The 71,284-nt window shown below is 43.9% G+C and overlaps 3 protein-coding genes across 4 annotated transcripts in view; 2 read left to right on the top strand and 1 right to left on the bottom strand.

The window, feature by feature from the left end:
* Positions 1 to 615, top strand: part of LOC139155772 (alpha-crystallin B chain-like) — an 11,541-nt gene extending 10,926 nt beyond the window's left edge. The window contains exon 3 of the mRNA XM_070731041.1: positions 39 to 615. Within this exon, the coding sequence (XP_070587142.1) occupies positions 39 to 230 (192 nt within the window). The 3' untranslated portion in view covers positions 231 to 615. The remainder of the gene's footprint in view (positions 1 to 38) is intronic.
* Positions 616 to 10,907: 10,292 nt separating this feature from the next.
* On the bottom strand, positions 10,908 to 27,445 carry LOC139155778 (protein lin-37 homolog). Of its 2 annotated transcripts, XM_070731046.1 has the most exons (10): positions 27,197 to 27,389; positions 24,303 to 24,356; positions 21,749 to 21,824; positions 20,322 to 20,372; positions 18,410 to 18,439; positions 15,732 to 15,817; positions 14,440 to 14,606; positions 12,807 to 12,956; positions 12,557 to 12,630; positions 10,908 to 11,205 (listed from the first exon to the last, which is right to left on the bottom strand). In XM_070731046.1, the coding sequence occupies exons 2-10, from the start codon at positions 24,334 to 24,336 to the stop codon at positions 11,124 to 11,126; spliced, it is 750 nt and encodes a 249-aa protein (XP_070587147.1). In that variant the 5' UTR covers positions 24,337 to 24,356; positions 27,197 to 27,389; the 3' UTR covers positions 10,908 to 11,123. The 2 variants fall into 2 exon arrangements, with proteins under 2 accessions (XP_070587147.1, XP_070587148.1); XM_070731047.1 differs by lacking the exon at positions 18,410 to 18,439 and having other exon boundaries at positions 27,197 to 27,445.
* A 1,137-nt stretch (positions 27,446 to 28,582) lies between these two features.
* On the top strand, positions 28,583 to 60,377 carry LOC139155777 (proline and serine-rich protein 3-like). Its single transcript, XM_070731044.1, has 13 exons — positions 28,583 to 28,671; positions 41,986 to 42,099; positions 43,357 to 43,465; positions 45,336 to 45,634; positions 46,770 to 46,915; positions 48,251 to 48,312; positions 50,240 to 50,319; positions 50,466 to 50,599; positions 52,162 to 52,349; positions 53,308 to 53,811; positions 55,557 to 55,728; positions 58,402 to 58,483; positions 59,969 to 60,377. Exons 2-13 carry the CDS (start codon positions 42,089 to 42,091, stop codon positions 60,030 to 60,032), a joined length of 1,851 nt encoding a protein of 616 aa, XP_070587145.1. The 5' UTR covers positions 28,583 to 28,671; positions 41,986 to 42,088; the 3' UTR covers positions 60,033 to 60,377.
* Positions 60,378 to 71,284: the final 10,907 nt, after the last annotated feature.

The raw sequence follows: 71,284 nt of genomic DNA, 5'->3' as shown, positions 1-71,284 counted from the left end.
AAATAAATAATAAATAAATCCCTCTTCTCTCTTTACAGGACGAACACGGCTACGTCTCCCGGGAGTTCCAACGTCGCTACACGATCCCCAAGGGGGTCGATCCGGGGGCCATCGTCTCCGCCTTGTCTCCGGAGGGGGTGCTCTCCATCACCGCCCCCACTAAAACCCCTGCATTGGAACGGAGCATTCCCATCACTCGCCAAGAAAATCCGGCCGTCACTGGGAAATAAAGAGAGAAACAGCAGCCTGGCCCACCAACATTTTTCATATCCCCCCCCCCATACACCCCCACCCCATTAGATATCAGCACCGTGGGCTTTGGGCTCCCCTTGCTTGTTTATAGGTACAAGGTTGTTCACTCTTAAGCCTTTGAGGAAGTGACATTAATTTTCTACCCCTTGCTAAATGGCTGCTGGGATGCTTGTAGCTCAAAGACTCTGCCGTCTTAATATTTCAGTCCATCTGTAACTGGAGAAGAGGGTGCGGTTTTCTTCCTCTGGCTATAAACATCTCGCTCTTCCTTCGCAGGCTTATTCTGTACCAATCTTCATGTTGAATCGACTTCCTTGTGTAAATACCCATTTGCAATAAAGTGCTTTTTTTTTTTTTGCTTAAGAGTGCTTTAAAGTGCTTTTTTTTTTTTGGCTTAATGTTGCCCGAGAGATACTTGCCGATAAATCCAAAGTTATCATCCTTCTTTTAGGGCAGGGGTCTCCAAACCGGACAACTTTAAGACTTCTGGACTCCAACTCCCAGAATTCCCCAGCCGGGGGCTGGGCGTGGTTGGAAAGCTGAATATTTGATCTTTTATTTGTTTATTTGTTTGTTTATTTTGTCTAATACACAATGAGGGTTTTAGTGGGTATATATACATATACACATAGTAAAATACATGATGAAGGTTATAGAGAAGAGACTCATAGTAAAATATATCTAAGAAAGAATAGAAAAGAAGATATAGTAATAGAACATATCAATGAAAGAATAGAAGAGATATAGGAATAGAAGAAAGGTATAGGAGATATAGGAGAGCATTAGGACAGGGGACGGAAGGCACTCTAGTGCACTTGTACTCGCCCCTTACTGACCTCTTAGGAATCTGGATAGGTCAACCGTAGATAATCTAAGGGTAAAGTGTTGGGGGTTTGGGGATGACACTATGGAGTCCGGTAATGAGTTCCACGCTTCAACAACTCGGTTACTGAAGTCATATTTTTTACAGTCAAGTTTGGAGTCGTTAATATTAAGTTTAAATCTGTTGTGTGCTCTTGTGTTGTTGTGGTTGAAGCTGAAGTAGTCGCTGACAGGCAGGACGTTGCAGCATATGATCTTGTGGGACCTAACCGGCCGCTGGGATTCGTGCAGCAGAAGGCGGTCTCGCAGATATTCCGGTCCGGTGCCATGAAGGGCTTTATAGGTCATAACCAACACTTTGAATTGTGACCAGAAACTGATCCTTTATAAATGACAATTCCTAGTCTCCATATTGAAAGGAAAAGAAAATGCTTTTAGTTAACAAGGTAGAGCATATAACATTCTTGAATTGTGCCAAGGAGAATCTTGCAGCCAGCTGGATGCAAATCAAACAACCAGATACACAATGCCCATGGAAGGAATTATTCCTTGAACTGTTGGTACTTGTCTCTATTAAGTTTAATGACGTAATGTTTTTAAAAAGCTGATCTCCACCCACAATGAGGAGTAGAGATGGCTTTCAATTGCATTCTTTCCTGAATGGATTGTAAAGGAGGTGGGTGGGATTGATGCAAGACAAATTAGGTGTGGCAAATCCAGAAGAAAGCTACCAAAGGTATTTGAAACATTTAGCCAACGGTGAAAGCACATATTTTCAAGATGCAATTCTGGGGCAAATGTTGGGTTGGTGCCACATAGCTTTTAAAAAACCTGCCTTTGGCAAAGATTTAACATGCAATTTGGCATACTGGTTATCTGGGAGTTGGCCAGACTGCCCTCATTACATTTGGTTTTGGTAAATGTAATTTCCACTCCTCTTTACAACTATCCTTATTTGGCTTTTAGTGTATGTTCTGTCTGGGTCACTCCAGAAGCCAATACCAACCCAAAAAGGGAAGCCAAACACACCAGTAAAATGCAAAGGCAGTTTATAAAATGCAACAAAAACACGGGTAACAGAAAATGTCCTTACAAACAGGAAAATGCTGTATCTTCAGATATATCCACGAAGGCAAAAGTCCATGCAGCAATACACAATTCTTGCTGCCAAGCCAAGGCTGTAGATAGCAGACCTACACCTCCCACGGGTCTTCCAAACTGCTGGGCCACAAGCCAGGAACAGAGACACCGAGAACAAAGCAGGACACGATAACTCCAGTTGATAACACTCCACATGGCTGCAAAGGCTGGCTTGCCTTTTAAACCCTGTTGATGAGAACCACACCCAAACCCAGCTGTTGCCAATTCAATGGTGAAAATACTTCTGCAATTACTCTTTCTGCTGAGCTGAACGTTGCTGTCCCATGTCAATTACAGCTTGTGCTTCCTCATCTAATGAGTCCAAGCTACTGGCTGGGGAGATCCCCCCCCCCCTCAGGCTGTTCTCTTTCATCCCATTCCTGACATTCCTCTCCCCGTCTGCCTGTTGCTCCCTCTCCTGTTCGCTGTCCTCCTCCTCCGGGCATGGAGCCAGCAGAGACGCAGCCGGTCCCTGAGGAGCCTCAGGCTGACTCACAACAGTGTATAGGTACAGCATTTCTCTATAGATTTCTCTATAGATTTTACATTGAATTTCTAGACCAGGGTGTCTATGACCTTGGCAATGTTAAAGACTTCCGGACTTCAATTCCCAGAATTCTGGATGGGGAATTCTGGGAGCTGAAGTCCACAAGTTGAATTCTGGGAAGTCCACAAGTCTTAACATTGCCAAGTTTGGAGACGCCTGATCTAGAGTCTTCTATAGATTTTAGGTTCTTCTGGTTTCTACATATCTAGCTATCTATAATATCTTAAAGTCATACCCCTGTCCAAATTATTTCCTAAATATTTAAATAGTGCTTTAAAAAGGCTATAGGATGGTGGCTTTTTGGAAAGAAGGATTTCAAACATTCTTAGCAGATGCTTTTCTAGGAAGCCTTTTTTTATTTTTATTTTAGATTTGTATGAGTTTAAAAAAAAGGAAGGTTAGAAAAATGGATAATGAGCACCATAATGAAGGATAGGGATCACACGTTTGAATCTTCAGAGAAGGGCAGCATACAAGTCTAATAAATAATAATAATTAAGTAGGTTATATAATCTGGTTTAGGATTCAGCATGGTAGGAGACTTCTTAAGTCCTCCTGGTCTTGACCTGTTGAATAAACCAGGCCAGTATTAAGTTTGTAACGGGCATTCAATGTTAAGTGATAGGAATGCTGAGAAAAACTAGTAGAAAAGCTTACGTTGCATTACTTAAATAAATAAACTTTTGCACCATATTCTAATTTTTTGAGTTTCACCTGTACATCCATCCATATACCGGTATATAGATAGACAGAGAGAAAGAAGAAGAAGAGATAGAGAAGAGTAATAGAAGAGTACACTGGGATTATAAACCATCTTGTCAACCTATGATTTGTTATTATGATTTATTAGTAGTTAAACCATCGAAGAAGATCACGTTTAGATGCAGCCACAATTGAAAGCTGATGTCAGGGAAGGATTTTTAGATGTTGGCTGATCACCTTGTACTTTAGGGAACAACTGAGTCATGCTGGAGTGATTGATGTACCAGCTGCACAGGATCATCTTAAATCAGGCTGCTCCTTAGAGTTGAAACATAAGCCACCATAACCATGATTCTCTCCCTAAAATGCATCTCTGCATGGCTAAAAAAACTGCCTACTTACCAGGACTGAAAAGAATTGGTGCTGGGTGCTGCAGCATCCTGTTTCTTTGTATGGGAGGAAAACACACACACACAGATTCCAATTTGCAATACTTGCCCAGTCACAATGATCCTTGGCTCGCAGCCCAGCTGCAAAGAGCAAGTGGAGAATGTTCTCTGGAACCTATCATGAACTTTGTGGAGGAAGATAGAAAAAAATACACGTTTGCATAATAGGCTATAGATAGGCCTCCGTCAAGTTGCTTCCTTCCCTCTTATGCTGCCTCTAAACCTAGGATGGTTTATCATATGCGAAGCCAAGATGGCTTATAATAGGTTAGCCCAGCCCACATAAAGGCAAAATAGATGATAATAATAATAATAATAATAATAATAATAATAATTTATTGGATTTGTATGCTGCCCCTCTCCGCAGACTTGGGGCGGCTAACAACAATAATAAATACAACATATACAATCCAATAATAAAAACAACTAAAAACCCCTATTATAAAACCAAACATACACACAAACATACCATGCATAACTTGTAATGGCCTAGGGGGAAGAGCTATCTCAACTCCCCCATGCCTGGTGGTATAAATGAGTCTTGAGTAGTTTACGAAAGACAGGGAGGGTGGTGGCAGTTCTAATCTCCAGGGGGAGTTGGTTCCAGGGGGCCGGGGCCGCCACAGAGAAGGCTCTTCCCCTGGGGGCCCACCAAACAACATTGTTTAGTCGACAAGACCTGGAGAAGGTCAACTCTGTGGGACCTTATCGGTCGCTGGCATTCGTGCGGTAGCAGGCGGTTCCGGAGGTAATCTGGTCCATTGCCATGTAGGGCTTTAAAGGTCATAACCAACACTTTGAATTGTGACCGGAAACTAATCGGCAGCCAATGTTTTAGGAGAAGTGGGTTTCTTTCTCTTCTTTCCAGTAAGGCTGGAGTGACATTTTAATGATGTCCGTCTATCGCAGTGGTTCTCAACCTTTCTAATGCCACGACACCTTAAGACAGTTCTTCATGTTGTGGTGACCCCCAGCCATAAGTCTAGCACCAATTCTCCCAACAGAGCTTTAAGCTGATTGGCAGGGAAGTCAGAGTGACACCCACACTGTAAACGCCTGATTGGTCGGATTGTAAAAATATGTTCCAAGGCACCAGAATAGAAGCTTCAATTCCTAACGCTATGGGAAATTTGTCTTTTCTCATGGTGTTAGGCGACCTCTGTGAAACGGTCATTTGACCACTAAAGGGCTCCCGTCCTGACCCCCAGATTGAGAACCACCGGTCTATCATATTTGAAGAGGACTTTGACATCTAAGAGAAACATAGAAACATAGAATTCTGACGGCAGAAAAAGACCTCATGGTCCATCTAGTCTGCCCTTATATTATTTTCTGTATTTTATCTTACGATGGATATATGTTTATCCCAGGCATGTTTAAATTCAGTTACTGTGGATTTACCAACCACGTCTGCTGGAAGTTTGTTCCAAGGATCTACAGTACTACTCTTTCAGTAAAATAATATTTTCTCATGTTGCTTTTGATCTTTCCCCCAACTAACTTCAGATTGTGTCCCCTTGTTCTTGTGTTCACTTTCCTATTAAAAACACTTCCCTCCTGGACCTTATTTAACCCTTTAACATATTTAAATGTTTCGATCATGTCCCTCCTTTTCCTTCTGTCCTCCAGACTATACAGACTGAGTTCATTAAGTCTTTCCTGATACGTTTTATGCTTAAGACCTTCTACCATTCTTGTAGCCTGTCTTTGGACCTGTTCAATTTTGTCAATATCTCTTTGTCAATATCTCTAATGGGTTGAGGGCTGTATAGGATGAAATGTTTTGCCACGTGTTGGGCAGACATGCGTGAGCACCAGTGGTGGACTACGAGCTGAAATGTTAAATTGCGCTCACTGCCGCGGCTCGTACGTTCTTGCGGGGCCAGCGCGATTTTGCTATGACACCTGTGGAGGTAGCAAAGTTGCGCACGGAGCCACAGGTGTGTCTGTGAGGTTTTCTTGCTTCTGCGCATGCCGAAACACGGGTGCACTTGTGGCTCCGTGCGTGATTTTGCCACCTCCACAGGTGTCGCAGCAAAACCGCGCTGGCCCTGCAAGAACTTATGAGCAGTGGCGGCGAGCGCAATTTAGCATTCCGGCTTGTAGCCCACTGCTGGTGAGCACCATTGCCGCAGCAGTGAGGCCTTCTTTCCAGTAAGGCCGAAAGGACATGTACTCCTTGACATGATCAAAATTGGGACTGGAATTTCTGTGGCTAAGCAAGGCAGCGGTTAAGCCAGTCACAACTTGGTTTACAACTTTTGCCCTGGTTGTTAAGTGAATCATTGTAGTTAAGGCAGGGATGTCAAACTTGATTTCATGAAGGGCCGCATCAGGGTTGCGTTTGAGCTCAGGGGGCCGGTGTGGGTATTTTTTAAATTATTATTAGAGTTCAAAGGGACCTTACAGGTCATCAAGTTCAACCCCCTACCTGAGCAGGAAATCCTACAGCACCCCAGCCAAATGGCAGTCCAATCTCCTCTTGAAAATGTCCAAAGTTGGGGAGTCCACAACCTCCACTGGCAGGCCGTTCCACAGGTTGATCGCTCTCACTGGCAGGAAATTCTTTCTTATCTCCAGGTTGAATCTTTCCCTGGTCAGTTTCCAACCGTTGTTCCTCATCAGGCCCTCTGGTGCCCTGGAAAACAGTGTGTCCCCCTCCTCTCCGTGTACCTGTATACAGCTATCATGTCTCCCCTAGCCCTTCTTTTTACTAGACTATCCATGCCCAGTTCCAGCAACCTTTCCTCGTATGACCTGGTCTCTAGTCCCCTTATCATTTTAGTTGCTCTTTTCTGCACCCTCTCTAGAGTCTCTATATCTTTTTTGAAGTGTGGTGACCAGAACTGGATGCAATACTCCAGGTGCGGTCTGACCAGGGCCTTATAGAGTGGTATTATTACCTCTCTGGTCTTGGAGTGTATCCCCCTGTTCATGCAGCTTAGGATTGTGTTGGCTTTTTTTAGCCGCTGCTGCACATTGCTGGCCCATGTTTAGCTGGTTATCCACTAAGACCAAGATCCTTTTCACAGTCACTCATGGTGAGTGCGGTTTCGCCTAATTTGTATGCATGTTTTGGGTCTTTTTTGCCTAGGTGCAGGATTTTACTCTTCTCATGTCAGTGGCGCCTGTGGTGGCCAGAGCACTCTGTCCATGAAAAGAGGCTCCCAAGATCCATTTTCCAGCTGCAACAGCCTCCTGAAATCCTCCGCCAGCAAAAACGGAGCTTGGGAGGGCTGTTTGTGGCAAAGCCCTGCTGAAGTGTCCTTGGTTTTCACAGAGGGCATCTTGAGGTCTAGAACTTGCTTACTTACTATCTATCATTTCCCTCCCTGCATGATTCATTGGCAAGCTGAGAAGTGATGATAGTTGCAAAAATAGCAAAAGCATATTTTGAAGGTTGACCCGAGGATTACTTGAATTCAACTAATTCAGCTTCAATAATGATAATAATAACAACAACAACAACAGAGTTGGAAGGGACCTTGGAGGTCTTCTAGTCCAATCCCCTATTCAGGCAGGAAAACCTACACTACTTCAGACAGATGGTTATCCAACATCTGCTTAAAAACTTCCAGTGTTGGGGCAATCACAACTTCTGGAGGCAAGCTGTTCCACTGATTAACTGTTCTGACTGTCAGGAAATTTCTCTTTAGTTCTAAGTTGCTTCTCTCCTTGTTTAGTTTCCACCCATTGCTTCTTGTTCTACCCTCAGGTGCTTTGGAAAATAGGTCTCAGTGAAGTTTGACTACCACACTGTGGGCGTGGCATATGCAGGACACCCTGCATTTCCTTTCAACATCTTTCAGTGCAAATTGGGTGCTGTGGGATGGAACTCCATTTTTGCTGGCCCCCATCCCCTCCCCCCGGCCAGGCAGTAGCTCACCCCTGGGTTGATTCCTTCTTTGTGGCAACCCCTGAGAAATTGGAACACTGCTATCATGTTACCCCTGGTCCTTCTTTTCATTCAACTAGCCACGCCCAGTTCCTTCAAATGTTCTTTATATGTTTTGGCCTCCAGTCCCCTAATCATCTTTGTCGCTCTTCTCTGCACTTTTTCAACATCGTGGCGACCAAAACTGAATGTATTCCAAGTGTGGCTTTACCAAGGCCTTATAAAGTGGTATTAACACTTCATGTGACCTTCTATCCCTCTGTTAATGCATCCTAGAACTGTGTTGGCTTTTTTTGGCAGCTACGGCACAGTGCTGGCTCATATTTAAATGGTTGTCCACTAGAACTCAACAGTTACTACTGTTGAGCAATGTACCACATATACTCCTTTATCCTTTATCATCTCCTTTACTTTCCTTTAAGAATACAGTGTTCCCTCGATTTTCGCGGGGGATGCGTTCCAAGACTGCCCGCAAAAGTTGAATTTCCGCGAAGTAGCGATGCGGAAGTAAATACACTATTTTTGGCTATGAACAGTATCACAAGCCTTCCCTTAACACTTTAAACCCCTAAATTACAATTTCCCATTCCCTTAGCAACCATTTAGATCATTACTCACCGTGTTTATTTATTAAAGTTTATTAAAATAAATATTTATTAAAGGCAGATGAATGTTTGGCGATGATATATGATGTCATTGGGTGGGAAAAAAACGTGGTATAGGGAAAAAAACCGGCTAAGTATTTTTTAATTAATATTTTTGGAAAACCGTGGTATAGACTTTTCGCCAAGTTCGAACCCGCAAAAATCAAGGGAACGCTGTAATACTATAAAAAACACATCAGTCTTTGGAGAGGGGCGGCATACAAGTCTAATAAATTATTATTAATATTATTATTATTATCATCATCATCATCATCATCATCAAGATGCATTGTGTGAAACGTTGGGCTTGCTAGCAAGTTCCAACTGTTCCTAATATGGGAGAACTTTTTGCTTCCAAATACTATTTCAGTTTGTATTTTGGCAGTCGACGCAGGTCCAGGAAATCTTTTCAAGGCACAGTAGTCATCAGCTGCTATGCTTCAGCTGGTTAATTAATATATGCCAATGCCAAGATAATTTGCGTGGACAATTTATAATAAATACATGGTAATTTACAAGATTGATTTATTACACCGAAACCTCTATGGGGAAGGAGAGAAAAAGCATGGATGCCGTAGACCAGGGATGGCGAACCTTTTTTCCCTTGGGTGCCGAAAGTGTGCGCCCATTAGCTGTTGCACATGTTTGCGTACCCACACCTATCATTCAGTGCCCCCAAACCAGGGGTGGGCAGCAGGCAGGACGGGGTGGAACAGTTTCACCGGCGGAAATGAAAATACATGCGCATCTCTGTTCTGCTGGGCTCTATGGTATGAATCTCGCCCCTTACTGACCTCTTAGGAATTGAGAGAGGTCAGCAGTGGAGAGTCTAAGGGTAAAGTTTGGGGGGATAGATGAAGATACTACAGAGTCTGCTAGTGAGTTTCATGCATCGACTACTCGGTTACTAAAGTTGTATTTCCTGCAGTCGAGTTTAGAGCGGTTTAAGTTTGTATCTGTTGTGTGCTCGTGTGTTGTTGTGGTTGAAGTTGAAATAGTCATTGACAGGAAGGATGTTGTAGATGATTTTATGGTCTATGCTTAGATCGTGTTTAAGCCTACGTAGTTCTAAGCTTTCTAAACCTACGATTGTAAGTCTAGTTGTGTAGGGTATTCTGTTGCAAGTGGAGAAGTGGAGGGCTCTTCTAGTAAAATATCTCTGGACATTTTCTAAAGTGTTTAGGTCCGAAATGCATGCATACATGTATGTATGTACGTACGTACTTATTTTGTCAAGTATGTATTGGTGGTATACAAAGATATAATATTTATATACATGATACTAGTAAAAAAAGAAATATTAGAACAGGGGACTCTTAGGAATCGGGAGAGGTCAACAGTGGAGAGTCTAAGGGTAAAGTTTTGGGGATTAGGTGAAGATACTACAGAGTCTACTAGTGAGTTCCATGCATCAACTACTCGGTTACTAAAGTCGTATTTCCTGCAGTCGAGTTTAGAGCGGTTTAAGTTTGTATCTGCTGTGTGCTCGTGTGTTGTTGTGGTTGAAGTTGAAGTAGTCGTTGACAGGAAGGATGTTGTAGCAGATGATTTTATGGTCTATGCTTAGATCGTGTTTAAGCCTACGTAGTTCTAAGCTTTCTAAACCTACGATGGTAAATCTAGTTGCGTAGGGTATTCTGTTGCAAGTGGAAAAGTGGAGGGCTCTTCTAGTAAAATATCTCTGGACATTTTCTAAAGTGTTTGTCTGAAATGCATGCATACGTATATGTATGTATGTATGTACTTATTTTGTCAAGTATGTATTGGTGGTATACAAAGATGTAATATTTATATACATGATACTAGTAAAAAAAGAAACATTAGAACAGGGGACTCTTAGGAATCGGGAGAGGTCAACAGTGGAGAGTCTAAGGGTAAAGTTTTGGGGGTTAGGTGATGATACTACAGAGTCTATTAAGTGAGTTCTATGCATCAACTACTCGGTTACTAAAGTGTCTGAGTGTGTTGTGCGAACCAAGGCCACAGCTCAGCTAATCATGGATAACTAGGTTGGGAAAGGCATTCAGGTGAAACTCGGTACATCAATCGCACACGCATGACTCAGTTGTTCTTTAAAGTACAAGGTGATCAGCCAACATCTAAAAATCCTTCCCTGACATCAGCTTTCAATGGTGGCTGTATCGGAATGTTCTCTTCTGCTATGGTTCAACTACTAATAAATCATAATAACAAATCAGAGGTGGACAAGCCATAAAACATGGTTTACAATCCCAGTGCACTCTCTTCTTCTTCTTCTTCTTAATTCTTCTTCTTCTTAATTCTTCTTCTTCATTCTTCTTCTTCTTCTTAATTTTTCTTCTTCTTCTTAATTCTTCTTCTTCTTTCTCCTCCTCCTCCCCCCATTCTTCTTCTGTACCCCACAATCTTCACAATTATGACAAATCACGGCTTGAACTATCTTGCATTACTGAAATAAATGGACTTTTGCACGATACTGTAATTTTTCAAGTTTTATCTGTACATCATAGCACGCACAATGCATACATTTATAAAGGTCCTGGCAAGTCTTCTTGTGAAGTCAAGCCTCACAAAATTTGCCAACCCACAAAATCTGCAAATAAAATTCTGCATTTATTGATAGACAAACTCAGAAGGAGTCACATCAGCCGAGAAGACAAGGGAATTCCAGGAAGACACACGCCCCTCGTTCTTCACTGCCGTTCATACATCTCCTTAAGGATCTTCATGCTCTCTGCATAGCGCAACTGATTCTTCTGCGAAGCTTCTTTCCACCTGGAAACAGGCCACAAGTCAACCATTGCACATGGGTTTGGGTGTTTTTTTTGCAACCCCCCCCCCCCCCAAGAACAAGGGGGCACAATCTGAAGTTAATTGGGGGAAAGATCAGAAGCAACATGAGAAAATATTATTTTACTGAAAGAGTAGTAAATGCTTGGAACAAACTTCCAGCAGACGTGCTTGGTAAATCCACAGTAACTGAATTTAAAAATGCCTGGGATAAACATAGATCCATCCTATGATAAAATACAGGAAATGGTATAAGGGCAGATTGGATGGACCATGAGGTCTTTTTCTGCCGTCAATCTTCTATTTATTTATTTATTGGATTTGTATACCGCCCCTCCCCGTAGACTCAGGGCGGCTAACAACAGTGGTAAAAACAACATGCAACAATCCAATACTAAAACAGCTAGTAACCCTTATTTTAAAAACCAATCATACATACAAACATACCATACATAAATTGTAGAAGCCTAGGGGGAAAGAATATCTCAGTTCCCCCATGCCTGACGACAGAGGTGGGTGTTAAGGAGCTTATGAAAGGCAAGAAGGGTGGGGGCTATTCTAATCTCTGGGGGGAGTTGGTTCCAGAGGGCCGGGGCCGCCACAGAGAAGGCTCTTCCCCTGGGTCCCGCCAAATGACGTTGTTAGTTGATGGCACCCAGAGAAGGCCCACTCTGTGGGACCTAACTGGTCGCTGGGATTTGTGCGGCAGAAGGCGGTCCCGGAGATAATCTGGTCCGGTGCCATGAAGGGCTTTATAGGTCATAACCAACACTTTGAATTGTGACCAGAAACTGATCGGCAACCAATGCAGACTGCGGAGTGTTGGTGTAACATGGGCATATATGGGTAAGCCCATGATTGCTCTCGCAGCTGCATTCTGCACGATCTGAAGTTTCCGAACACTTTTCAAAGGTAGCCCCATGTAGAGAGCATTACAGTAGTCCAGCCTCGAGGTGATGAGGGCATGAGTGACTGTGAGCAGTGACTCCCGGCCCAAATAGGGCCGCAACTGATGCACCAGGCGAACCTGGGCGAACGCCCCCCTCGCCACAGCTGAAAGATGGTTCTCTAATGTGAGCTGTGGATCGAGGAGGACGCCCAAGTTGCGGACCCTCTCTGAGGGGGTCAATAATTCCTCCCCACAGGGTTATGGATGGACAGATGGCATTGTCCTTGGAAGGCAGAACCCACAGCCACTCCGTCTTATCCGGGTTGAGTTTGAGTCTGTGTTTCTAAACTTTCCACAAATTGTAGAAACAGTGATTCTCGAATGAGATCGATAACTAGATTTCTTGCCTCTGGCCCAGAGTTTGGCTTTCTGTTACACGAGCCTTACCTTTGTCGGATCTTCTTCCATCTCTCCATGTTCTTGTAGATGAGGGTGGACATTGAAGGCACCGCTTCTGTAGCCTGGGAGGGTTTATGGGAGAGAGGAGACACAGGCAAGGTCACTTATTTGCTATGAAGTTAAGACACTGTATGAATGTCCTAACAAGCACCTTCAATTTAATCCCTACCATTTTCGATTTTACCATCCAACCTGTTTATCCTCAACCCTCCCTCCTTAATTTGGAGGGTGGTCTGACCGTTTCAGCAGCTACTTTTGTTTCGTCTTCGGATGCTGGTGGGAAGGGGATACGCAGGTTGACCGGCTCCCCTGCAGGATTCGTCTGGCAAGGGATGGGCGATGGTAGCTTGTAGACATCCTGGACCTTCCCATTTAAGACTTCGACACCCTGGGATCCCGGAGTTTAAGAGAGAGGAGAGAAAGATGAGTTGAGGACCAAAAAAGAAAGAAACACAAAACCTTTCGCAGCCTTAATCAGAAGTCTTGTTCTTGAAATACAGTACAGTGGTACCTCTACTTACGAACTTAATTTGTTCCGTGACCTGATTCCTAGAGAGGCCCCACGGAGGCTTCTCTCCACCTTTTCGAGCCGTTTCCTCCCAGGAGGTTCCTAGAGAGGCCACATGGAGGCTTCTCCCCACCTTTTCCAGCTCCGTTTCCTCCCAAGAGATTCCTAGAGAGACCCCACGGAGGCTTCTCCCCATCTTTTCCAGCCCCGTTTCCTCCCAGGAGATTCCTGGAGAGACCCCACGGAGGCTTCTCCCCACCTTTTCCAGCCCCGTTTCCTTCCAGGAGATTCCTAGAGAGACCTCACGGAGGCTTCTCCCCACCTTTTCCAGCCCCGTTTCCTCCCAGGAGATTCCTAGAGAGGCCCCACAGAGGCTTCTTCCCGCTTTTTCTGCTTACAGTTTCGGAGGCTCGGGTTCTTAAGTACAAAATGGTTTTTGAGAAGAAGCAAAAAAACCTTGAACACCCAGTTCTTATCTAGAAAAGTTTGTAAGTAGAGGTGTTCTTAGGTAGAGGTATCACTATATATAAAGTTGCATTATTGTATATGCTTTGAATCCAAAATGCTCTAAACCAGTATTGGCACCCCTTTGTGGCATGAAGTGCCCAAACCAGAGAGTGCGCATGCGTGCATGCAGGAAACCAGAAGAGCAGCTGCTCGGTGCGCATGCATGCACCAGCCACTTGGTCTTCCAGGTTTTGGTGTGCAAAGCTGAGTCAACCTGGAGCCGGTGATGAGATTTGAACCACTGACCTATAGATCTATAGTCAGCTTCAGTGGCCATCAGTACAGCACTCTACCTGCTGCGCCACCTTGGCTCTATTGCGAGAAGATGCTCATGTGAGATTTCAGCGATTTTTGCCGAAATCACGAATGTCAACACACAAGATTTGCTTGCTGTGCATGCGCAGAAGCGAAACCTTGCATTGCCGGGTGCGCATGCATGCGCACCACCATCTGAGGACACACCAGTAGTGACGGAGACAGCAGGTCTTCCCTGGTTGGGACCAGCAACTCGGTCATTAAGCAAGTGCTAAGTGAAACCACAATTGTGTTAACGATCTTGTTTCTACTCTCCTTTGCTTCACAGCCTGTAAATGCAAAGGTTGATCATAAAATTCCTATAGAAGGTGCCACTTTGGTAAGGAAGGCTGAATCCTGTGTGCATTAAAAGTCCAAGACCAGATCCAGATTTCATTTGGATCATATGTCCGACCTCCTCAACTGTGTGAATTATGGAGAGAAAAGTGACCAATGGATTTTTAACCCAAGAGAAAAGTTTGCAGAAAGCAGTAAACTCAGATGGCGTTTGGTGAAAAGGCTTCCCCCACTAGAAGTCGGGTTGGGGATTCCTGCCCTTTACCTCTTCATCTTCAAGCAAGGCAGGTAGATTTGGGCTGGGAGATCGCTCCTGTTCCCGCACCATGGGGCTGTTCCGCATCCAAGCTCGGCAGATGGGGTAGAGCGGGGTGTTCTCGGAGAACTGGGCCAGATCTACACTTCGATCAAACAGCTTGATGACGTAGGTGTCTACAAAGATAAAGAGATATTAAAAAAAATTAAGACACATACAGTAGTACCTCTAGATTCGAGCTGCTCCACATGCGAGTATTCCAAGTTACGAGCTGAAACGCGAGCAAAATTTCTGTTCGACACCCGAGCTCAAATTCGGGATACGAGCCGAGCGTCCACTAGGTGGCGCAAGAATTCCATTTTTTCCAGTTATCTCGGCGCGAAAAGCTAAATCTAAATGCATTCGTTCGAGATACGAATTGATCGACATACAAGGTCGGCTCTGGCACGAATTAAACTCGTATGCCGAGGTACCATTGTATTCTTAAATCAGAGCTGGATGATGCCTTCCGAAATTGAAAGTGACTGGAGTCTTAATTCAGCTGCAAAACCTAAGCTTTGCCTTCCTAAAGTCAGCAGCTTAACTCTTCCCCAGAATCAACGACTCGGCCCAAGGGTAACCAACGTACAATAATTTTTGGAGTGTAACACCCAACGTTTCCCCAGCTAAAAGAGGCTGAAAATTTGGGTGCATCATGCACTCCAAATGTAGCTTTTTCGAAGTTTCCCCCCCCCAGTCCTAACAAGGTGCTAATGATCTTTCAAGCTTTCAGGGTTTTTTCATTGCTACTCCAAAGAAGTTTTTTGTCATCCCTAAGTCTTTACAGGCTTGTTTTCATTGCTACTCCCTCCAAAGGATTTTTTTTCAGCCCTGACAGTGCTAAAGATCTTCTCTGCTTTTAGGATTTTTTCATTGCTACTCCAAAGAAGTTTTTTCTCAGCCCTAAGTCTCTGCAGGCTTGTTTTTATTGCTACTCCCTCCAAAGGATTTTTTTTTCAGCCCTAACGGTGCTAAAGATCTTTCCTGCTTTCAGGATTTTTTCATTGCTACTCTAAAGAAGTTTTTTCTCAGCCCTAAGTCTCTGCAGACTTGTTTTCATTGCTACTCCCTCCAAAAAGGTTTTCTTTTCAGTCCTCACCAGGGGATAAAATGATGCGTTGAAGCTGACCAGACTAAGGATGCTAGCCACATGAATACCTAGATTTCCCCCCGTTTTCCGCCCCCAAAACTAAGGTGCACCTTATACTTCGGTGTGTCTTATACTCTGAAAAATACAGTAGCTCTTTGATTTTTCTGCTCACTCTGCTTTTGTGGTCCCCCTTCAGTGAGTCCGTCGTCCATCTCTTTCCTCTTCTTGCGACGGTGATGGGAGAATCGAGTAGAAGGCCTGAGAACGTAAAAGTGTTAGAAGAGTGAGACAAACAACCGGAGCTTTTGCACAGTGAGATTTCTGAGAATGTCTTCCTATTTTGTTTTGATTTATTCCATGGGCTCTGAAGAACCTGACTTCCTAAGTGTCCTGGAACAAGACGCCAGGAACACCCAGAAGGAATAAAGGAGACTTTCAAGTTTTTGTTTAAGGAAACATAGAAACATAGAAGATTGACGGCAGAAAAAGACCTCATGGTCCATCTAGTCTGCCTTTTTACAATTTCCTGTATTTTTTCTTAATATGGATCTATGTTTATTCCAGGCATGTTTAAATTCAGTTACTGTGGATTTACCAACCACGACTGCTGGAAGTTTGTTCCAAGCATCTACTACTCTTTCACTAAAATAATATTTTCTCACGTTGCTTCTGATCTTTTCCCCAACTAACCTCAGATTGTGCCCCCTTGTTCTTGGGTTCACTTTCCTATTAAAAACACTTCCCTCCTGAAACTTATTTAACCTTTTAACATATTTAAATGTTTCAACCCCTTTCCCTTCTGTCCTCCAGACTATACAGACTGAGTTCATGAAGTCTTTCCTGATACGTTTTATGCTTGAGACCTTCCACCATTTTTGTAGCCCGTCTTTGGACCCGTTCAATTTTATCAATATCTTTTTGTGGGTGAGGTCTCCAAAGAAACCAAGAAGATCTCACAGGGTTGGCCTTCTCCGGGCCCTGTCGACTAAGCAATGCAGGTTGGCGGGGCCACAGGGGAGGGCCTCCTCTGTGGCTGCCCCCATTCTATGGAACCAACTCCCCGCCGATGTCCCTGCTGCACCCACCCTACTGGCCTTTCGAAGGGCAATGAAGACCTGGCTTTGCTGGCAGGTCTGGGGGCCATGAATGTAATCATCTATCACGGTCAAATTGTGTCGATTGACTAGCTATGTATGTTGATTGATTGGATCGTTATGGTTTTTTAAAAATAGGATTTTATTGTTTTATTATTTTAATGTTTAATTTTAATATTAATACGGACGTCTTCTATTATTGTATTATATTGTTGTTTTATATTGTTTTTTTTGGTGAAGATTTTTTTTATTTTTCTTTCCAATCACAGTTACATTATAAAATACCAACAACATCAAATTGCATCACAATAAATCAATTATGAGATTACGGTATACAAATCCAATGCTATCTCCTTTACTTTTGACATCTGGACAAAAAATAGCTTGTCAAAATAGCTTATATTATACTAATAAGCTATTAACTAAAGCACCTTTTATGCTGTTCCTAACTTAATCTCCTCCATGTCAATTTTCATGTATATTTATTAACCTTTTTAAATAGTAAATGCCCAATAAAAAAGAATCTATAAATTTAAAAAAAAAACCCAAAACTTCCAATAAGAAATTCAAGGGGGAAAAAGCCGAATAGTTCCCTCAATTTTCGCGGGTTCGAACTTCGCGAATAGCCTATACCACGTTTTTTCAAAAAATATTAATTAAAAAATACTTCAGTTTTTTTTTCTATACCATGGTTTTTCCCGCCTGATGACATCATACATATCACCAAACTAATAATTTTTGCAAATTAATAACAAAAAAAAATATATTGTTAATAAATAATTATGTTTATAAATATCAGGATCACTAAGCGTCTTATTCAATGGTGAGTCCCAGTAATAATGGTGAGTAAATGGTTGCTAAGGGAATGGGAAATTGTAATTTAGGGGTTTAAAGTGTTAAGGGAAGGCTTGTGATACTGTCCATAGCCAAAAACGGTGTATTTACTTCCGCATCTCTACTTCGCGGAAATTCGACTTTTGCGGGCAGTCTCGGAACGCATCCCCCGCGAAAATCGAGGGAACACTGTATCACCAATATCGCCAAATTAGCGAAATTAGTGTTTTATATTGTCGTAAGCCACCCTGAGTCCCACGCGATTGGGCGGCAGAGAAGTCAAATAAACAAAATAAATAAGGGCTTTAAAGGTTATGACCTTTAAAGCCCTTCATGGCACTGGACCAGAATATCTCCGAGACCGCCTTCTGCCGCACGAATCCCAGCGACCGATTAGTTCCCACAGAGTGGGCCTTCTCCGGGTCCCGTCAACTAAACAATGTCGGTTGGCGGGCCCCAGGGGAAGAGCCTTCTCTGTGGCGGCCCCGACTCTCTGGAACCAACTCCCCCCAGAGATTAGAACTGCCCCTACTCTCCCTGCCTTCCGTAAACTCCTTAAAACCCACCTTTGCCGTCAGGCATGGGGGAACTGAAACACCTCCCCCGGGGAATGTACAATTTATGCATGGTATGTTTGTGTGTGTGCTTGTTAGTAAATGGGGCTCTTTTAAAACTTTTTAAAATATTTTAATTTATTTGGATTTGTTACGATTTGTTATATTTTGCTGTGAGCCGCCCCGAGTCCGCGGAGAGGGGCGGCATACAAATCTAAATAATAAATAAATAAACAAACAAACAAATAAACAAATATGCTTGCGGGATTGTTTTCGTTAGATCTCCAGTTGAACTCAGTAACAAAATTTTCTATCCTCCCACTCTTGTGGTCATCGGTAGGCAAGAAGGACAGGGCTAAGAACCATACCTCTTTCCTGTAGCGATAGGAGAAGGGTCCCTGCAACCGCAAAGCAAGAGAGGTTAGGAAACACCCAGCAGGCCACAGCCCCACCAGAAAGAAAACGGCTTTTCTCGGAAGTTGGGTCTCAGCAGGATTAGCAAGTCTGGAGCAGGGATAGGAAGCTGTAGCCTCCAGATATTGCTGCACTACGATTCCCAGAGGCCACAGCCAGCTTGGGCGAGAGTAAATGCTGGGAGTCGTAGTTCAGATATACCCGGAAGGATATACAGTAGTGCCTCTAGATATGAGCTGCTCCACATGCGAATACAGTAGTCCCTCACCTATCGCGGGTGTGACGTTCCAGACCCGGCCGCAATAGGTGAAATCCGCGATGGGGAATTTATCAACCGATAGTACTTTAGGGGGGACGTTCCCTGCTCCCTTTCTGCTCCTTCCCACCAGCTCCAGATGCCTAGAGGCAAGCAACGGCCGGCTAACCTTTCCCCCCAACTGCTACTTACTCCGCGCCTGAGGAAAAGAAGGGGAGGGTGGCAAAAGAATCGCCACCCCCGAGCATTCCCGACCCACTGCTGTTCTTTGCAGCAGTTCGGCCAAACGTTGTCTTTTTTGCCTTGCCCCGGCTGGAAAGTCCCTGGTGAGCTGCCCCGGCTGGTTCTTTCTCTCTCTCTCTCTTTTTTCTTTTTTTCCCCCCTCCACCCACCCAGCACTTCCTCTCCCGCCCTCGAGCCCAGTCTGGAAATCCCCGCTGCATCGCGTTCCTTTCTTTGCTCGCGCTCGCCGCCGCCAACCACTAAGCGCGCCTCCAAAGACTGCCTTCTCGGCACTAGCGAGGCAGGTTGAACGAGGGGACGGGCCTCCGCCGGAGCTCAGTCCCCGCCCCGCTCATCATTCGCCCAGCCGCGGGCTGGTTGGCTTGTCCTGCCCTTCCAAACTTCCAAGCGCCGTATCTGTGCCAACGCTGACGTCAAGACCCACAATGAAGTGAAGCCGTGGTAGGTGAAGCGCAATATAGCGAGGGACTACTGTATTCCAAGTTACGAGCCACGACGCGAGCAAAATTTCTGTTCGACACCCGAGCTCAAATTCGGGATACGAGCCGAGCTTCCACTAGGTGGTGCAAGAATCCTTGCTTCTGGTTATCTCGGCGTGAAAATCAAAGTCTAAAGGCATTTGTTCGAGATCCGAGTTGATCCGACATACGAGCTCGGTTCTGGAACGAATTAAACTCGTATCTAGAGGTACTACTGTACACTGCTCAATAAAATAAAAGGAACACTCAAATAACACATCCTAGATCTGAATGGATGAAATATTCTCATTGAATACTTTGTTCTGTACAAAGTCAATCAGTGTTGCTTCCTAAGTGGACAGCTTGATTTCACAGACGTTTGATTGACTTGGAGTTATATTCTGTTAAGTGTTCCCTTTTATTTTTTTTTGAGCAGTATAAATTCCTCAGCTCTTTGGGGCCTGTTGTCCCAGAACACTAGCAACACCTCCTTTTTGAAAGTTTGGTCATCATGAATATTATAAATATCTGTAAAAATATTGTAAATCCTTTTTTTAATGCGTCGTTTTGAAAAAGCTTCAAAAACAAGCAAGCAGAAAGAAAGAGGGAGAATTACATAGATATAATGCTGGCTGTTGTACATGATAGACTAAAAATTGGAGGTTACTTGGGGAAGATAAAAGATATCTTCAAATTCCTCGCAGGTACTTTTGCAAGAAGAGCAAAGCGAAGGATTTCAAAGATGCTGCAGGAGACAAAAGCCAATCATCTCAATGCCTGGCTGTCAACTGAACATGGTGAACCTTTTTTAAAAAAAAATAAATTCTCTGCCCGAATTCAGCTAATGGCTTGAGGCAGGTCAAAGTGCAAAGATAAAGGAGAGGGCTGAACATTATGACTGCTCCTTACTTGCTGAGCACATCTGATGATGTCTTTCCTGGGTCCTCTTCCATTTGATCCCTGAGATGAATCAGAAAAAAACAAAAGGGAAATTTTATTTATTTATTTATTTATTTATTTATTTATTTATTGTTAGAGTTGAAAGGGACCATGAAAGCCATCAAGTTCAACTCCCTGCCCAAGCAGGAACCCTATAGCACACCAGTCAAGTGTCAGTTCAGCTTTGTCCAAAACAGAATGCTCCCTTGAGGATTCTTCCTGGCAACTACTTCGGCGTTGCGAGAAATGAAAGATTTGACAGGAGAAGAGAGGATAGGAGAAGAGAGTAAGGAGAGAAGGTAGGAGGGGAAGTAGGGGAGAAGGAGAGAGGGAGGGGAAGTAGGTTTAGAAAGAGAAAGGGGAAGGGACGAAAGAAGGAAGGGCTGTATGAGATAGAAAGAGAGAATGGTAAAAAAGCAATCTCGAACTAATAAAGCAATAAGATAAATATAGAATATATCTGTAAAGATGTTGTAAAAGAATGAAATGGGATGATGAATATTTGAAAATGTCTGGTAATAAGAATAAAAAACTTTTAAAAAAAATAAAAAGGGAAAAAAAGAAAAATAATAAAGTAACATAAAAAGAAAATAAAAGGAAAAATATCATTTAAAAAAGGACAGGCTGGTAGACTAGAACATTCCAACCTTGGCAACTTGAAGATATCTGGACTTCAACTCCCAGAATTCCCCAGCCAGCATTCGCTGGCTGGGGAATTCTGGGAGTTGAAGTCCAAATATCTTCAAATTGCCAAGGTTGGAAAACACTGGACTAAGAAGATTCATGGGACAGGAAACCCATTGATCATGGCAGTCACTTTACAACTATGAAAAAGGTTAAAAAACAACAGAACCATTTTACAACTGCAATGGGCAGGTTCCATTATATTCGTATGTGGAGCACTATCTTTAGTAGTAATATCTAGTAATATCCTCAGATTACTAGATATCCAGACGGTTCCTCATGGGCTCAGCCAATCAGGAGTTGGTTCATAAAATGAACATACATATTAAAATTAATCCTTTAGTTGAAAATTCCTGGTTTTGGCACCTCTAGCTCTTGGGTTCTGCTGTTTGGAATATCCTACCCTAACATGTCACATATGCTGGAAGTTTGGTTACATTGGCAAGTTATAATCCTGAAAGTTATAATCTTGATTCATGTTGCAGATGGTCTTTTAGGAAATGTTTAGCAATAAAAAGCAAAAATGGGCCACTCAACTACTTTAACGTCTTTCAAATACCAACGGAGGGTTTCAGCCAAGGTAGAACTGAGTGCTAGCAGAGTTCAGTGCACCTATGCTACTGCACCTGGGCGGGTAACGAAACCGCGCACGGACATGCAGGGGTGCCCATGGATTCCTTTTTGCTGCTCAGAACTGACTTGTTGATTCTCACCTATCAACATCGGTTTTCTCCAGCAGACACTGAAGGACGGCATCAAGACGGTTTCGAGCATTAGCCGTCTCAAGATCTGGATGGATGACACGAGATTGTTAGTCCAGCATAAAGCAATGAGAGGAATTCATGATGTACCATATTTTTCGGAGTATAAGATGCTCTGAAGACGCACCTACCTTTTGGGGAGGAAAACAAGAGGAAAAAGAAATCTGCCTCTGCCTCCCAGCAATAGAAACAGAAACATAGAAGTCTGACGGCAGAAAAAGACCTCATGGTCCATCTAGTCTGCCCTTATACTATTTTCTGTGTTTTATCTTAGGATGGATATATGTTTATCCCAGGCATGTTTAAATTCAGTTACTGTGGATTTATCTACCATATCTACTGGAATTTTGTTCCAAGGATCTACCACTCTTTCAATAAAATAATATTTTCTCATGTTGCTTTTGATCTTTCCCCCAACTAACTTCAGATTGTGTCCCCTTGTTCTTGTGTTCACTTTCCTATTAAAAACACTTCCCTCCTGGACCTTATTTAACCCTTTAACATATTTAAATGTTTCGATCATGTCCCCTCCATTTCCTTCTGTCCTCCAGACTATACAGATTGAGTTCATGAAGTCTTTCCTGATAAGTTTTATGCTTAAGACCTTCCACCATTCTTGTAGCCCGTCTTTGGACCCGTTCAATTTTGTCAATATATTTTTGTAGGTGAGGTCTCCAGAACTGAACACAGTATTCCAAATGTGGTCTCACCAGCACTCTATATAGCGGGATCATAATCTCCCTCTTCCTGCTTGTTATACCTCTAGCTATGCAGCCAAGCATCCTACTTGCTTTCCCTACCGCCTGACTGCACTGTTCACCCATTTTGAGACTGTCAGAAATCACTACCCCTAAATCCTTTTCTTCTGAAGTTTTTGCTAACACAGAACTGCCAATGCAATACTCAGGTTGAGGATTCCTTTTCCCCAAGTGCATTATTTTACATTTGGACTGCATTAAACTGCAGTTTCCATTGCTTTGACCATTTATCTAGTAAAGCTAAATCATTTACCATATTACAGATGCCTCCAGGAATATCAACCCTATTGCACACTTTAGAGTCATCGGCAAATAGGCAAACCTTCCCTACCAAACCTTCCCCTATGTCACTCACAAGCATATTAAAAAGAATAGGACCCAGAACAGACCCTTGTGGCACACCGCTTGTAACCTGTCTCTGCTCAGAATACTCGCCATTAACAATAACTCTCTGATGTCTTTGCCTCCTTGCAGCAAACAGCCTGTTTCAGTTTCAGCACAGCCCGATTACCACAAGCGGCTGATTGCTGGTTGGATCGTCCTCCCAACAATCAGCTGTTTCAGCTTGCAGGTTCTGCCATTGCCTATTACACCTCTGCATGCCCAATTTTTGCATGCCTCCGCAACCAGTTTTTAGCCTCTGCACACACCGTTTTCGGCCTCCATGTGCACCCTTTTCCACCTATTCCGGGCAGTGGGGATCGGAATGGGCAGAAAATGGAACCCATGGAGGATGAAAACGGGATGCGCGGAGACGGCAATAGGCAACCCCTGTAGCCTGAAACAGCTGATGGTCGGGAGGCTGATCCAACTGACAATCAGTGGCTAATCAGGCTGTGCTGAAACTGAAACAGGCTGTTTGCTGCAAGGAAGCAAAATGCTGGGAGGCAGAGGCCAAAGGGTGGGGGGCCATCAGGTGGACACGACTACATTCAGTGTATAAGATGCACCCAAATTTTCACCCTTTTGGGGGGAGGGGAAAGTATGTCTTATACTCCAAAAAATACAGTGTCTTTTTTTTAAGCTAACAATTAAATCTGATAATATATGTAGATATACAGTGTTCCCTCGACTTTCGCGGGGGATGCGTTCCGAGACCGCCCGCGAAAGTCGAATTTCCGTGAAGTAGAGATGTGGAAGTAAATACACTATTTTTGGCTAGGGACAGTATCCCAAGCCTTCCATTAACACTTTAAATTACAATTTCCCATTCCCTTAGCAACCATTTGGATTATTACTCACCGTGTTTATTTATTAAAGTTTATTAAAAAAATATTTATTAAAGGGGGATGAAAGTTTGGCAATGACATATGATGTCATCGGGCAGGAAAAACCGTGGTAAAGGAAAAAAACCTGCAAAGTATTTTTTAATTAATATTTTTGAAAAACCGTGGTATAGACTTTTCGTAAAGTTCGAACCCGCGAAATTTATTTATTTATTTATTTATTCAGTCATGCTTATGTAGTGTATATTGGAGGGAACCTTTAAGGGCTGCACGCAACGAAATTTCATTTTAACGTATGCTGATTAGTGTACATTCGAAGTGACAATAAAGTTATTCTATGTCACCTGTTTTTTTTTCAGGTCTAGGAAACACCCCAAAGGCCTGTGGGATTACTCTCTTAAAAAGCTAAACACAGTTTACTTTTAATGCAATCCAAGCTGAAGAATAGGAATGGCAGAGAAGAGGTTGGATAAAATTCCAAGTCTTGGATTTTTATGGCAGGAGATTCCCGAAGCATCTTACCTGGTTTTTCTGTTTTGACTTTGGCATGCAACATGTTTCTCGAGAAGCAATTCCCTGCAGGAGTAAGAGAAAGAGTAAGAAGGTAAAATTTATTTATTTATTAATCAGATTTGTATGCCGCCCCTCTCCGTAGACTTGGGGCGGCTAACAACAATAATAATACAATGTAAACAAATCTAATATTTCAGTTAATTTAAAAACCCCAATTTAAGAAACCAATCGTACATATAGACATACCATGCATAAATTTTATAAGCCTAGGGGGAAGGGAAAGTCTCAATTCCCCCATGCCTGATGACAGAGGTGGGTTTTAAGGAGCTTACGAAAGGCGAGGAGGGTGGGGGCAACTCTGATATCTGGGCGGAGTTGGTTCCAAAGGGTCGGGGCCGCCACAGAGAAGGCTCTTCCCCTGGGTCCCGCCAGACGACATTGTTTAATTCACGGGACCCAGAGAAGGCCAACTCTGTGAGACCTAACTGCTTGCTGGGATTTGTGTGGCAGAAGGCAGTCCCGGAGATATTCTGGTCCGATGCCATGAAGGGCTTTGTAAGTCATAACCAACACTTTGAATTGTGACCGGAAACCGATCGGCAACCAATGCAGACTGCGGAGTGTTGGAGTAACATGGGCATACTTAGGAAAGCCCATGATTGCTCTCGCAGCTGCATTCTGCACGATCTGAAGTTTCCGAACACTTTCAAAGGTAGCCCCATGTAGAGAGCATTACAGTAGTCGAGCCTTCAGGTGATGAGGGCATGAGTGACTGTGAGCAGTGAATCCCGGTCCAAGTAGGGCCGCAACTGGTGCACCAGGCAGACCTGGGCAAACGCCCCTCTCGCCACAGCTGAAAGATGGTTCCCTAATGTGAGCTATGGATTGAGGAGGACGCCCAAATTGCAGACCCTCTCTGAGGGGGTTAATGATTCCCCCCCCAGGGTAATGGACAGACAGATGGGATTGTCCTTGGGAGGCAAAACCCACAGCCACTCCGTCTTATCCGGGTTGAGTTTGAGTCTGTTGACACCCATCCAGACCCCAACAGCCTCCAGGCACCGGCACATCACTTCCACTGCTTCACTGACTGGACATGGGGTGCAGATGTAAAGCTGGGTATCATCTGCATATTGATCTGCATAATGGTTCTAAGCCCCTTTTTCAAGTGCTGTTCTATCTTCATATAGTCTGTAAATGAATGATTGTAAGTTGTGGGCTACCTGTATACAATTTTTCTTACTACCACACTGTGGGTGTGACTTATTTTTGGGGAGTGGCTTGATGGCCACATGACCAGGTAGGAGTGGCTTGATGATCATGTGACCAGGGGAGTGGCTTAAAGGTCACGTGATTATTTTAAAGGTGGCCAACTTGACATCACTCACATCAAGGGTTAAGGTTAGGATGCCTGGTCTCTCCTTGCCTCAAAGAGATACTATTCCCCTATGTATTTACTACTACTGAACATCCAAATATACTATTTACAGTAATTCTATGTATAGATGCTATATTTGTACATACATATTACACATAGGCACACACACAAAAACCCATTATCTACTATATAAACTGTATGTGTATGTACACGCACACAGCTCTTCTAAAATTATACACATTCAACCTCATTTACTGAGATAGGAGAAACATACTCAGAGCCCAGGAAGCAAAAAAAGAAAGAAATTCAAAATTTTTCTACCGGTTCTACCTACCTGACCGTACCTGTGGAGCCCATCACTGTGTATACCTTATAAAAAGTGTATTTTGGCAATCTTGGCAATTGTCAAATGCGTGGACTTTAATTCCCAGAATATCTCCGGGACCGCCTTCTGCCACACGATTCCCAGCGACCGGTTAGGTCCCACAGAGTTGGCCTTCTCCGGGTCCCGTCGACTAAACAATGTCATTTGGCGGGCCCCAGAGGAAGAGCCTTCTCTGTGGCGGCCCCGGCCCTCTGGAACCAACTCCCCCCGGGAGATTAGAACTGCCCCCACCCTCCCTGTCTTTCGTAAACTACTCGAGACTCATTTATACCACCAGGCATGGGGGAGTTAAGATAGCTCTTCCCCCTAGGCCATTACAAGTTATGCATGGTATGTTTGGTTCTTTAAATTGGGGTTTTTTAGATTATTCTTAATATTAGATTTGTTAAATTGTCTTTTTTATTGTTGTTAGCCGCCCCGTGGAGAGGGGCGGCATACAAATCTAATAAATACAATACAATACAAAGACCCCAACCAGCATGGAAAGGCTTGCTGAGATATTCTGGGAGTTGAAGTCCACAACTCTGAAAAGGTTAAGATTGAAAAACAGTCATAATATACTGCTCAAAAAATAAATAAAGGGAACACTCAAAGAACACATCCTAGATCTGAATGAATGAAATATCCTCATGGAAAACTTTGTACAAAGTTGAATCTGCGGACATCAAAATGACATTGATTGTCAATCAGTGTTGCTTCCTAAGTGGACAGTTTTGATTTCACAGAAGTTTGATTGACTTGGAGTTATATTGTGTTGTTTAAGTGTTCCCTTTATTTTTTTGAGCAATATATGACCCTCTAATGCAGTGTTTCCCAAACTTGGCAACTTGAAGCTATTTGGACTTCAACTCCCAGAGTTCCCCAGCCAGCGAATGCTGGCTGGGGAATTCTGGGAGTTGAAGTCCAAATAGTTTCAAGTTGCCAAGGATGGGAAACACTGCTCTAATGCAATCGGAGTTTGATTGCATCCCCATCAATTCTCCCTCCTCCAACATTTTCTCCTCTTTTTTGGGGGAAATCACTTTTTGGCTGCTCGGATCCAGCCAATTCCCGCCGAATTGGGTTGCACCTCTGCGGCAGATCCCGATCTCCCTCCTGCCCGATCCCACAGCCCCAGTATAAGAGTGGGCACCCGCTTACTTTTGGTGGATTCCAGCCCCCTCCAAAGGGATCCGAGCAAAAGCCGAAGCCTTCGGGAGGGAATCGCTGCTCAGCCTCGCCGTCGGGCTCTCCGCTCCGCTAGCTTTGCGCGCCCGCCCGCGCGCCACCCCCGCACAGACCCTCCCTCTCCAACAAAAATCTGGCTCTTCTTGTGGATCGCTTTGCCCCGTTCGCACGAATGCAGGGGGAAAAAACCGCCTCTGGTGCATTGCATGCTGGGAATTGTAGGCAGGGCCATTCCACCCAGTGACTGAGGCTGGTTTTCCCCCCTTCCTCTCCTTCCTTCCTCCTTTATGAATAGAAACAGCGCCTCTTGTGCAAGGATGGCGCTCGTGTGAGCCAGACTCGATTGCTGTTAACATAGAACAGTGTTTCCCAACCTTGGCAACTTGAAGATATTTGGATATGCTGGCTGGGGAATTCTGGGAGTTGAAGTCCAGATATCTTCAAGTTGCCAAGGTTGGGAAACACTGACATAGAAGATTGACGGCAGAAAAAGACCTCATGGTCCATCTAGTCTGTCTTATTATTATTATTATTATTATTATTATTATTATTATTAAAATTTGTATGCCGCCCTCTGTAGACTCGGGGCGGCTCACAGCAGTAATAGAAAAACAATATACAATACAAATCTAATAATTAAAGCTAAAAACCCATAATTTAAAAAACATGCACACAACATACCATACATAAACAATATGCACAAGCTTGGTAACTAACAAGGCACTGTAGTATGTTTGATAATAATAATAATAATAATAATAATAATAATAATAATAATAATAATAATATAATGTATGTTTGCAAAAAAGAATTGTATGTTTGCAAACAAAATCGTATGTTTGCAAAACAAATCGTATGTTCGCAAAAAAAAAAAGTAATATGTTTGCAAAAAAAAGTTTGCAATCTCTTATCATTTTGAGTTCAAAAATGTACTCCTTGTCACTTAAAAAAATCCAAGACACCCGGATGTGGATCCCCAGTTTGGATTTGGAATGCCCGTGTGGTTTTGTAGAATTGTTGAAAACTCGGCGGTTTTGTGCCTTCTATTCACAAGAACAGTGTTTCCCAACCTTGGCAACTTTAAGATATTTGGACTTCAACTCCCAGAATTCCCGGAATTCTGGGAGTTGAAATCCAGATACATCTTCAAGTTGCCAAGGTTGGGAAACACTGCACTAGATAGAAGAATTGCTTCCATCTACTGTACTCCGAGATTTCCTTAGTAAACCCAACGCTTTTAAAAGACTGGCCCGGAGCATGGCGGGATGTGTAGTTCTTACGCCAGGTTCTTACCTTTGAGGTCGGCGTACGTCACGTATAATCTTTTCTGGGAATTGTAGTCCAGGAACTTGCTCTGTCATGGCGGAGGAAAAGGGAGGCGCTGTTTACCCTACATCCTTTGCGCGCAGGGACCGCCTTTCCGCTGTTGCTAAGCGACCGTAAAGGCGGTAAGTTTATACTGTGGTGAGCGGGAAATACTTCGGGGGGTCGCCAAGGGTGAAAGTTATGGGTATTTCAGTCTGGGGCAAGAAGGGCTGTGGGGAGTTACGCCCGACGGCGGTGTTACTGCACCGAATCTGGAGTGGCTCGTAAGCCCTTCCTTCCCTGGTGCAGGAAGGACTACACTTCCTGTCGTCCCCATCCGCCTGGGAATGATGGCTTGGGGAGTCCCAGACTTGAGGAAAGCTGTGGGAATTCGGCCACTGTTGGGGGGGGGGGAGAGGGATATTCATTTTTTTTATCCTGCCTTTAAACCATTCGAGGCCAAAAGTATGTCTAATACAACATTCCTCTCCTATAGCATTTGTAGCATTATCGACAGCATTTAGATTTATATACAGCTTACAGCTTCACAGTGTTTTACAGCCCTCTCTAAGCGGTATATAGAGAGTAAGGATATTGCTCCCAACAATCTAGGTTCTCATTTTACCGACCTTGGAAAGATGGAACCTTGAGCCTACTGAGATTCGATCTGCCAAATTGCTGGCAGCCGGTGATCGGCAGAAGTAGCTTTCTATCCTCACCCCACCCCCCCAACAACAACTTTGTGAGAGGATTTGGGTTGAAAGAGTAATTGTCACGTCTTAAGTGGAACTGGAACTCAACATTTTAGGTTCCTAGCCTGGTGCCTTAATCACTAGACTAGACCATAGTTTGTTGTCTAGTCTTTTTGCTTACCTGGAGCTGCATTGAGTGAAAAGGAATTGTCTTGGGCTGCATATAACATATACAGCATAATAATGTATGTAAATAACAAACTTCCATTTTATTTTTAATAAAGTTTCCTGCTTGAGTAGGGGTTGGACTAGAACATGGGTCTCCAATCTTGATAACTTAAGATTTGTGGACTTCCAACTCCCAGAATTCTGGAAGTTGAAGTCCACAAGTCTTAAAAGTTGTCAAGGTTGGAGACCTCTTGACTAGAAGACCTCCAAGGTCACTTCCAACTGTTATTGTAGAGCTGCCTTACTAGCTGTCCAGGGACACAGGTTGCCCCTAAGCTGCAGGTTGGACATGCTTGCCCTAGACCAGGGGTAGGCAACGTTGGCTCTTCTATGACTTGTGGACTTCAACTCCCAGAATTCCTGAGCCAATCATGCTAGCTCAGGAATTCTGGGAGTTGAAGTCCACAGGTCATAGAAGAGCCAACTTTGCCTACTCCTGCCTTAAACCAAAGTGGCTCTTTAGGTATGTTCACTATTGTGAGCTGTACATAAAAAAGGTGGGATAAAAACATTATAATCCTGCCTCCTTAAGGCTGCATTTGGTTCAGTTTATCCGGAGAATAAATCCAAATGAAGGCACTTGAGCCTTGCTTTGGTTGGACAGGATATATGCATGAGCCATGAATCAGAATCTTGAGTTGCTTCAGAACGGATATCAGCCTTGGGATCAGTAAGCCAGGATTCCATTGAGGCTGATCAGCCATAGTCATCTCCGATTCAGTTGGAGCAGTCAGAGGAAGGAAACACAAGTCCCATGTCTAGATGCCTATAGAAGTGAGCATAGCAATATTATTTCAATGAGACTCCTCACTAAACAAAGGTGAAGCCTGACTCATTGCAACCAGCTGTCAGCAGATAGGTTTAAGTAGTTGCTTTGCTGGCGGTCTTTATTGGAAACAACCATTCAGCATTCCAAGTGATGAGTCTTATTCCAGCTTTATTCTTCAGCTCTAAAACCAATACTCTTTATTTCAAATGCTATCTATACCTTTTAAGTGTTCACTGGTATGATGCTAGATTGGACCACTTACCTATTCTTTGCCTCTCTTAATTCCTTTCCTTCATACTTGGAATGATGTAATGGTTTTTGAATCTCAGCCGATGCTAAGCAGGGTTGGATGAGAAGCCTCTAAGAAGTACCGGTGCTATAAATGGAGAGGTAGGGAAAACATACTGGAGACAGCAATAGCTTCCATTTTGTCACAAAGTCTGTATGAACATGTCTATGAAGTCCAGCTTGCTTGTGCTTCTTGAAAAAAACCATCTAACATGATGAAAACATTCACCTATAATCTTAAAGTTACTATAAAAATAAGTCAAGCACTGGGCCTTGTGAGGTTTTCGGTCAATCTTGTCTCCGATTGGGACTTGCTAGCCTTAACTCTTAACACCTGTCTAGGAATGTTGCAAAAATCTTGATTAAGCCAGTTTCTGGCCTGAAAAATTTAAAGATTAGAAGAATTTAAAATGGTGGCATGTTTAGTGTTCCTTAATTTGATCTGAATTTTAAATCTGGTCAACATTAGATTAAGGGTGGTATTGTAAACTTTATTGGCCACCCATCTTACTTCAAGTATCTCTGGATATTATTTTAACAATGTCTATAAAAAGTTTTCTTCGTATTTTAAGTTTTGAATTCCTCACAGCAGGGATTCTGAACTACATAGATTAAATTTGCAACAGGCTGATTTCTTTCAGCTTGCTAATTCATTTTTTTTTTGGGTGGGAAGGGGTAGCATTTGTTTTAGTAGGTTTAGATCGTGTTCAACTCTGAGCAAAATATAATTGAGCAGCTTGTGACTTTTCCAGTTATCCAGAAATCATAAATTAAATTACAAGGAGATGCAGTGATTAAACATTTTCACTGAATGATTTTTTTAAAAAAATAACCCTGATAATAACATCCAAGGTCAAGTTATTTGACAGTCTGTTCCCTTTGCTAATTGTTGCTAGCTTTTCTGTATGTGAGAAGTACAGGCAGTTTTCAACTTACAGTCATAATTGAGCCCAAAATTTCTGTTGTTAAGTAAGATTGTTATGACTTTTTTAGACACAGTTGTTATCACTGCAGTTGAGAGATTCATTAAAGTGAATTGACTTGGCTTGTCGGAAGGTTGCAAAAGTGGATCATGTGACCCCAGGACACAGCAATGGTCATAAATATGAACCAGATGCCAAGCGGCTGAATTTTGATGACGTGTCTGTGGAGATGCTGCAAAGCCCTTCATGGCATCGGGCCAGAATATCTCCGGGACCACCTTCTGGCCTTCTCCAGGTCCCGTCGACTAAACAATGTCGTCTGGCGGGTCCCAGGGGAAGAGCCTTCTCTGTGGCGGCCCCGACTCTCTGGGACCAGTTCCCCCCGGAGATTAGAACTGCCCTCACACTCCTTGCCTTCCGTAAACTCCTTAAAACTCACCTCTGCCGTCAGGCATGGGGGAATTGAGGCATTCCCCCCTCCCCCGGGCCTATACAATTTATGTATGGTGTGTCTGTGAGTATGTCTGGTTTAATAATGGGGTTTTTAAATTTTTTAAATTTATTAGATTTGTTGTGAATTGTTTTATTGTATGTTGTGAGCCGTCCCGAGTCTACGGAGTGGGGAGGCATACAAATCAATCAAATAAATGTCGGAACTGTGAAAAATGGTCATAAGTCACATTTTTCAGTGCCGTTGTAAGTTGAGGACTGCCTATATTTATACACACAAGCAATGCAGGTCTCAGTTGCTTTGGAGTTCAACTTGGACTAGAGATGATTTGAACTGGGCATCTAGTAGAAGGTATTCAGATGTTACACACATAATACAAATTATATAAAGTTTGCATCATTCCCATGGTGGCTCAAATGTCATGTAGTGTGTGCATGTGAGGCCTTGCCCTTTGCCTCTCCTTGCAGATGCTCTGAAATCAAGTTGTGCTAATTATAATGTTGTTTATGTTCCAATGGGCTTGTATAGGACAATTGTCTTCAAGCTTATCTTTTTGCAACAGTACTTCATTTTTGCATGCAAAACAGCTGTCACTTGGACACATTAATAATTCTGAACCTTTCTGGACATTTGGCCTTTTAAAAGGTCAGGTAGATGAAGTGGAAACTCAGAGGCTGTGTTTCTGTTCTTAGGTACAAATTGCCATCTTGGAAGTACTGTAGTGATATTCTATTGGTAAATTGGAGTTGTTTCTTTTCAGGCTATTAAATTTACAAATATATGATCCAAGAAGTGTACTTCTGCATTGGCTGCCGATCAGTTTCCGGTCACAATTCAAAGTGTTAGTTATGACCTTTAAAGCCCTGCATGGCATTGGACCAGAGTACCTCCGGAACCGCCTACTACCGCACGAATCCCAGTGACCGATAAGGTCCCACAGAGTTGGCCTTCTCCGGGTCCCGTCGACCAAACAATGTCGTTTGGCGGGCCCCAGGGGAAGAGCCTTCTCTGTGGCAGCCCCGGCCCTCTGGAATCAACTCCCCCCCGGAGATTAGAACTGCCCCCCCCACTCCTTGTCTTTCGTAAATTACTCAAGACCCCTCTATACCGCCAGAAATGGGGGAGTTGAGACACCTTTCCCCCAGACTTTTTTATATTTATGTTTGGGTATATGTATGTTGTTTGCTTTTTTAAATATGATAGGGTTTTATGTGCTTTTTAATATTAGATTTGTTTTCACCGGAATATTGTTTTTATTATTGTTGTGAGCCGCCCCGAGTCTTCGGAGAGGGGCGGCATACAAATCTAATAAATTGAATTAAATTGAATTCTGAGTACTTGCTAGGCCTGGGCTAAGCCGCCCTCTTTCTTCCCCCTTGTCAATCTCATCATTTCTGGGAATACACAAATATCTCTTTCTCTCATCACTACAGCAGCTTTAAATGAGCCTACTAGATTTAGATTTTATATGATGCCTCATATAACTGCTTTTGTATCTGCTGCATCATTAATGCTAATTTACTAGGCTGAATACTTTGGACTACAGTAAACAACTCCTGGGTTTATTGAAATGGAAATCCAGCTTGCATGTCTTTGAATCATCCAAGAAACCATTTGGCTTTCAAGTGGAAGAAAGCAGCATAACATTATCTCCTTGATTCATTAAGCTTGTCTATAAAATTGAAAACTTCAAGCAGATTCAATGCTATTCATACATTTAATAAATTCTGATTGCACTATTTTTGGGGGGAAAATGACTTTTTATACTCGTATGTAATAGTTCCTCTTTTCCCAATTTGTTTAACATAATTACATATTAGTGTGGAGGTGACTATACATTGTGCTTATACGTAAGGGCTAATAGAGCTATGGAGGTGTTTCAGGAATAAAATGCTTTTGGTCTTCAACCCATTCATGTAACCATTAGAAACGAACACAAAAAGTAATTGTCTGGTTAAAAGGAACAATGATCCTTACAGAGAACTTTAAGAAGCAAGTTAGATATTACCTCTAAGTCTTGCATAAAGTGATGGTAGGGTAGTTAATCTGGAAGATTTTCCATATTTTATAATCGCTACGGTGAAATATGATTCATTTAAGGAAAATATTGGTCTAGATTAGATTTCACACAATGGAGTATTGAATTTGGCTACTGGCTTGAATAGTGCGTGATGTACTGTGTTTATAAGCACTTACCCAAAATGATCACACAAAAAGATGACTTTTTTCCTCTCTGTTCCTTAGTTGCTGATAATTGGAATTCCCTGGCACCAAAAAAAGAAGCCAAAAAACCCCAACAACCCCCAAACATATAACCATATCAAGAGAAGGGTTGTTCTTGTCTGAGCAGGTGCCATGAAATAAACCACAAGCTATTACTTTAAGGCCCATCTGGACTGAAGAGTTTTTCTTCTTTGTGCCACCATATTAAAATGCAAAGGCAGTCTGCTTTGAGTGCCAAGGCACAGAGCAATTCTTTAAACCTGCCAACCTAAAGACATCACTTTGAAACCCAGCGTAAAAACACCGAGGCAGTCCAAACTCTTTAGCAACACATGGCAAGGTCCATATTTTCCTACAATTCTGTCGGTTGGGTGAAAATAATAGGCAGCTCTCAAGAAATTCAAGATGAATGATAGGTTTGGAAAGGAACGGAGGCTGCCATTCTTAGTTCATCGAGCCTCAGACTGCAATGCCATTATTGCCCGTGCAAATGATGGATTTTCCATTTCCATCTTCAAGAGTTGGAGGGGGAAGGGCACTGACCTGTTTTTCAAAGAGTGTGTCATACTTATCGGCTCTGTGTTTTCCACACTGAAAAGCCTATGGGAATTCCTGCACTCACGCTGTGTTTAATATTGTATTTGCTTTGATGTGCAGTAGCGCTGTGCAGATGCCCTTGTGCCTGGTTCATTCATCAGCATTTGATCCAGACACCACTGGTGGCAAGAATTGGCACTAAATGGGAGCAGTGGGGAGAAAGAGGCGAGAAAATGTGTGTGTTTTGTAGAGTGATCTCGGAGGAGTTTGTAGCTTGGGAATTCTGTAATTTCTGCTGTCTGCACGGATGTTAACCTTGCTGAATTCACATGTTTTTTTAAAAAATTGTACTGCAAACTTATTGAAAATCCAATTGCATTTTTCCACAGCATTTTAGGAGAAGGAGAACTTTGGAGCTTAGAAGGATTTGTGTCCTGTTGTCCTCTAAATGGGCCTTTATGTAACAAGGAATAAGGAGAAACTTCCTAATAGTGAGGACAATTAACCAGTGGAACAGCTTGCCTTTAGAAGTTGTGGTTTGCTTCATCACTGGAGATTTTCAAGAAGAGACTGGACAGCCACTTGTCTGAAATGGTATAGGATCTCTTGCTTGAGCAGGGGGTTGAACTACATTCAGAAGACTTCAAGGCCCCTTCCTGTTCTATTCTGAATTAAGTAGCTTAAAGCTTGCTTCTCTTCTGCTGAAGATGCAGAGAAAAAGAAGAGAACAAAGGCAAATAATAATAACAACAACAACAACAACAACACTGGATCCACTGGAATTTGTGCCAGAATTACCATTTACCAGTGGCAAAGAACTGGTAGGATCATAAGCCGGAAAAAGTGGTCGAAAATGAGCAAGCAAAACTACTGTGGGACTTCCGACTTCAGACTGACCAAATTCTGAAGCATAACACACCAGACATTGTGATCGTGGAGAAAAAGAAAGTATGGATCATCGACATCGCAATCCCAGGAGACAGCAGAATTGAGGAGAAGCAGCTAGAGAAATTAGTGAAATACGAAGATCTAAAAATCGAGCTGCAACGTCTCTGGCATAAGCCCGTGAAAGTGGTCCCAGTGGTACTTGGCACGCTGGGCGCAGTACCAAAGGATCTCAGCGGACATTTGAAAACCATCGGAATTGACAAAATCTCCATCTGTCAATTGCAAAAGGTCGCTTTACTGGGATCGGCAAACATAATTCGCCGCTACATCACGCAGTCCTAGGTGCTTGGGAAGTGCCCGACTGGTGATGAAATACGAAATCCAGCATAGTGATCTCGTTTGCTGTGTTGTACTGACATAATAACAACAACAATAACAACAACAACATAGTTGGAAGAGACCTTTGAGGTCTTCTAGTCCAACTCTTGCTTAGACAGGAAACCCTACACTACTTCAGACAGATGTTTATCCAACATGTGATTAAAAACTTCCAGTGTTGGAGCATTCACAGCTTCTGGAGTCAAGCTGTTCCACTGATTAACTGTTCTGACTGTCAGGAAATTTCTCCTTAGTTCTAAGTTACTTCTTTCTTTGTTTAGTTTTCACCCACTGCTTCTTGTTCTACCCTCAGGTGCTTTGGAGAATAGGTTGACTCCTTCTTTGTGGCGACCCCTGAGATATTGGAACACTGCTATCATGTCTCCCCTGGTTCTTCTTTTCATTAAACTGTCCATGCCCAATTCCTGTAACCATTCTTCATGTGTTTTAGTCTCCAATCCCCTAATCAACTTTGTCGCTCTTCTCTGTACTTTTTATAGAGTCTCAACCTCCTTTTTGCATCGTGGCGACCAATGCAGTATTCCAAATGTGGCCTTGCCCAGGCCTTACAAAGTGGTATTAACACTTCACGTGATCTTGATTCTATCCCTCTGTTAATGCAGCCTAGAACTGTGTTGGCTTTTATTTAAATGGTTGTCCTCTAGGACTTCAAGATCCCTCTCGCAGTTGTTACTGTAGTGTACCACATATACTGTACCTGTGTGTTTGGTTCTTCTTCCCTAAATCTAGAACCTTACTTTTTTTCACCACTGAATTTCATTTGCTGGGCAGCCCTTTTCCTCTAAGACACTGTGTGGTTATGGGCTCAGAAGCACAAAGCAGTCCAAAGGATCCAAGAATTGCTGTAGTATGAGAGCGATATTTATTTATTTATTCATTCATTCATTCATTTATTTTTATTTTTATTTTCATTTTCATTTTATCTATCTATCTATCTATCTATCTATCTATCTATCTATCTATCTATCTATCTATCTATCTATCTATCTATCTATCTATCTATTGGATTTGTATGCCGCCCCTCTCCGGAGACTCGGAGCGGCTAACAGCAATAATAAAACAGTGTACAATAGTAATCTAATACTAAAAACGATTAAAAACCCATTAATATAAAAACCAGACATACATACATACATACCATGCATAGAATTGTAAAGGCCTAGGGGGAAAGAATATCTTAGTTCCCCCATGCCTGGCGGCAGAGGTGGGTTTTAAGTAGCTTACGAAAGGCAAGGAGGGTGGGGGCAATTCTAATCTCTGGGGGGAGTTGGTTCCAGAGGGCCGGGGGCCGCCACAGAGAAGGCTCTTCCCCTAGGTCCCGCCAAGCAACATTGTTTAGTTGACGGGACCCGGAGAAGATCCACTCTGTGGGACCTAACTGGTCGCTGGGATTCGTGCAGCAGAAGGCGGTCCCTGAGATAATCTGGTCCGGTGTCATGAAGGGCTTTATAGGTCATAACCAACACTTTGAATTGTGATCGGAAACTGATCGGCAACCAATGCAGACTGCGGAGTGTTGGTGTAACATGGGCATATTTGGGGAAGCCCATGATTGCTCTCGCAGCTGCATTCCGCATGATTTGAAGTTTCCGAACACTTTTCAAAGGTAGCCCCATGTAGAGAGCGTTACAGTAGTCGAACCTCGAGGTGATGAGAGCATGAGTGACTGTGAGCAGTGACTCCTGGTCCAAGTAGGGTCGCAATTGGTGCACAAGGCCCCCCTCGCCACAGTTGAAAAATGATATTGCTCCAGCCATGACTTGTTTTCCTAAACAGAAGACAATCTCTACCTACCCCTAGGATCACGGGTTGCTGTAGATAGAACCGGTGTGTCAGATGCAAGAAACGACCTCCTAATCAGTAAATGTCAACTGCTATGACAAGCCATCTTGGAACAATTGGTGCATAAAGATTTGGTAGGAAAGTGCTGGACCCTGCTGGCAGCTTCATTAGGAAGGGAATTCCTCTCTTCCATGCTGAGATTGTAGAAGCTAAGCTTTCCTGCTGGTATGCTGTATGGGTAATTGGGAACCACGTTTAGCTACTGGCACGTCACTCAATGGTCCCTCTCATGTTAGAAAACGGCGTGTGGCAATTGGAACGGAAAGAGAGCATTGTTCTCTCCTGCGCGGCCGTGAAGCTTAGAGGGAACATTGATGCCACTGCCACCGAATTCTTGCAATACAGTGTTCCCTCGATTTTTGTGGGTTCGAATTTCGCGAAAAGTCTATACCACGGTTTTTCAAAAATATTAATTAAAAAATACTTTGCGGTTTCCCCCCCATACCACGGTTTTTCCTGTCCAATGACGTCATATAGCATCACCAAACTTTCATCCACCTTTAATAAATATTTTTTTTAAATAAACTTTAATAAAGAAACATGGTGAGTAATAATCTAAATGGTTGCTAAGGGAAAGGGAAATTGCAATTTAGGGGTTTAAAGTCTTAAGGGAAGGCTTGTGATACTGTTCATAGCCAAAAATCATGCATTTACTTCCGCATCTCTACTTCGCGGAAATTCAACTTTTGCAGGCGGTCTCGGAACGCATCCCCCGTGAAAATCGAGAGAACACTGTACAATTTCATTTCTGCAATAAGAGCCTATTCCCCTGAGCGTCGAGGGGAGTATTTCCTGCCCTGACTCTGATTCTTAATTCTTAAGCCATATTAAGGATCGTGACTAGCAAAAGCAGTGGCTTGCATTACTCTGTCAAAAACTGCTGTCTTTCAGTCTCTAGGAGACTGAAAGAAAGCCACATTGGGATGGCGGACTAGGAACTACGCCACCTTTGATCACTTGGGCTCGTACAGTTTTTTCTCCAAAGCAAAGGATTCTGTGCTGTTTGTTGCATCATGCTGTTCACTGTGCCGGGGATATAGTAGGGTCAGTGAATGAGGTGCATTCACAGGAGATGGAGGGGAAAAAAAGGACAAAAAACTGTTGCCTTGGCAACTGCATATGAGGGGGGTGGGTGGCATAGCACCATGGAAATTTCCTTCCCAACTGCACAAGAGGTGGCTGCAAAGAATTCCTTGCTTGGTAGCCCAGGAAAGTTAGAAACCAGAAAGACTGTTGAGCAGCAAAACAGCTGATGGGAACAAGCTGGGATTCCAATAGTTTTGGAACTGCATTGCATTTCAAGTATGGGTTGAGCTAACCAGGAAATTCCTTTGAATGTGGATCAATCTCTAGACACCTGGGGTTGACCTGCATGCTGAATACTCATGTGCAGCTCTAGAGCACTCAGTTCCCTCTAAGCTGAGCAGTGAGCAATCGCTCACTTAAAAATCATCAACTCAGAGTTTTCCAAACCTGCCCAGAAGCCGAGAGGGAAAGAGTGAGAGGGAAGGAGAGAGAGAGGAAGAGAGAGAAACAGATAGAAAAAAGAGAGGAAGGAAAAGAGAAAGAAAAAGAATGGGAGTAAGAAAGAAAATCAAAATCTAGTTTGAAACTAGCTCAACTATTTAAGTGGCATTTTGATATTGATAGAGTTGCCCTATTATGAGCTCACTGTTATAGACACACAGTACAGTATTTTATTTTGAAATTCTCTGAGGCAAAACAGGGTGGGTTTTTTATTTGTTTGTTTGTTTGTTTACTTATTAATTATTTTTGTGCCGCCCAGTCCCGAAGGGACTGCCGCTCAGACATTATACTTTTCTGCCCACCCACCCCAAAAAATTAGAGGGAACACTGCTCAGGAGTGGGCGTCAAAAAAGGCTAAGTCATGGCAACTCTGAAGGGAGCATTTAACATTTTGTAAGTGTTCTGTCAGGCTCTCTGGTAGAATCCTCCCCAAAATTCACAGGTACAAATTTCAGACACACACACACGTTTGAAAATTCAAAACAATGTTCTTTATAATGAAAATTCACTTAAACCAAGCCCTCTTTTGGTATAGCAAAGAGCACTGGTCTCCAAACAAACTGGTAATTTGTACAAGTCCCTTATCAGTTCTGTGATACTTAGCTTGCAGCTGTGAGGCAATTCACAGCCCTTCTTCTTTCACAAAGTAAAACACACTCTGCCCTGGTTTAGTTTCAGAGCGGGGAAAAATCAGCATACAAAAGGTCAAAGTCAGCAAAGCAGGCATGAAACACAATGATCAGATAATCCTCCACAATGGCCAAACCCACAGGCTGCTATTTATAGCAGCCTCACTAATTACCACAGCCCCACCCAACCACAGGTGGCCTCATTTTCTTTGATAATAATCTCTCAGTTGTTGTTGCCTATGCATCGCTCTCAGCATGCGTGGCTGTATCATTAACTCTTATTCTGAATCCAAGGAGGAGCTAGATAATTGATCTCCTTCTGAGCTGTCTGCCACACTCTCCTCCTCCCTGTCACTCATGTCTTCTTGGTCAGAGGAGCCTTCATGAGCAGATTCCACCGGGGGCAAAACAGGCCTGCAGCATGTGGATGTCTCCCCCACATCCACAGTCCTTGTGGCAGGAGCAGGGCCAAAGCTAACCACAACAGTAAGGAGCTTGAAAGCAAATGTATATTTTACCCCCTGATGATTGTATCTGCTCAATTGTATCTGATTCTCAGTGGCTTTATGGACCAGGCACTAAGACCGATTTTCTGTTTATTTATTCTACTTACAGCCACCTATATTTACAGGCTGTGAACGAGAAATCATAATTTATTAAGTGCTTTCACCAAGCTATGGTACAATTGAGAATGGCACACAGTAATTACAGTGAATTCAATACAGTTTAGTCATGACCTCATAGTCAAGTCAGTAAGCAGCTGTTAACCAATAAGACAAAACAGACACAACTATGGGTAATTGCATATTGGAATTCAGGGCGGCATTGGTGAGATTCCTAGGAAGCATCTCATGGGGCAAACCTATCAAATGTCCTTAATTTGAACAAGGCTGCTGCATCATTTGCTGCTTAGCAAATTTGTAGCCTTGGGATATTTGTGCCGGCATAATTTAAAGGCTGGCTTTGAAAGTATTATTAATTTGCTATACATGGAGTGTTTCTGTTTACTTAAGCCTCCCATCCCCACCGTACCCCATTTCTAATGATCAAAGTATCTTGGCACTTTCTTTTACTGATTTCACATATTGTAAGTTTGTATTTTAAGCAAGAGTTTGATGAATAAGCGGTCACGGCCAGGTTCACATATAATGCTAAGCCATAAATTAATCAGTCGTGTTGAGGCTTCCTTTGATATAGGAATTTGTCACCTGTGCTTTACAATTTATTTAGGTTAGCTTTTAACCTGCTCATATGTATTCTTTAAATTAAGGGATTGGACCTGAGAAGCATTTTTTAAAAATGATGTTCATTGTTGAGCAGAAACTCTAGGGCAGTGATGGTGATCCTATGGCACAGAGCCATATCTGCTGGTACGCCAGCCGTTGCCCTAGCTCAGCTCCAACGTGCATGTGTGTGCCGGCCAGCTGATTTTAGGCACCCACAGAGGCTCTGGGAGGGCGTTTTTGGCTTCCAAAGAGCCTCTGAAGGGATGGGGAAGGGTGTTTTTACCCTTCCCCGGCTCCTGGGAAGCCTTTGGAGCCTGGGGAGGGAAAACACGAGCCTACTAGGCCCACAGAAGTGGGGAAACAGATAGTTTCTGGCCTGGAGAGGCCTCGGTGGGAGGGGGCAGCTGTTTTTGTCCTCCCCAGGTATTGAATTATGGGTGTGGGCACTGGTATGTGCATGATAGCATACACGCTCTTTTGGTACCTGGGGAAAAAAAAGGTTCGCCATCACTGCTCTAGGGGACAAGATGATGGTTTGGAGGCAGCATTGAAAACAGAAGCTTTGTAGCCAGTAACCCTCCTCTTTCCCCCCAAGAAAAACCTGTTTCTACAGGAACAGGGCTGACTGGGGTATATATTGTCCTCTGTAGTGGTCCTTAGCAGAACAAAAGACTCTACATCTTTGCATTAAGCATCTTCTTTATCATAATTACCAAAACCTAACCAAAGAGAAATTGAAACTCTACACAAGCCAAGACTAGGCAAAATAATTAAATTGTCTGATGCCCTAAGTATTTATTATTTATTAGATGCTCTTCTGTTTGTTTGCTCATAGAACACGCTTTGGAAAGCCTGACATCATTTTCATGAGGAGAATAGGAAAATATATTTCCAGCATGATTTAAACCAGCTCTCTGCAAACATTGTGGTGGAAAGCAATGGATTCTAGGTACAAGAGTGGATACCTATTTTTTGTCTTGGAATACTGTGGCAAAGGTGAATAGAATAAGTACTGGTATATTAAGTTCAGTTAGCTGCTTCTAAGAAACGAGGTAGTACCATAATATGACTCTCTGTAAATCCAACTACTGTACACAAATTGATGTATACTCCGAGTATACCAGAAGAATATAATTTTAAGGTTCCTGCTGTTAAAAAAATTATATATTGGAAACAACATGGGGAAGACATTTCAAAATCTTTCTCTGTATGCTGTACTGCTAAATGCACTGAGGACAGGAACAACTCTGAATTATATTGCCTTATTCTGGCAGCCTCATTTCCCATAGGGTGTAAAGTACAGCTATAGATGTGCTGGAGTTCACACACCATCCATCTAATCCAGTCAGAACCCTATGAAAAGCAGGGCACAGATGTGCTTGGATCCACTCATTCAGCTTTCCCAGAGATTGTCACTGAGTGGCACACTATGATGTGATTGCTTCCATTGACACATTTATTTTTGGCAATATTGTCTAGGCTCCTTGGGAGAAGCTAAGTGTCTTTCCTGTTAACTAAGAAAGAAACAAGAAAAGAAAAGTTAGGGGTTAAAAATGTAAATCTGAATGTTCTTAGAAACCTAAACCATAATATATAAACCCCATCTCTTTAATAACACATCCTAGAGAGAAAGGTATAGAGACATCATTCTTGTTTCTGGTATATTCTGGTTTTCTAGGTGTGTATGTTTTTAACACTGTGGACCTTGCAAATTTCATTTGTCTGGTACATCCACAGTTCTACCCATTTCCACCTGCACAATATGTAATTCAATCTCACCAAAAGGTCCATATTATCCTGTCCACATTATTCTATTTGTTTGTTTGTTTGTTTGTTTATTTTGTCCAATATACAATGAGGGTTTTAGTGGGTATATATCTATATGCACATAGTAAAATACATGATGAAGGTTATAGAGGAGATACTCATAGTAAAATATATCTAAGAAAGAATAGAAAAGAAGACATAGTAATAGAACATATCAATGAAAGAATAGAAGAAGAGATATAGGAATAGAAGAAAGGTATAGGAGATATAGGAGAGCAATAGGACAGGGGACGGAAGGCACTCTAGTGCACGTACTCGCCCCTTGTATTTGCTCCTAGATTGTACTTGTATTTGCTCCTAGATTTCAAAACTCCCACATGGTTGTGGTTAATGGTAAATGTAGAAACTTGTCTAATTGACATTTCTTGTTTACTCGCAGTCTAGCTGTATTCTCCACTCAGGGGAGCCCCTTTTTGGAGGCATCCAGTTCCCGGAGCCATTATCATCCCTCCCAGGCCCAGCCGCTGAGGCAGAAGAAGCAACAGACGGTGAGAAGAGGGTAAAGTCATGCCATGTGGTCTCTAAGGAAAAGCAAACAGCAGCTGAAAGCAGACTGTTCTTTTGGATCATCCTTACGGAACTGGGTGATAATAATTGGGAATGGAGCTATTAGGAATCCAGAGTTTTCTCCCTTTTTTCTCTGATCTGAAGGCTGAAAGGGAATAGCCACTTTCCTGCAGCAGTTAGAATGAACTGATGGGTATAGAAACATAGAAACATAGAAGACTGACGGCAGAAAAAGACCTCATGGTCCATCCATATAGCCCAATGAAGGCAAACCTTTTTTTCCTCGTGTGCCGAAAGAACATGCACACATGCTATTGCACATGCACGAGTGCCCACGCTCATAATTCAATGCCTGAGGAGGGTGAAAACAACCTCCCCCACCCCATGGAGGCCCTCTGCAGGCTGGAAATGGCCTGTTTGCCAACTTCTGATGGGCCCAGTAGGCTTGTGTTTCACCCTCCCCAGGGTCCAAAGGCTTCCCAGAAGCTGGGGGAGGGTACAAATGCCCTCCCCCATCCCACGGAGGCGCTCTGGAAGCCAAAAACGTCTTCACAGAACCTCTGTCCGAGCAAAAAATCAGCTGGCCAGCGCACACATGCAGGTTGGAGCTGAGCTAGGGCAACAGCTCGTGTGCCAGCAGATATGGCTCCGTGTGCCACCTGTGGCACCCGTGCCATAGGTTAGCTATCACTGGTATAGCCAAATCATTAGCCTTTTCCTTGAAAGACCAGGTTGAAATCAACTCATCCACAAAGATCTTGAGCCAGTCCTCTTAAGCCTTCTTTCCAGAAATGTAAAGATAAAATAGATGTCTTAAAGCAGTATTTCCCAACCTTGGCAACTTGAAGATATCTTTCTGTGTTAGCAAAAACTTCAGAAGAGAAGCATTTAGGGGTGGTGATTTCTGACAGTCTCAAAATGGGTGAGCAGTGTGGTCGGGCAGTAGGAAAAGCAAGTAGGATGCTTGGCTGCATAGCTAAAGGCATAACAAGCAGGAAGAGGGAGATTATGATCCCCTTATATAGAGCGCTAGTGAGACCCCATTTGGAATACTGTGTTCAGTTCTGGAGACCTCACCTACAAAAAGATATTGACAAAATTGAAAGGGTCCAAAGACGGGCTACACAAATGGTGGAAGGTCTTAAGCATAAAACGTATCAGGAAAGACTTCATGAACACAATCTGGAGGACAGTCAGGAGGACAGAAGGGAAAGGGGGGACATGATTGAAACATTTAAATATGTTAAAGGGTTAAATAAGGTTCAGGAGGGAAGTGTTTTTAATAGGAAAGTGAACACAAGAACAAGGGGACACAATCTGAAGTTAGTTGGGGGAAAGATCAAAAGCAACGTGAGGAAATATTATTTCACTGAAAGAGTAGTAGATCCTTGGAACAAACGTCCAGCAGACGTGGTTGGTAAATCCACAGTAACTGAATTTAAACATGCCTGGGATAAACATATCCATTGTAAGATAAAATACAGGAAATAGTATAAGGGCAGACTAGATGGACCATGAGGTCTTTTTCTGCCGTCAGTCTTCTATGTTTCTATGTTTCTATGTCTCAAAGCAGTGTTTCCCAACCTTGGCAACTTGAAGATATTTGGACTTCAACTCCCAGAATTCCCCAGCCAGCAAATGCTGGCTGGGGAATTCTTGGAGTTGAAGTCCAAATATCTTCAAGTTGCCAAGGTTGGGAAACACTGTCTTGAAACACAAGGCTATGGTTGACATTTAGAATCTGTGATGTATAAAGTCTCATGGGATGAATGAAGCTGCGGCCTCTGAAGTTTGGATCTCTGGTTTCCACGCCAAGGGGGATCATGTCTTCTTTATTTCTTAACTTCTTAGGTGCTGAGCCCGTCTCGTTTGCAACGTAGGGATTGCTCTTTTCTTTCTGAGGAGCCGGAAGCATTGAGTGCTTCACACTCTCATTCATTGCCCGACTCCAGCTCCCAGGAGGGAAGGCCCCCTAAATCGAATTCCACCAGCCCCTTCAATGAGTCGTGGCCCTCAACTGAACGCAGTTCTTCCTCCCTGACTCCAGAAGGAAAAAAGGATCTTCCAGCTCAGCAGTCATCGGAGGCTAAGACCCTGGAGGCACAAAAGCTCCCAGATTCTGCCTCAGACAGTGAATCCATTATTGCCAAGTGAGTCCAGTTATAAGAGTCACCTTTGAAATGGCAGGTGAAGCTGAGGAACATATCAATAGGATTTGTAGATTAACATTGAACGATGGCCTAGGTCAGTGATGGCGAACCTTTTTTCCTTGGGTGCCGAAAGAGTGTGCGTATGTGCTATTGCGCCTGTACAAGTGCCCACATCCACAATTCAATGCCTGGAGTGGGTGAAAACAGCTTCCCCCACCCCTTGGAGGCCAGAAATGGCCTGTTTCCCAACTTCTGGTGGACCCAGTAGCCTCATGTTTTGCCCTATCCAGGCGCAAAAGTTTCCCTGGAGCCAAAGGAGGGTAAAAACGTCCTCCCCTATCCTCCCCGGAGGCTCTCTGGAAGCCAAAAACGCCCTCCCAGAGCCTCTGTGTGAGCCAAAAATCAGCTGGCCGGCTCACACATGCATGTTGCAGCTGAGCTAGGGCAACGGCTCGCATGCCAGCAGATATGGCTCCATGTGCCACCTGGGCCATAGACTCGTCATCACTGGCTTAGGTTGTTTTTCTATTGACCCTTTTTCATTAGTGTCCTGATTTCAGGCCCACCTGAAGATGATTTATTTATTTATTTATTAGATTTGTATGCCGCCCCTCTCCGAAGACTCGGGGCGGCTAACAACAATATAAAAGGACAATGTAAACAAATCTAATATTAAAAGACAATCTAAAAAACCCCAATTTAAAGAGCCACTCATACATACAAGCATACCATGTATAAATTCTATAAACCTACGGGGAAGGGAAATTTCAATTCCCCCATGCCTGACGACAGAGGTGGGTTTTAAGGAGCTTGCGAAAGGCAAGGAGGGTGGGGGCAACTCTGATATCTGGGAGGAGCTGGTTCCAGAGGGTCGGGGCTGCCACAGAGAAGTCTCTTCTGGGTCCCGCCAAACGACATTGCTTAGTCGACGGGACCCGGAGAAGACCCACTCTGTGGGACCTAACCGGTTGCTGGGATTCGTGCGGCAGAAGGCGGTCCCAGAGATATTCTGGTCCGATGCCATGAAGGGCTTTATAGGTCATAACCAAAACTTTGAATTGTGACCGGAAATTGATCGGCAACCAATGCAGACTGATTGCCTCCTGGCCAAACTTCCTCTTCTTTCCTTTGGCAGGTATATTGAGCGGTTTCGCTACGGGAAGCCCACGGATCGTAAGGAACGCTTGGCATCTACTGGCGGTTCAACTGAGTTCTGGTGGCTTAGCCACTCATTTCTCCTGGATGGAGAAAACTCTAAGAAGGAAGCATCGCTATTTTCAGGTATTTAAATCCAAAAGAAGAACAGAAATCTAGGTTCATGCATTATACTGAGTCATCGTTTGTCTTACCATGTTTTATTGGGTGCAGTGGCTGACTTCTTAACACCTGGCTACGCCAAAATAAGCAACCACATTGTGACTTTAACACGATTTATGAATTTAGAGCTTTTATCAGACCAAGGCAAAGTCTGAGTTCTCTTGTGGGAATAAAGTTGCATTAGGCACAGGGATGGCAGCAATAGATGGGAAGAAGTTTTCATTTGGAAGTTTGTAAACATGGCTGTAGGCACACATGGGCATGTTATCCTTGGACAACCTCTCCTTTCCAGTTCCCAGTTGGGAGACGTGAATTGTTGTTAGCAATTCTTAGCAAGTGTGTATAATGAACAGTCTTGTCAAGAGGACAACAAGTATTGCATTGTCTTCATCCGCTTTGTAACTATTGGGCATTGTTGTTGTTGTTTTTTAAATAAAAGTAATAGCGAAGGGATCATGAGAATGGCAGACTTGGATAATGTTCCTGGTTCCTAAATGTTTTGTGCATCCATAGCATTTCCTGCAGGTAGTCTCTTCATAGAGGTTTTGTAGACCTGTTGGAAAAGGTGTGTAGGTAATCTGGTTTGAAGGGAACTCTGCCGCTCCATGGAGATACGTCCGATGGAGATACGTCTCCATGGAGATACGTCTGATGCAAATACGCCTAAAACACGATTTGAATATTGCCCACAAGATCATATGCTGCAACGTCCTACCGGTCAATGACTACTTCAGCTTCAACCGCAATAACACAAGAGCACGCAACAGATTTAAACTTAATACGAACCGCTCCAAACTTGACTGTAAAAAATATGATTTCAACAATCGAGTTATCGAAGCGTGGAACTCATTACCAGACTCAATTGTGTCAACCCCTAACCCCCAACATTTCTCCCTTAGACTCTCCACGATTGACCTCTCCAGGTTCCTAAGAGGCCAGTAAGGGGCGTACATAAGTTCACTGGAGTGCCTTTCGTCCCCTGTCCAGTTGTCTTTCCTTTCTTTCACCTATCATATATATTCTCTTCCTTTCATATATCCTCTCCTCTAAGTTCACTTTTACCCTTATATATATTACCACATGTCTATTTTTCTTCCTATGTATTTGTGTATTGGACAAATGAATAAAAAATAAAAAAATTTAAAAAAATGTTAAGAATTTCCTAACCCATTGAAACGTCCTGTGATTTGCTTCCCCCCCCCTCTTCTTTGTATGTAAAATGTTTTGAAAAGTTATTCCTTTAGAAAGATGATTGCTTTATATAAAGCCTTCACTTTTAATGGAGACGTCTCTTTGCAGATAACAGTCAAAGTGAAGTGAGGTCGTCTCTTTTCAGTCCCATCCTGACTCAGGCTGCCTTGGTGAGTAACAAGAGACTCTCCTAGACAAGAGGCAGAAAGTAACACAACTCTGCTGGCTTCTTTCTTTTCTGTTTTCCAGCTCACGGTTAATCTTGGGCCCAGAGAGTTGAGAAAGCTGTACAGTGATACCTTGTCTTACAAACTTAATTGGTTCCGGAACGAAGTTCTTAAGGTGAAAAGTTTGTAAGACGAAACAATGTTTCCCATAGGAATCAATGGAAAAGTGATTAATGCCTGCAAGCCCAAAATTCACCCCTTTTGCCAGCCGAAGCGCCCGTTTTTGTGCTGCTGGGATTCTCCTGAGGCTCCCCTCCATGGGAAACCCCACCTCCAGACTTCTGTGTTTTTGAGATGCTGCAGAGGAATCCCAGCATCGCAAAAACAAGTGCTTCGCTGGCAACAGAAGTCCCAGCAAAGGGAGCATCAGTGAAATTGCAGCATCGCAAAAACACGGAAGTCCTCGAAACCCCACCTCTGGACCTCTGTGTTTTTGCGATGCTGTGATTTCACTGAGGCTCCCCTCGCTGGGAAACCCACCTCCCGACTTCCGTTGCCAGCGAAGCACCCGTTTTTGCCCTGCTGGGATTCCCCTGCAGCATCGCAAAAACACGGAAGTCCGGAGGTGGGGTTTGCCATGGAGGGGAGCCTCAGGGGAATCCCAGCAGTGCAAAAACGGGTGCTTCGCTGGCAACAGAAGTCCGGAGGCGGGGCATCCCAGCAGCGGCAGTGGGTTTGTAAGGTGAAAATAGTTTGTAAGAAGAGGCAAAAAAATCTTAAACCCAGGGTTTGTATCTCGAAAAGTTTGTATGACGAGGGGTTTGTAAAACGAGGTATCACTGTATTTGACAATGGGGGTCAATCCTTATCCTTTATCACGTAGCTCAGCCTACATGAATGACCTTGAGTTTCTGAGCCTTGCCTCCTTCAGACTGTGAGAATAAAAGAGGATGTGCCCATCTTTGTGGCCCTGAGCTTCTTTAAGGGCGGCCAGAATAGAACTGCAATAGATACATAGGAAGGTCATCTGATGAAACGTGGCTGCATGGGCTTTGTCAAACACATACTCAGAGTAATTATTCTGCTCTATGTAGAGAAAAATGTAGGATGTGTTACAGTGTTTCAGTAGATTTCTTGAGTTTGGTTCCCCGGTCACTTCCTTGTTTTTTTTATCAAGGACTTGTTTAGAAATTCTGAATTTCCAAAGGAGGAAAATCTTGCTTTAAAAATGTTCACGTAAAATGAGCAGCAGGCAACTTTTAATTGTTTCATTCTCAGGAGTTGTCTATTACTGAGTGAAGACCTTATCTCCCCCCCGCCCTTCTGCCTACATGAAAGTTACTTTCCATGGTCACATTGCATAAGTACTGACTTTGCCATCCTCCCCCCCTCCATAACTTACATATTTTACATTGGTGTGCATAGTCTGGAGGACAGAAGGAAAAGGGGGGACATGATTGCAACATTTAACTATGTTAAAGAGTTAAATAAGGTTCAGGAGGGAAGTGTTTTTAATAGGAAAGTGAACACAAGAACAAGGGGACACAATCTGGTTAGTTGGGGGAAAGATCAAAAGCAACGTGAGGAAATATTATTTCACTGAAAGAGTAGTAGATCCTTGGAACAAACTTCCAGCAGACGTGGTTGGTAAATCCACGGTAACTGAATTTCAACATGCCTGGGATAAACATAGATCCATCCTAAGATAAAACACAGGAAATAGTATAAGGGCAGACTAGATGGACCATGAGGTCTTTTTCTGCCGTCAGTCTTCTATGTTTCTATGTTTCTATTTTAGAAGTGTCAAAAATTCCACTCTTCTCCATTTTGCAGAATCCTGACATGTCTTCTCCCACAAATATAGCTGTATCCTGAGCTCTCCATCCTGAGTTCTCCATCTTTACACTTTTTTAAAATATACTCTTTGCAGGGAGAAATGCAAGCGGCTTCTGCATTTGACACTGAGACGGTGAACCTGCAGGAAAGAGCAGCTAGGATCCTAAGCAGAAGGTACTGGCCTGACTTATATTTTGTCCATCACCGTAGAGATTAATACCGTTTTCCAGTTCTGTTTCTCTGTTTGGGGTCTCAGAAAACTGATATCCCCCCTTTCCTTTCTAACAAGATGCCTTTCTCAATCTGTCTTCTACTTATAGCATCTCACCACTGAGTAGTTTCAGGCCTGTAAGCTCTGGAGGGTTTGATTCTACTGCTACGTCCACCAACCCCAATAGCACCCCAGACTTGCCTCAAGATACTCTACAACACCCTGCAGCACACCAAGTCAAAGGTAGGGTGAGATCTGTGATGTAGAATCCATTTTCAGCCAAAATGGTAGGGAAGGTTTGCCTATTTGCCGATGACTCTAAAGTGTGCAACAGGGTTGATATTCCTGGAGGGGTCTGTAATATGGCAAATGATTTAGCTTTACTAGATAAATGGTCAAAGCAATGGAAACTGCAGTTTAATGTTTCCAAATGTAAAATAATGCACTTGGGGTAAAGGAATCCTCAATCTGAGTATTGCATTGGCAGTTCTGTGTTAGCAAAAACTTCAGAAGAGAAGGATTTAGGGGTAGTGATTTCTGACAGTCTCAAAATGGGTGAGCAGTGTGGTCGGGTAGTAGGAAAAGCAAGTAGGATGCTTGGCTGCATAGCTAGAGGTATAACAAGCAGGAAGAGGGAGATTGTGATCCCCTTATATAGAGTGCTGGTGAGACCACATTTGGAGTATTATTGACCCACTCAGAGAGGGTCCGCAACTTGGGCGTCCTCCTCGATCCACAGCTCACATTAGAGAAACATCTTTCAGCTGTGGCGAGGGGGGCGTTTGCCCAGGTGCACCAGTTGCGGCCCTACCTGGACCGGGAGTCACTGCTCACAGTCACTCATGCCCTCATCACCTCGAGGTTCGAGTACTGTAATGCTCTCTACATGGGGCTACCTTTGAAAAGTGTTCGGAAACTTCAGATCGTGCAGAATGCAGCTGCGAGAGCAATCACGGGCTTCCCAAGGTATGCTCATGTTACACCAACACTCCACAGTCTGCATTGGTTTCCGATCAATTTCCGATCACAATTCAAAGTGTTGATTCTGACCCATAAAGCCCTTCATGGCATTGGTCCAGAATATCTCCGGGACCGCCTTCTGCCGCACGAATCCCAGCGACCGATTAGGTCCCACAGAGTTGGCCTTCTCCGGGTCCCGTCGACTAAACAATGTCGTTTGGCTGGTCCCAGGGGAAGAGCCTTCTCTGTGGCGGCCCCGACTCTCTGGAACCAGCTCCCCCCAGAGATTAGAACTGCCCCCACCCTCCTCGCCTTTCGTAAGCTCCTTAAAACCCACCTCTGCCATCAGGTATGGGGGAATTGAGTCATCCCCCCAGGGCCTATACAATTTATGTATGGTATGTTTGTGTGTATGTCTGCTTTAATAACGGGTTTTTTAAAAAATGTTTTCAAATTATTAGATTTGTCATGAATTGTTTTATTGCTGTTGTGAGCCATCCCGAGTCTACTGAGAGGGGTGACATACAAATCAAATCAAATCAAATCAAATCAAATCAAATCAAATCAAATCAAATCAAATCATAAATAAAATTTCCGGATGGTAACATCTGTACGACAATGGGACAATCCACATATAGAGGCTGTGTATTCATAATCTCGGAAGGTCATTATGAAGAGGTGGAGAATCATTTCTCTTACTTGGTTTCTTTGAACTTTGTAGAAGATGAGACTCGAGTAACCTATTGGCCCCTTTTACCTGTACAATTATATGAGGCAGTCATGAACCAGCTCTTTCGCACTGATGACTTCCAATTCATAACAATGTCTTTTCTTTTGTTTTCCAGAAAGCTTAGTTCTTCCTTATCAAACCACTCCAGTTTCTAATATAGCCCACGCTTTAAAACCAGAAGATGACATCCTATTCCAGTGGCGCCTGCGGCGGAAGATGGAGGAAGCAAGCAAAGCCGTCGCTGCCATGCCTCCTGAGGTTTGGAGGAATCTGTGTTTCCAATCAACCTGCACCTCTGGAAATGTAAGGATATGAAATCAATTAGTGGAATATGTGTAGATTTGGAACTGAGATGATGGAATGAAGAGATGATTTCTTTACAGTGACTGTTTCATGTTGACTATATGACTGTAACTTGTTGCTTATATCCTAAGATTTTTATTAATATTGCTTCTTCATTGCTTATTTGACCCCTACGACAATCATTAAGTGTTGTGCCACATGATTCTTGACAAATGCATATTTTATTTTATGTACGCTGAGAGCATATGCCCCAAGACAAATTCCTTGTGTGTCCAATCACACTTGGCCAATAAAGAATTCTATTCTACTCTATTCATTCCATTGAATTGAGATTTTGAATTGACTGCTGCAGAAGCATTTGCAAAAAAACCAAAAGTTCATAAAATACCTATTTCTGCAAATCACACACATGCATTCACCTCCACACATACTCTCCAGCCCAAGAATGTTTCATTCTCATGAATGTTTTAGCAAGCAGCCTAGGTTATGCTTTATCTGAAAGTCAGCTGCAGAATTTGTTGCATGTCAAGAAAATCGACAGGGCAAATACAGAATGCCCCATTAAGGGAAAGAACATAGTGTTATGGCTCCTGATAACTTTTGGACTGCTTTCTTTCATTTTTGTGTAACTTTGTGGCAATAGAGGCATATAAGGTATCTCTGATTTTGGTTCAAAATTAACCAGATATTTACAATAAATATTTCAAATAATGCATATATTGGTAAATGACTTCTGTATGAGTCAGTGAAAGACATACACTAGTTAAAATGGCTTACGATAATTACATCACCGTAGTATATAATTTATTTTGTAGTACGTAAAGCTCAACATCAATGTAACAGACAATAGCTGATGAAGGAATTCTTGGTTTATTGTCCCAATAGGCACTTCCTCATTTGGTGCTGGAACAGAAGGCCAGGATTGCTCTTAATTTTTTTTTTTTATTCCTCCTTGCAGATGGAAAGAGAAGTTCTAAAGTCAATTAAGCCAACTCCTCGGAGGGACACAGACCAAAAAGTGTTATCAACTTCCGAGCCCCACCTAGATATTAAATATACTCAGAGTCAGTGCCATTCTTGCTCCTGTGCGGGCATGCCAAGGGATGGAGTCACTTTTAGGCAGCCTCCTGAAATCACATCCCCCAGTAATGAGATAGTGGTAATGGGAGGCCCTGAATGCAGAGATGAACCAATTGTGAAGGATCCAACCCCACAAAAAGACCATATTCCCGATCACCTGGAATCTTCTCCTTCAAGACCTGCAAAAGCCAATGAGTCTTTGGGCCAAACAACTTCACCTCATGTTCAACAGGCAGCTCCATCTGAACAGGGAACACACCTGGAACTCAGAAGAAGACCAGGCCTATGTAGAGACAAGCAGAGTCAAGCAAAACCAATTCCAGACCCCAGACAGTCAACACGCAGCTCCACAAAGCATTCAGTTCAACGTGTACTATCAGAGGTACAAGCCCTAATCCATCCACCTGCCTGATTGTTATCAGTGTCATTAGCAACAGCAATAGTGCTTGGCTGCATAGCTAGAGGTATAACAAGCAGGAAGAGGGAGATTGTGATCCCCTTATATAGAGTGCTGGTAAGACCACATTTGGAATACTGTGTTCAGTTCTGGAGACCTCCCCTACAAAAAGATATTGACAAAATTGAACGGGTCCAAAGACGAGCTACAAGAATGGTGGAAGGTCTTAAGCATAAAACATATCAGGAAAGACTTAATGAACTCAATCTGTATAGTCTGGAGGACAGAAGGAAAAGGGGGGACATGATCGAAACATTTAAATATGTTAAAGGGTTAAATAAGGTTCAGGAGGGAAGTGTTTTTAATAGGAAAGTGAACACAAGAACAAGGGGACACAATCTGAAGTTAGTTGGGAGAAAGATCAAAAGCAACGTGAGAAAATATTATTTCACTGAAAGAGTAGTAGATGCTTGGAACAAACTTCCAGCAGACGTGGTTGGTAAATCCACAGTAACTGAATTTAAACATGCCTGGGATAAACATATATCCATTGTAATATAAAATACAGGAAATAGTATAAGGGCAGACTAGATAGACCATGAGGTCTTTTTCTGTCGTCAATCTTCTATGTTTCTATGATTTATATACAGCCCCATAATGCTTCATAGTACTCTCTGTGTGGTTTACAATGTCAGCCTATTGCCCCCAACAATCTGGGTCCTCATTTTACCGACCTCAGAAGGATGGAAGGCTGAGTTAACCTTGAGCCAGCTAGGATCAAACTCCTGGCTGTGGACAGAGTCTGCCTGCAATACTGCATGGTAACCACTGCGCCACCTAAATAGAACTGTAGTGCTTCAGATTCAAAATACATTTTGGACTGTACAGGTCTTCATGATGCGCTGCATATACGTGTCTTCGTAGAATCATCAGGATTGCCAACTGAATAATACTCAATTGTAAAGATCCCGTGTCATTGGATTTTCTTTTGAGAACCGTGATTTAAGATTAAAAGGAGCCGGGGTGGCGCAGCAGGTAGAGTGCTGTACTGCGGGCCACTGAAGTTGACTGTAGATCTGAAGGTCAGCGGTTCAAATCTCATCACCGGCTCAAGGTTGACTCAACCTTCCATCCTTCCGAGGTGGGTAAAATGAGGACCCGGATTGTGGGGGCAACATGCTGGCTCTGTTAAAAAGTGCTATTTATTTATTTATTTATTTATTTATTCATTCATTCATTCATTCAATTTTTATGCTGCCCTTCTCCTTAAATTCAGGGCGGCTTACAACATGTTAGCAATAGCACTTTTTAACAGAGCCAGCCTATTGCCCCCACAATCCGGGTCCTCACTATTACTATTACTATTACTATTGTTAACATGTTGTAAGCCGCCCTGAGTCTAAGGAGAAGGGCGGCATAAAAATTGAATGAATGAATGAATGAATGAATGAATGAATGAATAAATAAATAAATAAAGTAAGTAAGTTCCAAGGAAGGAAATTATTGCCCCTCTTCTCTAATCTTGGGGCCTTACATTCATTAGATTGGCCAGTGTGCAACACAAGCCCACTGGGCTCATCTAGTTGGTCTCTTGGCCTGATCCCACAGAAATACTGTTGTTTACCTTTGAGGTGCAGGATTCGTAAGGTTGGCGTTAGCCTCTTGGGTCTACTTCCCTACTAAGAACAGAAGGCAGTTTGAACGGCTTTTTCCCCCCCTGTCTTGTCCAGGTAGTTGCTGAAAGGCTCTTCTCCCCACCTGACTCTCCGGCGTTGCCTCGGGACAAACCAAAGAGAAGCTCAAGGACTTTGGGTCCAGAGGAGGCTCTTCCAAAGAACGTTGTCACTCCCTCCCATCCCCAACTCCTGAACATGGCTGCTCAACTGCTGGAGCAGGCTGAAGGTGTAGTAGAACCCAGAAGGTGTAGTAGAACCCAGAAGGTGTAGTAGAACCCAGAAGGTGTAGAACCCAGAAATAGAAGGTGTAGGTACAGGACAGGTGGCTTGAATATCATGGGGGTCTTCGTCACAGCAGCAATTTTGGGAAGGGTGGGGGATTACACTGCATTTTGCTGAGCATTCCTATGTGCAAAGTTATTTATTTATTTATTTTATTTTATTTTATTTGTATGCCGCCCCTCTCCAGAGACTCGGGGCGGCTAACAGCAACAATAAACAGTGTACAATAGTAATCTAATACTAAAAACAATTAAAAACCCATTAATATAAAAACCAGACATACATACATACATGCTATGCATAGAATTGTAAAGGCCTAGGGGGAAAGAGGATCTCAATTCCCCCATGCCTGACGGCAGAGATGGGTTTTAAGTAGCTTACGAAAGGCAAGGAGGGTGGGGGCAACTCTAAACTCTGGGGGGAGTTGGTTCCAGAGGGCCGAGGCCGCCACAGAGAAGGCTCTTCCCCTGGGTCCCGCCAAGCAACATTGTTTAGTTGATGGGACCCGGAGAAGATCCACTCTGTGGGACCTAACTGGTCATTGGGATTCGTGCGGCAGAAGGCGGTCTCTGAGATAATCTGGTCCGGTGCCATGAAGGGCTTTATAGGTCATAACCAACACTTTGAATTGTGATCGGAAACTGATTGGCAACCAATGCAGACTGCGGAGTGTTGGTGTAACATGGGCATATTTGGGGAAGCCCATGATTGCTCTCGCAGCTGCATTCTGCACGATCTGAAGTTTCCGAACATTTTTCAAAGGTAGCCCCATATAGAGAGCGTTACAGTAGTTGAGCCTCGAGGTGATGAGGGCATGAGTGACTGTTAGTGACTATTCTTCCCACATGGGAGTTTTTCCATGAACTGGGACGTGGGTCAAGATTGTGTTTCCTTTTTGGTTGTTCCTGGGCGTGTGGGTAGAGTGTGATCCCTCTGGAGTGCTTCTCTTGGGCAAAGGGTGCATTTAATTTGAACTCCACAACTTAAGTTAATCATACTTGGAAAGAAATAAGGATCTAGTTGGAGAGGACGAACGCATGAGGCATGATACAAACAGTGTCAGGTTCTATAGCTGTAGCATGTAAGTTTTATTTCACTGGTATAGTCTGGAGGACAGAAGGAAAAGGGGGGACAGGATCGAAACATTTAAATATGTTAAAGGGTTAAATAAGGTTCAGTAGGGAAGTGTTTTTAAATAGGAAAGTGAACACAAGAACAAGGGGACACAATCTGAAGTTAGTTGGGGGAAAGATCAAAAGCAATGTGAGAAAATATTATTTGACTGAAAGAGTAGTAGATGCTTGGAACAAACTTCCAGCAGACGTGGTTGGTAAATCCACAGTAACTGAATTTAAACATGCCTGGGATAAACATATATCCATTGTAAGATAAAAATACAGGAAATAGTATAAGGGCAGACTAGATGGACCATGAGGTCTTTTTCTGCCGCCAGTCTTCCATGTTTATATGTTTCTATGGTTTTCTGTGCATCTGACGGCCTTATTAGTTCGCATAGCCCTGATCCAAGTAGGAAGCAGTTGAAAGCTCCAATCGTAGCGGCTGGATGCTGCTCCATGGTTATTTTAATAGGAACCCTTTGGGCATGTGTCATTCCCTTGCTATCCAGCACAGATGGGAACAGAGCCAAAGGCACCGGTCAAGTTCAATTAAGAGGCAGAAAGGTTTGTGAGATCTGGACAGTGGGAGGGGGAGGAGGGGGAGAAGGAAGTCAAAACGAAGGCCGCAGCAGCTGAAGAGTTCTGTGTTTGAGGGTGAAAAAGAGATCTTAAGAAATTAGGCTTAAAGAATACAATGGAGTCCTAGAATAGAATAGAATAGAATAGAATAGAATTTTTATTGGCCAAGTGTGGTTGGACACACAAGGAATTTGTCTTGGTGCATATGCTCTCAGCGTACATAAAATAAAATATACTTTTTGTCAAGAATCATGTGGTACAACACTTAATGATTGTCATAGGGGTCAAATAAGCAATGAGGAAGCAATATTAATAAAAATCTTAGGATATAAGCAACAAGTTACAGTCATACAGTCAACATGGGAGGAAATGGGTGAAAGGAATGATGAGAAAAACTAGTAGAATAGAAGTGCAGATTTAATAGAAAGTCTGACAGTGTTGAGGGAATTATTTGTTTAGTAGAGGCGTTCGGGAAAAAACCTGTTCTTGTGTCTAGTTGTCTTGGTGTGCAATGCTCTGTAGCGACGTTTTGAGGGTAGGAGTTGGAACAATTTGTGTCCAAGATGTGAGGGGTCAGTAAATATTTTCCCCGCCCTCTTTTTGACTCGTGCAGTATACAGGTCCTCAATGGAAGGCAGGTTGGCAGCAATTGTTTTTTCTGCAGTTCTGATTATCCTCTGAAGTCTGTGTCGGTCCTGTTGGGTTGCAGCACCAAACCAGACAGTTATAGAGGTGCAGATGACAGACTCAGTGATTCCTCTGTAGAACTGTATCAGCAGCTCCTTGGGCAGTTTGAGAAGAGAAGAGAAATATGGCTTGATTTTAATGGGGACAATTAGTGGTGGAATTTAAAAGAATTGACTTGAGTTAAAATAAAAGAGATTTTTGAATAACGGAGATGCTATTTTTCTTTTGTGTAGACTCAGATGGCTTAGAATTTGAAGATGACCCTCTGTTACAAGTGTTGAGAGGTCAGAGGGAATCACTACGGAACAAGCTTCGGTAAGTAGCCATCCTTCACCAAATGCATTCATTCATTTATTAAATTGAATCTGCCTCTCCTTAGTTTGATGAGACCCTCTTGTAACACACAGTAATCATTATCCATTCCTCTCTAGTGCTTTTCTGGGTATAGACAGGAAGGTGTGCATTTAGTTGTGAAAAAGCTGCAAGAAGCATCTTGACTGCGTGTTTTTTGGTGTTTTAAGATTCAAGTTCCTAGGCCTTCTGTATAAAATAGAAAGCACGTGCTGACTGCCAGAGTACAGTATTTAAAAATTCAGAGTTTTAATTGCTATCTTATTTTTAAAATGTTCAGTAAAGTTTGTCATCTTGCTTGTTCTGGAAAAACACAACAATTTTTTGCAAAGCATGTAAATTTGTCTAATGCACATGCATCTCTTGCTTAAACGTTTTGGTTTTTCTCTAGAACAACGTTTCCCAACCTTGTTAACTTGAAGATATCTGCCATCAGGCATGGGGGAATTGAAACATCTCCCCCTTGCCCATGTAGTTTTGGTCTATGATTGATTGTGTGCTTGTTTTTTATATATATTGGGGTTGCTTTTATGGACTTTTTAACTTAAAACTGTAAATTAGATTGCTAAATATTAGATTTGTTACTATGTACTGTTTTTGCCATTGTTGTGAGCCGCCCCGAGTCTGCGGAGAGGGGTGGCATATAAATCCAATAAATCTAATCTAATCTAATCTAATATCTGGACTTCAACTCCCAGAATTCCCCAGCCAGCATTCGCTGGCTGGGGAATTCTGGGAGTTGAAGTCCAAATATCTTCAAGTTGCCAAGCTTGGTCTAGAACAGGGGTCCCCAAACTTTTTACACAGGGGGCCAGTTCATTGTCCCTTGAACTGTTGTAGGGCCGGACTATTAAAAAAAACTACGAACAAATCCCTATGCACACTGCACATACCTTATTTTAAAGTAAAAAACAAAATGGGAACATACTATTTAGAGGGGGGGAGGAAGAAATCTGAAATTCATATATGTTTATGTTTTGTTTTTAATTTTCTTTTGTTAACATCTGATTGGCGATACAAGGTTTTCTTGGTTTATAGAAAAATGTATAAAGAAAGAAGGAAGCACTTTGGCATAATGATTAATAAGTTAGAAATATAATTGGTGTACTTTTTGAAGGAACTTTAAGGAGAGAATTTAATTAAAAGAAAAGTATGTACCTGTGCTCCTGTCACTCACCCGCGGGTTGGAAAAATGGCCTCAGCGGGCCGCATGCGGCCCACGGGCCGTAGTTTGGGGACAGCTGGTCTAGAACATAGGGTGGGAATCCTCATTGCTTTCTTGTGGGTGCAGTTGCGTTGCTTCCTCCTTTTCAACCGTGGTTCCATTCACGATCTATCGTATTCTGCTAGCCATTGTTTTCCACCGTTAACTCAGGTTTCATGTTTTATGTTGCTCTGGTGCCCTCTGGCCCCGAAAGTGGCATGCATTCATGTTTCATTTTCTTGCAGAGCTGTGGATTTCCAAATCACTCATCTGGAAAGCAACTCCTTTGACCAGGGCACCTCTCACTGATGACCACCTCCTGTGCTCTCTTTGTTAAACCCTGGGTGCCTTAAGGTCCCTCCCTCAAGACATTGCTCGAGTCCAGCATTATCAGGCACTTCAGGATGAATTCAGTCCAAGGGTATTGAAGGTGCTTTTTGTTTATTTTTTAAATTAACTCTAGTGGTTTTCAATGTCTGCCTGCCCTTAGCAGGCCAGCATTTATTTTCCTAGAAGATATGTGGGATTGCAGAATAGCCAAGTGATGATAACATAGGGATGCCTCCACTTTATATTCGGTGTGCTGTTTCCATGGTTTCGGTGTATATTTCACATTGCATTTAAAATAAACGTGTATTTTTGGATCCAAACAAATTGTGATAATTTTCAGTCTACTCCATCCATGCGTCTAATAAAAAATGCATGAATGTAGTCCCAACTCATTTGTCTTGAAGAAACAGGAATGAATATTTCCTTGTGCAAAGAACAAAGGGAACCTTTTAGGGAATGGGAAAAAGAGTATTTAGTTTGGAACAGAAAAGAAGGCTAAAGATCTCACCCTCCAGCCCAAGTTAGAAACATAGAAACATAGAAGACTGACGGCAGAAAAAGACCTCATGGTCCATCTGGTCTGCCCTTATACTATTTCCTATATTTTATCTTACGATGGATATATGTTTATCCCAGGCATTCAGTTACTGTGGATTTACCAACCACGTCTGCTGGAAGTTTGTTCCAAGGATCTACTACTCTTTCAGTCAAATAATATTTTCTCACGTTGCTTTTGATCTTTCCCTCAACTAACTTCAGATTGTGTCCCCTTGTTCTTGTGTTCACTTTCCTATTAAAAACACTTCCCTCCTGAACCTTATTTAACCCTTTAACGTATTTAAATGTTTCGATCACATCCTCCCTTTTCCTTCTGTCCTCAAGTTAAGTTTTTTTTAATTCCACTTTTTCAGTTCATAGTCCGAACATCAAAATATTTTTAAAAATCCATAAAACCTATGGTGACATCTATTAGCAAAACAATTAGATCTGCTGGGGAACCAATATGAGATCAAAAACAGTACCAGAATTCAAGCTGGAGAAGACAGAAAAATAAATAGATGAATAGTATCTACAAAGGAAAATAAATACAGGCCAGCTTCAGTCTGAGAAGGATATCTGATAGTTATGAGTCTTTTAGTTACGGGGTCATGATTCTTGACTGCCTAACTTATTTATATACAGTGGAACCCCGATATACGAGCAGCTCTACTTACGAGCTACTCGAGATACGAGCTGGGAGAGTAGAGAAATTTTTGCTCGACTCACGAGCTTCCATTCGGGATACGAGCCGAGAAGAGCCGGCCTGGCTTGCTTTGCTTCCGAGCTGATGCAGAGCCGAATAAAGCGTCACGCCCCTCTGACGCTTTCGGCGGCTTCCGAAGCGATGCTGGGCTCTTTTGCCGCCAAAAGCGTCAGGGGGGCGTGACGCTTTATTCGGCTCTGCAAAGCAAACCAGCCTGGCTCTTCTCCGTTAGTATCCAGCGCTTGGTGAGTCCTTGGCTTCTGCTGGGGGTGGGGGGATCTGAACGCTTTCTGCTGGGGGTGGGGGGATCTGAACGCTCTCCCTGGCTGGGAGCACTTTCGCTGCGAGAGAGGGCTTTCCCGAAAGGGACGGAGAAAGCCCTCTCTCGCAGCGAAAGTGCTCCCAGCCAGGAGGCTGCGAGAGAGGGCTTTCTCCGCCCTTTCGAGAAAGCGCGCCTGTCTGAAAAGATCCCCGCCGGTCTGGTGGGATTTTGCAGCAACCTCCGAGCAACCTGGGCTCGGAGGTTGCTGCAAAACCCCACCGGACTGGCGGCAATCTTTTCAGACAGGCGTGCCGATTCTCCGCTTTTAGCAGTGAGCGGAGAATCGGCGCGCCTGTCTGAAAAGCTCGTAGCTGGCATGGAACATCCCCCCATGCCAGCTACGAGCTTTTCAGGCAGGCGCGCCGATTCTCCGCTCACTCCGGGTGAGCGGCGAATCGGCGCGTCTGTTTAAAAAGCTCGTAGCCGGCATGGAACATCCCCCCATGCCAGCTACGAGCTTTTCAGGCAGGCGCGCCGATTCTCCGCTCACTCCGGGTGAGCGGCGAATCGGCGCGTCTGTTTAAAAAGCTCGTAGCCGGCATGGAACATCCCCCCATGCCAGCTACGAGCTTTTCAGGCAGGCGCGCCGATTCTCCGCTCACTCCGGGTGAGCGGCGAATCGACGCATCTGTTTAAAAAGATCGTAGCCGGCATGGAAAATCCCCCCATGCCAGCTACGAGCTTTTCAGGCAGGCGCGCCGATTCTCCGCTCACTCCGGGTGAGCGGCGAATCGACGCATCTGTTTAAAAAGATCGTAGCCGGCATGGAACATCCCCCCATGCCAGCTACGAGCTTTTCAGGCAGGCGCGCCGATTCGCCGCTCACTCCGGGTGAGCGGCGAATCGACGCATCTGTTTAAAAAGATCGTAGCCGGCATGGAAAATCCCCCCATGCCAGCTACGAGCTTTTCAGGCAGGCGCGCCGATTCTCCGCTCACTCCGGGTGAGCGGCGAATCGACGCATCTGTTTAAAAAGATCGTAGCCGGCATGGAAAATCCCCCCATGCCAGCTACGAGCTTTTCAGGCAGGCGCGCCGATTCTCCGCTCACTCCGGGTGAGCGGCGAATCGACGCATCTGTTTAAAAAGATCGTAGCCGGCATGGAACATCCCCCCATGCCAGCTACGAGCTTTTCAGGCAGGCGCGCCGATTCGCCGCTCACTCCGGGTGAGCGGCGAATCGACGCATCTGTTTAAAAAGATCGTAGCCGGCATGGAAAATCCCCCCATGCCAGCTAAGAGCTTTTCAGGCAGGCGCGCCGATTCTCCGCTCACTCCGGGTGAGCGGCGAATCGGCGCGTCTGTTTAAAAAGCTCGTAGCCGGCATGGAACATCCCCCCATGCCAGCTACGAGCTTTTCAGGCAGGCGCGCCGATTCGCCGCTCACCCGGAGTGAGCGGAGAATCGGCGCGCCTGCCTGAAAAGCTCGTAGCTGGCATGGGGGGATTTTCCATGCCGGCTACGATCTTTTTAAACAGACGCGTCGATTCGCCGCTCACCCGGAGTGAGCGGAGAATCGGCGCGCCTGCCTGAAAAGCTCGTAGCTGGCATGGGGGGATTTTCCATGCCGGCTACGATCTTTTTAAACAGATGCGCCGATTCGCCGCTCACCCGGAGTGAGCGGAGAATCGGCGCGCCTATCTGAAAAGATCAGAGCCAGCATGGAAAGCCCCCCCATGCCGGCTCCGAAGCACCGGGCACCCCTCAGCCGACGTCTTTTCCCCTCAGCCCTCGGGCTTGCACGCATTAATCACTTTTCCATTGTTTCCTATGGGAAACAATGCTTCGACCTACGAGCTCTTCGACATACGAGGTTCCTTCCGGAACCAATTAATTTCGTATGTCGGGGTTCCACTGTATAAAGGAAATTTTAATTCTCTTGAGCATTGGGTGGGGAACAAGTCGGATTTCTAGATTCTTTTGCAACTACTGATTTACTGAACATACCTTATGTTGTGATTCAGTCTGAGGCTCCTCAGGGAATGGCTGGAACTCTGCCGGCTCCATGCTCAGAGGGGGAGGACGAGGAACAGGAGGAGGAGGAAGACCAGACAGACGGGGAAGAGGAATGTTAGGACGAGGAGGAGGGAGAACAGCCTGAGACCCCCGGGGGGAGCTCTCCCCAGCGAGTAGCCTGGAGTCATTAGATGAGAACGCACAAGCCATCATAGATATGAGGCAGAGAAGGGCAGCACAACGAAGGGGACAATTAGCCAGGTATTTCCATCCCTAATAGGCAACAGCTGGGTTTGGGTGTGGTTCTCCCCAGAAAGGCTGAAAAGGCAGGCCCGCCCTTCCTGTATTGTGGAGAGTTATCTTTTGGGAGTCCTGTGACCTTGCTTCGATCCTTGGCATCTCTGGTTCTGGCTTGTGGCCTCGAAGGCTGAAAACTTGGGGGAGGCGTGGGTTTTATTATCTACAGTGGTGTGTGTGCCAGCAAGAAGCCTGTTGTATTGTCTGGCCGTCGTGACTCTTCTGTGAAGCTTCATAGCATTCCAGTTTGTAAGAAGAGTTTTTGTTATCTGTGTTTGTTTTCAAAGATATAAAATGACTTTGCTTTTTACCAGCGTGTCTGGCTACTCTTTTTAGTTGGTGTTGGCGTCTGGGGGAACCCAGACAGAACACCTTACCCAACGGCATGTAAATTAATTTCAGTTGCATTCAAGTACGAACTGCTTGCATTGTTTTTCTAAACTTTCTCCCTTTTTAGCTTACCTAACTGTCCTTGCCCGATTTAAAAAAAATTGTTTTATTGCAAATAAACCCACTTTAAATAGCTGTATCCCTTTTTGGAGATTATGTTGGCAGTCAAAAAGTGACTTACAACTATAACAGTACTTTACCCTAGTGCAGGTAGTTTTCGACTTACAACGGTTCACTTATGATAACATCAAAAAAGTAATATTTTTCCATACCCCGTTTTCCCAAAAATAAGACGTACCCCGAAGGTAAGGCATGTCAGAGGTTTTGTAGAATTTGCTAATATAAGGCACCCCCCGAAAATAAGGCGTAGTCAAGTTTACATACAGTATGGTGGAAAAACATACGGTACCATTCAAAACTCTTCATAGCGGTACCGTAATAATGTGGCGTCCCCTGCTGGCCCCTTCCATCGCTTTGTACCGTCCAGTACAGCAGACACAGTCTGCTGCTGTCTCACCGCCATTACAGTCTCCACTACAGTGCGTAGACTGTAGTTCCTCTGGTGGCCGGAAGCTGCAATAGCGGGAGTATACTGTTGTACCATATAAGTGCCGTTGTTTGTGTGTGTGGGCGCCATACTGACAGGTACTGTACCGTAATCAGTACCGTATGGTACACTTTCTTTGGGGGTGTCAGCTTTTCTGCCTGTGAATTTGTCTTATTTGAGAAATATAAGGCACCCCCCGAAAATAAGACATAGCACAACTTTTGGAGCAAAAATTAATATAAGACAGTGTCTTATTTTCGGGGAAACACGGTACTTACGACCAACATTATTCATTTGATTTTGTATTCAAGTGAGGACTTGAAGTTAGATCTATCAGTCTCAAAGCTCCTGGACTATGTTGCATTTCTGAAAAAGGATCCCATCCGTATTAAACATATTTGAAAAGGAGGAAATGGCCTGAAAAATGGGTTTCAGCTGTTCCCTGTTTCACTTTTGTGTGTGTGTACAAAGTTCAGCCTACTCACACCATCATCTTCCCTTCTGGTTCAGTCACATCTGATTTTTGAAGACTGACCAGATAAGTCCCTGCAATTTTCTTGGCAAGGTTTTTCAGAAGCGGTGGGCCATTGTTTCCTTCCAAGGGCTGAGAGAAAGTGCCTGGCTCAAGGTCACCCACTGGGCTTCATGCCCCATCAACCCACAATCTGCCAAATTCCAATTTATAGAATCTCCCGCTACAAGATGATTTATGCACCCGGACCTTTGGAAAGTAACATTCTTGCTAATCTTGTTGAGAGTAAATGACAACATTGCCCTTTTGCAGAGGAAGCACTTTGTCGCTGGAGACAGAAAATCTGGAAAATAGCTTTGATAGGAAAAATTGATTGACCGTAGAAGAGCATTAGAAGAACCCAGGGAAGCTAAGATGGTTCCAGTACATTAGCCAAAGCAACAGAAAGTCGTTCAGGTGTATCCCACAGACAAAATTCTGGGACAGGGTTTTTGATGATCTAGAGTAGAGAATATAAGTAGCACGATAAGACAGACCTCCCGAGACTGCAAGAAATTCTGTTTGGTCCCTTAGGATGGAGGTTGGGGCTATTCCTGAGCAGAACGTGGAGGTTCATTACTTCCCGAGTGATGCTACGGTACAAATCAAGTCTAATTCTGTTGGAATAAAAAGGTAGGAAAAATAATGTAGGAGAGAGAAGTGAATGGAGATTCCAGGTTGGTACAGGTGGGTCCTTGGCTTATAGCCATTCGTTGAGTGACTGTTCGAAGTGACAACCGCACTGAAAAAAGTGACACAATTTTTCACATTTATTTTATTTATTTATTTATTGAATTTGTATGCCGCCCTTCTCCGGAGACTTGGGGCGGCTAACAGCAATAATAAGACAGCATATAACAATAATCGAGTACTAAAAACAATTAAAACGCATTATAATAAAAAACCAAACATACATAAAGACATACCATGCATAAAATTGTAAAGGCCTAGGGGAAAAGGGTATCTTAGTTCCCCCATGCCTGGCGGCAGAGGTGGGTTTTTAGTAGCTTACGAAAGGCAAGGAGGGTGGGGGCAATTCTAATCTCTGGGGGGAGTTGGTACCAGAGGGCCGGGGCTGCCACAGAGAAGGCTCTTCCCCTGGGTCCCGCCAAGCGGCATTGTTTAGTTGACGGGACCCGAAGAAGACCCACTCTGTGGGACCTGACTGGTCGCTGGGATTCGTGCAGGAAAAGGCGGTCCCTGAGATAATCTGGTCCGGTGCCATGAAGGGCTTTATAGGTCATAACCAACACTTTGAACTGTGACCGGAAACTGATCGGCAACCAATGCAGACTTATGACCGTTGCAGCATTCCCATTGGCAATTGAATTAAATTAATTTGAGCCGAGGTGGCGCAGCACGTAGAGTGCAGTATTGAAGGCCACTGAAGCTGACTGTAGATCTGTAGGTCAGCGATTCAGATCTCATCACTGGCTCAAGGTGGACTCAGCCTTCCATCCTTCCGAGGTGGGTAAAATGTGGACCCGGATTGTGGGGGCAATATGCTGGCTCTGTTAAAAATTGCTATTGCTAACATGTTGTAAGGTGCCTGAGTCTAAGGAGAAGGGTGGCATTAAAAAAATTTGAATGAATAAATAAATAGACTCATGATAGTTGCAATGTTCCGGGTTCATGTGATAACTTTTGCTGACCTTTCAGACAAGGAAACTCAATGGGGAAGACAGATTCGTCCGCCTTTAATAATTTTTTTAAAAAATAAACTTTAATAAATAAACATGGTGAGTAATAATCTAAATGGTTGCTAAGGGACTGGGAAATTGTAATTTAGGGGTTAGGGATGGCTTGTGACACTGTTCATAGCCAAAAATAGTGTATTTACTTCCGCATCTCTACTTTGCGGAAATTCGACTTTCGTGGGCGGTCTCGGAACGCATCCCCCGTGAAAATCGAGGGAACACTACATACATTTATACCTTATTTTGTGGTACATATTTCAACTAGTATTTCACACTTATTTATTATTTTTATCTATTTCTACTCTCATTATAATCTATATATCTCTAAGGGTCATAATGATAACACCATTATTTAATATATATATATTTCTAAGTATTGATATAATCCAGTATTATATTCATTTGTTCTTACAATCTTAATACTAATATCCTAATGTTTAGTACAGTATTTTATTTCCTTCTGTCCAATTGACTTCCCTGGGAGCTACCTGTGAGGATCCATGCTTCAGACGATACAGCTGGTACCCATGTTGAGAAATAACTTATTCCATTAGGTCAGGGGTGTCAAACTCTATTTCATTGAGGGCCGCATCAAGGTTGTGTTTGACTTGGGGGGTGGGGGGTCTGGGGTAGGTGTGGCCAGGACCTGCCTGACATCATTTGTGTCAGGGGCCCCTATGGTGGCCCAAGCGCTCTGCCAAAGAAAACAGGCTCCCGAGCTCTGATTTTGGCTGCAATGGCCTCCCGCAACCCTCTCCCAGTGAAAATGGAGCTTGCGGGGGTCGCGCACGGCCCTCCCGAGCTCTGTTTTTGCTGGCAGAGGCTCCGTGGGTCAGTCCTTTGCTGTTTCCAGGGCAGCCCTGCAGGCCAAAGCTAAGCACCCTGTGGGCTGGCTCTTGCCCTGGGCCCTGGGTTTGACACCCTTGTGTTAGATATTGGAATCTCACTACTGTACTGGTATATCAGTCTACCTTGGTGTGAGCCATTTGTGATGGCAGAACAAGCATCAGCTTGTGTTAGGGCAGGATTGCACCAATGCACAAAATACGGGTATGAAAGACTTTGGAAAATGATCTTCCGAGCATCTGTCAGAACAATGGTCCTTCTGGCCTTCGTAGGATATTTTGGATGTGTACCAGAGAAGCCAGGGGAGGGGCTTTGGGTTCAAATTGATCCCAGTTAGCTTGTTCCTCTCCCTTCAATAGTTAGGAAGGAAAGTTTTTCAGTTCCTCCCTTCCTGAATTCCAGAGGTGATGGACTTTGGTCCTCATAAACCCCAAGTAGCCATTATTCAGCTTTTATTTGTTTGTTTATTTATTTACTTACTTACTTATCTGTTTGTTTGTGTTTGTTTATATCATTGGATTTATATGCCACCCCTTTCTGAAGACTCGGGCGGCTAACAACACAAAAAAGAAGAACAATACAATATAGTCGTCTAAATCCAATTAATTTAAAAATGAAATGTACTATTAAAAGTATTATTAAAAAAAATAATCATACCCACTCAAACAACAATCATACGTAACAGGGGGCATAAATGAGTCTTAAGACTCTTGCAGAGTCTTTATATTTTATTTATTTATTTATTTATTTATTTATTTTTGGGACAGCTCACATCATATTAAAAAAAAAACCCAATCCAAATCCAATTAATATGAACCCACTAATCTAGACTAAAATCCCCATGATTAAAAATCAACCATACTCTACTTGGGGGAGTTAGTGTCCATCACATCTGGAGAGCGATCTTTGTCTGTGAGGGGGGTGAGGACTCCTGTGCCTCTTCTATACCTCTGAATTGTTTTTATTTGTGGACCTACAAGATTTTGGAGGCAGGGGTGGGGGGACACAACGAATGGGGCCCTGCTTCCATCCAGGTGACCCCCCCCTTCTGGTGTCAAGCGCTTCCAGCTCTTTCCCAACACAATCACTTACAACTCCTAGAAAAGGGAGGTGGCTGATTTACACAAGGACCCGGGGAATGTGGGAGAAAGAATAAATAATGTTTTTTTAAAAATGTGTTAAAAAAGAGGAGGGAAGGGAATCCTCCCCAGACGCTGGGCTTTCTTGCAGGGCAGGGGTGCGGGTGCAGCAACAGCAGCGCCAATGAACCGGACCGAGGAGGACCTGCCAAATATCGATGCCTCTGGTCTCCAGGGGGGCAAGAGAGAAAGTATCTAAATAATGAACGCTCAGGGAGGGAAAGTGCTCAAGGTTGCTCCTGGGAGGGGGGGAGAGATCCAGAGTTGCCGGCTGCGCGCTTCACAGAAGCCCCTTTGTGCCGCCCTTCCCAGCTGCTTCGCCGGGCGCCCCCTTTTTTCTATTTTATAGACATCGATCCATAGATATATAGCCATACTTTGCAGGGGGGGGAGAAAAACCCAATTGCAATTAGTGCAACTAATAAGCAAGAGGGGTTGCAACTAATAAGCAAGAGGGGCTGCAACTAAGGGGTTGCAACTAATAAGCAAGAAGGGTTGTAACTAATAAGGAAGAGGTTGCAACTAAGGGGTTGCAACTAATAAGCAAGAGGGGCTGCAACTAAGGGGTTGCAACTAACAAGCAAGAAGGGTTGTAACTAATAAGGAAGAGGGGTTGCAACTAAGGGGTTGCAACTAATAAGCAAGAGGGGTTGCAATTAATAAGCAAGAGGGGCTGCAACTAAGGGGTTGCAACTAATAAGCAAGAAGGGTTGTAACTAATAAGGAAGAGGTTGCAACTAAGGGGTTGCAACTAATAAGCAAGAGGGGCTGCAACTAAGGGGTTGCAACTAACAAGCAAGAAGGGTTGTAACTAATAAGCAAGAGGGGCTGCAACTAAGGGGTTGCAACTAATAAGCAAGAGGGGTTGCAATTAATAAGCAAGAGGGGCTGTAACTAAGGGGTTGCAACTAATAAGGAAGAGGTTGCAACTAAGGGGTTGCAACTAATAAGCAAGAGGGGTTGCGGGAGGGAGAGAGAGAGAAAGAACGGGCTGCTCCTCCACTAACAGCCGCCTTCCCTCTCGCGGCCTCGGCTCGCCTCGCCCTTTTGTTGCGAGCGGCGTCCGATCGATCCCCGCTACTACTACTACTGCTGCTGCTCCTCCGCCGCCTCCTCCTCCCGCCGTCGCCTCCTCCGCTCTTTCTGCCAAGGCTGAGCCCGCCCCCGCAGCCAGCCAGCCAGCGAAGGCAGCGAGCGAGCGAGCGAGCGCAAGGAGGCAGCGAGCGCGCCATCCCACGCCACGCCGCCTCGCCTCCGCTCGCCCGAAGGCCGGCTGGGCAGAGAGCAGGGCGGCGGAGGAGGAGGACGGGCCAGCATCCGAGGGGCCGGGCGGGCCGGGCCGGAGCGTTTCTCGGGTGGCGTCGGAGCCGAGCGGCGGCGCGGCGCCCTCCCCTATTGTCTCCGCTTCGGCTCGGGCGAGCGGAGGCGAGGCGCGGTGGGCTGGCGGCGCCATGGTGGTGAGTGGAGGGCTCGTCTGTCCGTCTGTCCGTCTGTCTGTGGGGAAGGGGAGCGGTGGGCGAGCCCGGCCCTCCGGCGGCCGCCCCTGCACCTGTTTCCCCCCGCGCGCCGCCGCGCTGACTCGGCTCCCCGGTTGCAGGAGCGGCCGGAGGTGAGAAAGTCTCCGCCAGCCCCGCTGCCTCCTCCGGACGCCCCCCTCCCAATCTGGGGCCAGGAGTGCGGAGGGGGGGACTCATTCCAAGGGGATTCCACCCCCCCAACCCCTCCCGAATCGCCCCCCCCCTTTCCTCCCCAGGCTTTGCCTCTCCCCCAGCACCAGGGAATAAGGAGAAAAGTCTTTTGAACTGGTAACATCTGGGCAGGGAAGGGTTTGGATGTCCTCAGGGGACCCCGGCCCCCACCAGGCTCCAATGGCTCTGGCCACGAAACATCATCATCATCATTATTATTATTATTATTATTTATTGTCAATACAACTCAGCAAACGAGATCACTATGCTGGATTTTGTATTTCATCACCAGTCGGTGCTTCCCAAGCACCTAGGACCGTGTGATGTAGCCAATAATAATAATAATAATAATAATAATAATAATAATAATAATAATAATAATAATAATAATAATAATAAGCATTATTAGCATTATTATGATCATTATTATTATTAGCATTATTATGATCATATCATCATCATCATCCCAGCGTCCGGTTAGGTCCCACAGAGTCGGCCTTCTCCAGGTCCCGTCAGCCAGACAATGTCGCTTGGTGGGGCCTAAGGGAAGAGCCTTCTCTGTGGCAGCCCCGGCCCTCTGGAATTAGCTTCCCCTC

This window comes from Erythrolamprus reginae, unplaced genomic scaffold, assembly GCF_031021105.1.
Source record: "Erythrolamprus reginae isolate rEryReg1 unplaced genomic scaffold, rEryReg1.hap1 H_54, whole genome shotgun sequence".
Taxonomy (NCBI): Eukaryota; Metazoa; Chordata; class Lepidosauria; order Squamata; family Dipsadidae; genus Erythrolamprus; species Erythrolamprus reginae.
The sequence above is the reverse complement of the archived record's forward strand: the minus strand, read 5'-3'. Positions and strand labels throughout refer to the sequence as shown.

Coding starts and splice junctions, on each gene's coding strand:
- LOC139155777 (XM_070731044.1), top strand. Junction 45,635..46,769: donor AGTGAATCCATTATTGCCAA/GTGAGTCCAGTT, acceptor TTCCTTTGGCAG/GTATATTGAGCGGTTTCGCT. Junction 53,812..55,556: donor TTCAACGTGTACTATCAGAG/GTACAAGCCCTA, acceptor TGTCTTGTCCAG/GTAGTTGCTGAAAGGCTCTT.
- LOC139155778 (XM_070731046.1), bottom strand. CDS start 24,336: ATGTTGCATGCCAAAGTCAAAACAGAAAAACCAG. Junction 20,373..21,748: donor GAGAAAACCGATGTTGATAG/GTGAGAATCAAC, acceptor GATTCATCTCAG/GGATCAAATGGAAGAGGACC. Junction 12,631..12,806: donor CAAAAGTAGCTGCTGAAACG/GTCAGACCACCC, acceptor AAACCCTCCCAG/GCTACAGAAGCGGTGCCTTC.